Source organism: Tinamus guttatus, unplaced genomic scaffold, assembly GCF_059628265.1.
Source record: "Tinamus guttatus ecotype Peru unplaced genomic scaffold, ASM5962826v1 Tinamus_guttatus_pri_ptg000284l, whole genome shotgun sequence".
NCBI lineage: Eukaryota > Metazoa > Chordata > Aves > Tinamiformes > Tinamidae > Tinamus > Tinamus guttatus.
Window position 1 is genome coordinate 591158 of NW_028288818.1, and position 69345 is coordinate 660502.

Genomic DNA, 69345 nt, shown 5'->3' on the forward strand with positions numbered 1-69345 from the left:
CATACTGTAACTTCAAAACACATTTTTTTTAAGCAACAAAAGAACAGATGGATCCTCTCCAATGATCAGAGCTTCTCCAAGACAGAGGTCTGCACCAAGGGCTGTTTGCAAAAAAGGTTAATTTCAAATGCCAATGACTGATGTATTTGACATCATTGGTTGCAGTTCTTGACCTTCTCATGGTATGTGTTACCCTCTGTGGCTCTGCTAGCTAATCCTTTACCTTTTAGTATTCTGAGCCCCACCCAGAGGTCTCAACAAACCACTGTAGCACCCTGTGTCAGTTCCAGGTATCTTTTGGCTAGGTCAGTGTGTCATTTTGCAAAAATACAGAAGCTTCTTTTAGTGAACGATGAAGAGTTCCTTGGCAGGCTACGTAAATACTCTTCCACTTGCTAACAGAGGAACCAGAGGCTGCTCGAGGTGCCTGGTGATCTCTGAGACTCACAGAGTAGTTCGAGATCAGTAGCTTACAGTCAGCAATTTGATGCCAAAGTGCAACTTTCCTTTAAAATCACCCGACTCTGCTGTTTCAAGAGTTCTATATTTGCCGTCAGCGCAGACCCAGATCTAGTCTGAATTTCAGTGAAAACTATTGCTTTTATTGCCAAGAAGTACAATGCAATATGCACTCATTCTCCTCTCGTAGTAGTGGATGAATAGTGGATGAATGCTGCCAAATTATCTTTTTTTTTTTTTTTTTTTTTGGAAGGGGCTATTTCCTTCCTTTAAGGTTCACTCTTTTCCTTTCTTTTCTTCTTTCTTTCATTTATTTTGTCTCCTTCTATGCAAACCGGTTCTTTGTTGAACCAAACTGCACTATCTGTTCTCCAGCCCCTGCTGCCAGCAAGATGAGCTAGTAGCCAAACACTTTAAGCCATCCCCTGTTTTTTCTAGTCAGGTAGATTGCTAGATCCCCCATTTAATTCAAGGGTTGGAGAATTACCATGAACATTAGGGTTGGAACAAAACCAAAAATTCACATGCTTTTCCTTTGTTTGTCGTCTTCCACTCTTGTTAGCCACCACACGGTTTTAATTCACCAGGACATAGCCACTGTGCTGGGGATCTACAGTCTCCATCATTTCGCAGTCAAAGAGTCCAGGCAATTCTGAGAGGGTTAATGCATCATAGTTTGACTGCGACTCGCAAGATGCTGAGCTGCTTTGGCTGTCAGGCGATGCTACACTGCTCTGTTGAGCTGGGTCCATGGAATACTGGCACTGGTTTGGGTAGTCTGGCTCAGAAGAGGTAACAACAGGCAACTCACAAGTCTGATAGGAATATTGTGGTGGCTGCTGCACCTGAATTGGTGAGGACAACCGTGAGGAGCTGGTGATCGGGGAGGGTGGCAGTGGCTCCAGCTGTACCTTCTGGTAATGACTGAGGAAGGGGTCGTATTGCATTTGTTGTGAGGACGGCTCCATCACAGGGCTTAGAGGCTGCTGCAAGCTGAACTGTGCTGATTGCTGCTGCTGCTCCTCCTCCTCCTGGCATGGCAGTTGACTTGACCTTGGGTACGAGCTCTCAGCTATCTGCATCTGGTTAAAATAGGCTTGCAGCTGGGACTGCTTCTGGAGAAAGAGTCGCTTCTGATGCAGCCTGAATCAAGAACACAGACAGCAATTATTTTGGGTTGGCAAATTTATCTTTCAGCAAATGTGCAGAGGTAGAAGTTGCAGGCCTCTCTTTGATAGCACCTTTTTAATCGACTAGGGAGCTTTTCTTGTGCAAGTAAGTTTACCCTGTCATTACTTAGTTTTGTTTACTATGTGCAAGATGCCCTGTGTTTGTATTTTAAGCTTGCTGTTCGCTGCTGCATACAACCTGAGAACTGAAGTCTTGAGTATCTTGGCTGTAACAGTGAACAAAGTCTTTCTCCTCTCATAGTGCTTTCTCTCTCTCTCTCTCTCTCCTCTGAACTACACTTCTTGTGAGCTGTTATGAAACTCTTGGGTTTTTGACATTTTACAAACAGGAAGAATTTGCAACACACTGCCAGGTTACATAGCTACCTTTTACAAATTCCTGCGATGCAATAGAGAGAGATCTCCAGCCAGCCAATTCCCAGGGCATGCAGAAATAGGAAACCTACTACTAATGTATAGCTACAGCATTCAGCAAAGGAATCTATTGTTTCTCTGCATACACACTAAGGTCACTTATTTCTCTACAGACCCCTCCTTCTTGAAGGCAAGAAGTATACTGAGCTGCTTTGATTATCTAATGCTGCCAGCTGAACATTAGAACTGAACTCTGCAGTTGCCAGGAGTGGCCATAAACTAGATATGTGATCTGAGTTCTTCAAAGCAAGCAGTATTTTCTTGCCTGTGCTCAACCATTCGGTTCTGTGGGTGTGTAGCGGGGTTATTTTCCTTTTCTCACTGTGATCCTTTTGCAAAATCCAGGAACAATAATTACCTTTGTAGTAACTAACTTGCTTCCTTGTTTATGATGACCAAATGATGAGCTTTTTTGCTTCGCAATTGTAATTACAGCAAAGAAAAAAAGTGACAGGAGTGAATAGAGTTGAGGCATCCTTTTATAATTCTTTCTATTAGAGCAGTCTGGATTCTGTCAGAGGAACATCACTTCTGTATCGATGGATGACCAGAATCACGTGACTGACTTTTTGTAAGTAAAGTTATTGGGTCATGGGAGTGAGACAGGAAATACCTAAATGACTGCGGGACTTCCGAGCAAGGAGAAAGACACGATTCATGTCGTCACTTAGGTTAACTATGTTACCAAGTTAACTGAGGTTAACTTAGGCAATACATAGGACAGAAATAGGGTGCAGGAGAGTACAATGCTATAAGCAGCAGGGTACCTGCAATGCTTCTGTTTGCCCATTTTTCACTAGATGAAGCACGCAAGCATTTGCACTCTACATGCACCTTGGCAGTGCTGGATACTGAATGATTCAGGGCACAGCACCTTTTCAACACATGGGTTCCCCCTCTCAAGGGGACCTATTCTTTGAATACTTTTAGGACTAATAAAAAACTTATGTGCCTGTTTTGAAAGCTTCTCACCTGTGTTCCTGTAACTGCTGTTCCAGACTCCGGGGTAGTTCTTTGCAGTACGGCTGGCAAGTATTCTGAACTTTTGATAGAAGAGTGGGTTTCTGCGAGGAAAACCCAAGTTTGGTTTTAAATTGTACTGGTTTTAATGCATCAAGAAAGCAAGTTACCTAACATCAAGGAAGGCTGTCTGTCCTTATGACAGTTTAAGCGTCCACCCTCATTTTCAGAAACTGTTATTCCCATGGCTATCCAAAATCATCATCTCTACTGCTTTTCGGCTTAAATCTTACATAAAGAGTTCCTTTGCATGACAGCTTGTATCCTGAAGATCCATAGAAAGATTGCTTCCTAAGTGAAAAAAGATGCAAGCTGGAAAAAAAAAAGCTGTTTTTTTTTTTTTTTTAAACTGTGGCCAGGTGAAAATTGATTTTAAAAAATGGAGGCAGAGGGGGAGCAGTAAACCCCAGGAGGGCAGAAGCAGGGCAGAAGCTTCTTAGATTCTGATGTGTGCCCTTTATGGGGTGCAACACAAAGGATAGGTGTCACTAGCAGCTACGGCAAATTGCTTTAATAACCCTCTACAGTGGCAGGGTGAGGAAGAAAGAACACCAACATAGGATGCTTTTTGCATAATTGAGGTTAGTGTCTGATGAAAGAAAGGTCAGTGTGCTGTGCAGTAACAGTGCCTAGTTCAGTTCAGGGGAGAGGAGGCATGGTACCTGGAGCCTGTGTTGCAAGTACTGTGTTTCTAAGCTCTGCCGTCTGGATAACAAAGGGGGATGTGCACCATTAGGGAACACAGACGTAGCCTCCTGCTGCTGAGATGCTTCTTCCTGCAGAGAGAGGAGAGGGAAAAGTTTCATCTCCAGAAAAAGGCTTACTTTTCTGCTTCAACTCTGCACGTAATCTTCACTGTTACCAAGTGCACTGTGTCTCTGGCGTTGCTCATCACTTTCGCTAAGTGTAAACGAAAAAGCTTGGCCCTCTGTGCTGTCAAATGCCTAGGGTTTGCATCTCTGACTGAAATGAGGCATGAAATCTTTTTCTGACTGGACCAACTCTGAATGGGCTTTAACGCAGCCCTCCCATCACGGCTTCAACACTGAAGGCAAAAATGTTTCAGTAGAGGCCAAGAGGATACATACAGAACAGGCATCTCTAGAAGGCAGGAGAATGACGACCCAGGGAGTAAATTGCTAGCACAGCTTTGTGGCCGTCAGCACTGAAGTTTCCAAGTAGTTAGAAAGTAAGGGAGCTGGAGCTCTAAGGACAGAAGGCTTCATCAGGAACACCAGATGCTTGTGTTGCCTGCTTATGTCTTGTTGTTCTTGTTTCCTATGTTCTGTTCCAGTTCAAAAAAAGTAAGTAGGGAATTGGTGTAAGTTTGATTATTGCAGTGTAAGGCTAAACAGCTGTTGTAATATCACTCTGCTTGTGTAGTTCTTGCTATAGTTATGCCAGACCAGCTCCGCCACTGAAAGATGTTAGGTAGGCTTTGTGCAATCCAAAATATCCTTCAGACTAAAAGGAGACACAAAATGCTGGATTCAATAAGAACTAGGCCATTTCAGTGATGCTATAAGGATGGTTATAAGGCTAACCTGGAAATGCCCATTCTCTCCTCTGCAGAGAGTAGGGAGTTTCATCTGAAAGTTAGCTTTTCTGGCTCCTGCACCCCTTATCCTCTTATCCTTATCTGGCCCAAAGCATTAGTTCTGCAAAGACAGAGCCTCTCCATTTGTCATTTAGGTACCTGAGGCCGACTATTAACAAGGTCCTGCAGCTGGGTGGTGGTTGGTGTCAAGCTAGGCTCTTCTTCTGACCCCATCTGTTCATACAGCAACTGGACTTTGTTCAGCTCCAAGATTCCTTTGGTTCGCGCCAGATTCTGAAGGTGCTGCCTAAATGCTACAATTCCTGGAGAAGAATCAAGCAGAAAAATCAGTCAATTCATTTCCTGTGAGCACAGCTGAGAAGAGCTGAGTCCCAACCCCGCCTAGGCTGTCTGTGAAGGAAGCAGCTGCAGTACCAGGCCTAGACAGAATGTGTCATGACAGTCACTAATTACCTTGTGTGAGGGACGTGTCAGAAGCTCGACGCCCCTCTCGGAAGCTGACAGGAGAACGGTTGTGGGCCTCCCTCTTTTGGGAGCTGAGGGCCTGCATGGCTGGATTGGCAGGTCTCAGGCCTATGAAAGATGGTGTCATTCTGGGTGCTGGTTGGTTAGTTAGCCCCATTTCTTTCAAGGAAGGGGTGTCTTCCAGGAAGCTGATATCTCTCTGAAGGGATCCCATCTCATACTCTGAATCAATGCTGCCCAGCGATGAGTTTTCATCCACGGAGTAGACTTTTCCTTCAACAAAAAAGAACAAAAGCCAGAGTAAAAACAAAAGTGCGGCAATAAGTTAGCAAAGCCAAGGAAGTGCCACAGGCTTAAGCCGTTCCTGCCAACAGTGTCTCCAGTGATTCTTTTAGACGAAGTGAAACAAAAAGCAAGTTTCAAAACCAAAGTAATTGTAATTTAACACTTGCAGTGCTGGAATGGAGATTAGTTGCTAGTTTCTCCCTTATTTCAAGGGTAAGAGAGTAGGCAAATAATGGTCACTGGCTTGTCTGGAGAGCATTCAATACTTTTTGTGGAGGATACCAGTAAGTCTATAGCCTAAGCCAAAAGGGCTGGTCATTTTGGTAGACCTGGAAAACCAGAATCTAGAGGTGTGTTGTTTCCCTTTGCCCTCCTACCCCATGAAGTGTTTGGGGAGTGAAGTGTTTGGGGGCACTTAATTATGTCATTAAGAATAGGGTAGCTGGCCAGAATTGGATTAGCTGGGGTTGTACAAAACCGTTGCCAGCTGTGAACTTACTGCTTTAGTACAGCAGGGTTGGGGGAGCAGGCGTTGGTCTTTATAGCAAATAACAACAAATAGAAACAAGGTCTTTCTTGTGCTAGTCCTCACTTCTGATGTGTAGTGTTTTTCCTCTTTAAGTGAGGTTGCTCTGCAAACTTCTGTACCTGTGCCTGGCACCATCACCAATTGGTTGGTAACTTCTGCCAGCGTGTGACGTCTCTTTCCACAGCGAGTTGCTTGGAGGGCTGCAAATGCGTGTGCAGGGTCATCTTCTGACTCGCCTTCTGTCTCTATTCCTTCATCAATAGAAGTTTCCATCATGCTGGTAGGCAGTGACTGGCATCCTTTTCTAATCACCACCGGAGGGACAGGATCTAGCAAGCAGCCGTTTACCTAAATGCCACAAGGAGCAGACAGACAGCTTTCGGTTACTGGCACAAAACTCTTCCCTCGACTGTAAGAAGTCTCTGCTGGTTTTACAGACTGAGGGCAACCCAGACTCTTCCAATGTGTGAACTTCCTGATAATCTACTGAGGTAACTATGACTTGGTAAGAACTATAGATAACAAGCAAGTTCCTCCAGGTGATACCACCATTGACTTTTTTTTAGTACTCAAGTTCTTAAATCTGAATACTCTTTTTCCAAGTACTGTGTTCTCCAGAGTTTAAGGGTTTTTTTTTTTGTTTTCCTTTTTTTTTTTTTTTTTTTTTAAATTCATTAAAAACGTTTGCCAGCATAGCTGCAAATACAAATGTTTATGGCATGTACAATATTATAGTTTCCCTTTACTTATCATGTATGTTTATCAGAGTGCAGTAAGCAATATGAAAAAAAAATTATCATCTCTAGTTCTGCAATGTTGTTCCAGAGAGCTGCAAAGATGTGTTTAACAACAGCACAATAAAAGTACTCTCCAGCAAATCTACTTGATTTCCACAGCTTATCTGCTTGCCCAGCGCAGCTGTGGAATCCCCATCCTTGCAGACCTTCACAGCTCAACTCAATAAGTCTCTGAGCAGCATCATCTAGCTTTGAAGTTAGCCCTGCTTAAGCGAGATTGGGGATGGTATAGGTGATGTATTCAGTTCTACAAAACCTTAGAAGCTCTGAACAGTTTCCTGTTGCAGTATGGCCAAGCATTACTCACCCCTACCATTTTCATAGGATCAGAGTGGGGAAAATACAGTTAACCATGGCAAATGGATCAGAAGTCTCTCAGACACCTTCTTTAATACTTAGCCACTGAAATATTCCCAAGGCAATTGTCATGTGGTGTCTTACAGTAATTACCATTTGTTGATGTACTTGCCCAAATGGCATGTAGCAAAGGCAAAATTTCAAAGGTCAGGGCAGGATGCAAAATACAGTTTGTAATATTAAGGTCCCAATTTCTCTTAATTCCTTTTCTGCTTTCCAGTAGTGATTAAAAATGGGGCCACCCTTTTAGTGTCAGTAATTACCTAATAAATGAGGTATAAAACCTACAAAAGGCAAGCATAAGATCAAACCCATAGCTGGTAGCAGGCAAAATGCAACACACTCAAGTCATAACTTTATGATATGAGAGAGAACAACAAAGATTTTATGCAACTAATTTGCTTCACAGATGTGCTTCTTTAAGCAATTTTCCTTTCCTCACGAAAGCTCCTTCATTTTCTCCATACTGCTGCACTGATGTATTTGACTTACTGCTTGTTATCCTCAAAGTGTGTTACACACATCAGAGTTGGATGGTAAAATGTCTTAGCCTAAAGCTCCCTTCAGAGTTAAGCTGCAACCACACACTGAGAAAGCTGTGGAGCTGTCAACATCCTATTAGTTGCGTTAAGTCTGTTAATTGTGGAGGTGTAGAAAGCCTACACAAAGTCTTCCTCTGATTACAGGAAAAAACTCATTAGATAGGACTTCCATTATACATGGTCTCCAGAGGAGATTTTCCAGGTATTCCTAGTTCAGAAATGGCCCAGCTGAGATCAGCTACATCTCAACTGGGATGCTGCAGTTCTAATTTTTTTTTTGACAACCTGGAAGTCCTACAAGCTATTTAGCATTGGACTAAAAAGTAATAAAAATGATATATTTTTTTAACTGGCTTAATATGAAATTGGTGGAGATAAGGACTTTTAAGTTTATGGTATTTTATTAGCTTTAGCTGGCAATAGAAGCTTAAGGTAAAGGATTCATTATACTTTCTTGTCTTGTTTGTCAGAAAACTCAGAGGAATATCTAATAGACTAGGTTACTCTAGACGGCAGCACAAAGAGCATGGCTGGAACTTTAGAGATGAATCCAAGCAATATTTTTTAAGGATTAAAAGAAGCATCAATAAAAAGAATGTAAAGACTGTAAATACTGTGAGTGTATATGTTTGGTAGCAGAAGCTATAGGCTTTTGGTACCAGGATTCCTCAGGCCTTTCAAAATATATATGTTTGAGAAGAAAGAGAAAATAAACCTCCAGTAGGTTGTTTTTTCCTTTTACGAATGACACTGTGGAATGATTAGAATGTAAGCAAAGAACTAAGAGAGGCAGATCAGCAATTAGACAAAAAAAAAAGATACACCTGTCAAAAGTTATGTTGAAAAGAGAAAAGGCAGGAAACAGAATATGGAGTAACTAAAAGCCTCACGTTCAAGTGGAGCAAATTAGGTACACCATGTTTTGTCCGGCCAGTGCAAGAAGTATTCATGTTTATATAAGAGGTCTTTCTATCTGTGTTGCTGTCTATCCCGAGCAGTTTCCCAGGAACCAGAGCTTGCAGTAGTTGCAGTAGGTCAGAAATTTGCAGACAGCCTGTGCTTAAGAGGAAGCCCTTGAGAACAGAATGAGAAGATGGGGCCTTAGAAAGAAAGGCTATTGAAAACAGAGGGGTGCATCTGGCTACCTACCAGTGTCTAGTTATACAAGGCATGAATCACTAAGGTTTGTGAAATTACTTTCTTTTAGATTAGCAAAGACTCCTCGTTAATGATTTGTGCTAGCATAATATACTAACCAGGCAGCCTAGGAGCCCATCTCTTATTCATTAGTGAAAAGCGACACATTCTACTATAACAGTACTCTTGCTAGGCAGTAACTTATGGGCAACAGTCATTTTTAGTCTTCCTGAAACTCAACTGAACAGCAGGCCAATTTTAAGCTGTACCTTTGGTGTTTCAACTCCTTCTTCGTCCATAAATGCTGTCTCTGCTTGGCAGCTGGATGGTGAGAATGAAAAGGCTTCTGCACCTGAAGCTGGGGGCAGGCCTGGAGACCGCAGCAATCTTGGATTTTGTGAACGCAAGTTTACTGAGGGCACCACAGCTTGTGTCTGAAAGAGATTAAAGGCCTCCTAAGACTAAGCATGCTTAGCTAAAAAACAAGGAAAAAAACAAGGAAAACATCCAAACTCACAAATCAAAAATAAACAATACCCATGTGTGAAATGAATTCTCGTTACTCCAGAGGGTGCTGAGCCAAGAGCAGGCCCTGGGGCTAGAAAGCACAAGGAAGTTGAATTTAGTTCATGAAAGAACCACTTTCTGTGAGGTGGTCTTCCTTGCTCATCTGTGTCCAGATAATGAAGATAATATGATATACATATATATCTTCTATAATGAACGCTTTGGAATACTGTCTTTCTCTCATCGCAATTCTTAACTAAAAAAAAAAAAATCACTGATTTTTATCTTTGTCAGCCACATTGCTCCTGTACTTAAGTTTATAGCTGACATGGTTTGGCTATAATTTCAATAGAACCTGAAACTAAGTAGTCTTCTACTGCCTCAGGCAAAAATGCAGCAGCATTGTTTTGTTTTCTCCTGGAAGCAGAGTAACAAAAGAATTCTGGTGGCATTTGGACACTTCCTATATTCTGCAGCATACAGTACCTAAAGGTCTGTGAACCTGAGCAAGTGCTTGCTTGAGACCATTATAGTCTTAGGCCTGCTATTTTGAAGAGGTAAAGTCTTTCCCATTTCCAGTTATGCATTAATAGAAATGAAAGGCTGTATAATGCCTATGTATCTTAATGAAATACAAGAACACGTAAAGAATGAGAATTACTGGAATAAAATATGATAAACTCAACATGTGGGTTTTTTTGGGGGGGGGGGGGGGGGGAGAGGGAGGTGCTCAGTCAGTCAGCATAATTAGTAAGGGGAAAGTCTTGCGAAAGGGACAGGCTGGCATCAGATCTAGGGAGCACCCTAAATTACTCTTGATAAAATACATGTAACCTCTTCAAGACTTAAATCAATTAGTCACCACATTGCCCCTACCTCTGCTCTACAGAGGCTTTCCAGCTGTGCTGTGAAACCTCCTGTGAAACAAGATTCTTGCTAGCTCACAGGAGGAAAAAGTGGTACTGCTCTTAGCAGAGATGACATTATTTAGAAGCAAAGTCTTGAGTAACAGAATCACAAATACAAATTTTCCAAAACAATGCTAGGAGTCTACAGACTACAGAAATCAGAATATCGCAGTAGAAACAGTCCTAAGTCCACCTCTGCTAGGAATTAGGTGTTACCTTGGCTACTGTTTGCTCAGCAATGGTGCTTGGCCGACGCTGACGTGTGTCAAGTCTCTGCTCGACAGGGAAGCTACTCCGATGCGATTTGAGCCTCTCCACCAACAAATAATAGATCGCAGCAAAGTGGTTGTAACTCTTGTTCTGCAGGGACTGAAAGAGAGAAGAACAAGAGATCGAGGGCAGCCAAATGTGTGCATCTTATGTACTACGAGATTAAGAAGAAAAAAAAAATGCCTTCTAAAAGAAAAACAATTTTTGAAGAGGCAATGGGACCTTCGTGTCATTGGTAAGTAAGTTGCATACGAGAAATGCCAGGCAAAGAAAGCATCAGCCTTAGTTTAGTGGCCCCAATAAGTGTCAGGCATTTGTTATGTTCCAAACTGTTGCGGAACATACTATTCTGAACCCTCAAGGATTTGAGCCTGTGGAAGGGACCATGCTCCAGGACTTCCTGAATAAAGAGGCCATTCCATAACCCTAGAAGCAATGAGGAACTGAACCCCTGTAAAGCAGAGACACTAGCCTCGCTTCTGGCAGGAAGTATTCAAGCTGCAGCCTCCACAATGGCTAAAAATAGCGACCATTCTAAAGGAAATGATTATGTTAACTCCGTAGGGAGTCTTTTAGCATTTACGTTGGGTAAGAAGTATCATTTAGGATTAGAGGGAGACAGTGAATTGCTTACTGCTTTTCTGTTCCTTTCTGAATTTCATATTCCACCCTCTTTGAAACTCATGGTGAATTTGCCTTCCCTTCTGCTTCCATTCCTGTCTCTCCATTTGAGAGCTAATGATTTATCCATCCCCACACAGGGAGTCTAATGGTGTAGAAACCAACATGGCTCCCAAATTGGACTGTTGACACAGTAGAGTGTCATTTTCCTCACAGTGTTGCCTTTTCACAGGGCACATGTTTCACTCTAAGGGGCAGGAGATGCCTTCAACTGAAACAGCTAGGTGCGTCCAGCAAGGAATAGGGCACGCTGCTGAAGTTGTTTGTGGCAATATTGCACAACGAGGAGCAGGATCATAGCTGTTTTTCCCTTGGTAGGGTCTGATCTTTTGAATTAGGCTTTGAGCTTTTTTTTTCCCCGCCTCTTGTTTTCTTCTCCCCTCCTCACTCTTACTAGAACATTGCAAGAACTTGCATAGTAACTCACAGTAATAAAACAAACAAACAAAAAAGAAAGTGAGCTCCCTCTGGGCATAAATATTGGTGTAAATCTGTTTTACCTCAATAGTTTTCTGCTGATCTATTCCAAGGCTGTGCATTAGCCGCAAAACTTGTTCATTATACTCTCCAATGGAAGGCTCGTTCTCCTGTCCCGGTGGATAAAGAATGGGTCTCTGTGTAGGAACTTCTACAAGCATCCACTTGTGCTCCTTAATCTGAGCAATAGTTAACCTTTTGGATGGGTCTAACACCAACATTCTTCTAATCAGGTGTTCACACTCTGTTGGGAAAAAGTAAGGTACATTACCAACCTGCTTGCTATGTGCTACTTGCATATGCTCACCTGACACCTACCAATACAGAGCACTACAACGGGAAGTCGACTTGCTTCTACCTACTTTGGGGCTAAATACATTTCCTGAAAGCCAAAACAATTTTTCAAAACAAGATTAAAAAAAAAAAACACACTAAGATGACAAAAAAGTCAACCTCTTTATAAAGATAGGGTATGGCTAATAGTGCCATTACTGCCACACAGCTACCACACAAGGGTAACAGGTAATACTTAATACCTCTTTCTGGCCATTTGAACTGTTCCAAGACCTAATGAAGCTTCAAAACCCATCTGTGAAGTGAGGGAGAGAGTAATTAGCATCCTTCTCCAACACAGTTTGACCCCTGCAGTCACCAAAACAATTAACACTGGTGCCTCCTTGAGCTGTGAATAGTAGCCAGTGACCAAGGCTGCAGGTTTGTGTGTTTCAAGTCCAGAACCGAGGGACACTCAATAGGTTTAGCTGCTGAAATGTTTCTGAACACACATAGCCTGCTGCTCTTGGCCTGCTACATATAGGATACGGTAAAAACGTGACATTTCTCTCGAGATCTTTGTTGGATTTCTAAAGATGAAGAGATGGATATGGCATTTTTATACAGGAGGAAGTTGACGCAAGTTACCTTAAGGGGTCTTACCAATATGCCCTGCATTCCTAGCTGACCACAATGTCAGTAAGGTTATAACAAATCTATCTGTTCAGGTAGTTATGACAAACAATTTAGAGAGATTGCTGGCTAATTATTCGTGTTTACCTCGTTCAGATTGCACCATTGTGTCCAAAGACACACCCTTCCCCGCTCTGCACAACAGCATGTGACCAGCAAGAGGCACAGCAAACCTGCAAGTGAAACAGCTGATCTCTACTGCAGCCAGGGCAGGGGTTGCAACCTGCACAAAGGTACCTTGGTCTAGCTTAGATAGCTACATCAGTCACAAAAACATCACATGGCTCAGCACGGGCTGCAAAATGTGTTGGGGAAGCCGAGAGGTTGCTCAGCTCCACTATGCAGTACCATAAGCACTCCACTGCTCAGCTCCACTCTGCAGCATTGCTAAAAGCAACTAAGCGCTGGGCTAACTAGCTCTGCTATAGCTACACTGCAGTGTCTATTTTCAGAGCTAGTGTTCAGGCGTACATATCGTCAGAAAGAAAAAGGGGCGGTCTAGCATGTTTTGCAGTGCAGAAGCCTCAACAACAGTGCAGGAAGAAAAAGTGTTTAATGGAACCAAAGATAAGCATAGAAAATAGTCTACTGAAATGGTGCATGATTCAGGAAAGTTGTTCCTGAGTAATCCAAGTTTAGCGATTTGCTAATAGAGGGAAGCTGAAGAACAGCATAAAACCCTGTGCAAAAATGGCCCCATTTGTTCTTGTCTGAACAGGCCTGAGGGACAGTGAAACCCAACAGATGGGGCAATTAACCAAGGGAGATATCTGATAGTCTCCCAGTCGCGTGTGGGAGTGCCAGAATATGACTATGAGAATCTGGCATGTGAATTAGTTGCGCACTTTTTTTGCTTTTGTTTAGCAGACACTGTCAAAAACCAGTAAACACCTAATCCACCACATAAGTATGATAGTGATATTGAGTGTAATTTTCTTTCCGGATTAAAATGTTTATGGCATGGGAGAATGTAAATCAATTGCTGCTCAGATACATCTCTGCTGTTGTATGCCTGTACTTTTGTCCACAGTAGACTGAGAATCTTTTCAACTTCCACTTAGCAGCTCTTGTTCCCCTTGGCCACAGCCATGCTGCCACTCGTGATGCGTACACATTGCTACGGTAGATATGGGCTGGTGTGCCTAGCAGCAGCAGCCTCGTCGCGATGCCATGTGGCTCAGCTAGGTCAACTTTCTTGGTTTCGCACCAGAATGAAATGGTCTGTCACACCATAGTCTGCAGACAGATGCACCACCCTTGGCTGTCTTGCAGCAGAGGTTATTATAGACTTTACTTGAGATTTACCTCCTGGAAAATACAAGACACATTATTACCTTCTGACATAAAATAAGGGATCCTGAACCTTCCTTCCAGAACACGTTGCCTCAGTATGGGGAGTGTTGGGCCATCAAAAGGTAATGCTCCACAGACCAAAACATAAAGGACTACACCCATGCTCTGTAAGAAGGAGAATATCCATTTTATCTTTGAGCCATAAACAAAGTACTCTGAGCTTGACTAGCCAACTCCTGTCAGGAAAAAAACATCAGAATTATGTTCTGCAGAAACAGGAAACATATAGAAAAAGGAGTTATATTTCTGAAAATCCCTAAAGATGAAGAACATTGAGCTAAGCCACAATGGTCGGCTTGCAGTACCTTGTGCTGATAAGCAGGTAGGCTGAAGTGTAATGGCTAGGGACTTTTGCCTGCTAGCAGGAAGCTCCATGCAGGGGACTGAATGATAACCCGAAAAGTGAGTCCCAACTTCAGGTGAGAATCAGACATTCTTTGTTAATATGAACATTCTTCAGACAAAAACAAACCTCAAACAGCAGCCATTCCAAGTAAGAAATTGTAACCTTTTATATTCACCAGTTTGCAGAAGCCTGGGAGGAAGTACACTGGCCGCTTTATAAACTGTGTCAGCTTTTGGGAGGCTCCAGCTAGTGATTCTGCACTGCTGGGTGCAGGAAGGATAATGTAACTTGAGCAAAAGGAGACAACCTGGGCAAGAGCTCTCAATTGCCAGGTTGATTTTTGAAAGTATGCAACTTAATTGGCACTGCAAATGGAAACAGCCTTGCAGTATAGCCAAAAAAAAATCTAACACCACACCAGATGAAATAACCACATGAGCCCTTCATGTCCTGAGTTAGCACAGATAGCTTAAGCACTGGATTTCTCAAGGGGGAAAAAAAAAAGCAAGCATTACACATTCACCTTAAAATTTTGTAAGTACATAGACATTTTTAAAAACTAAATACATATTTTTAAAAGTCGCTTCCTTCCTTAGCCTGACAAGAGCTGAACTGTGGATTGCTGCATTTCCTCTGCCATCTTTAGGCAGACTTCCTCTGTAATGAGCTGTTGCAAAAGAAATATGGAAGCCTGAACTCCTCTGAGAAGGAAAGTAAAGGAGATGACAATTTTATGTTAAATATAAACGAGTGTGTGCTGCTCTTTGTGTACAGATAGATTCACTGTGCACTCAGCGCACAGACAGATTCACTGGTAACAGATTCTGTTAACCATTTAGGATCTTAAATATTTAAGGAAATACTTAACAAAACTATGAGATTCATTTCTGACGTTCACACAATGCATGTGTTACCTGAAACAAGTGAGTATGCTGAGGTCTACTGCAGAATTGTTTAGCCATTACACAAGGTTCAAAAAAGCTGTAGCTTTTTTTTTTTTAATTGAGATATATAGAGAGATATTGATGTCAATAGATAGACAGACATGAAGTATAATGTCTGTCATGAAGTTTTTTTAGTAAAACTACGAGACAATTACATTAGTAGCTGAATGGCCGTGCCTATGATCCAGGCTCTGACCAAAATGGCACTGCCTATGTTGTTATAAATACAATATTATCACTGGAAGCCTGATGTCCGAGCAAAGACTTCAAAATTGCACCCTATCTGTGGCTGCAATAAATACGAATCTGTCATTGTAAGTACCAGAATAGTAAGGTTAAAAGAAAAAAGTGAAAAATGAAAGGCGGTCTCTGGCAAATCATGAAGGGTGCAGAGAATCCCTTCAGCTCATTTTAGTCCGTTTTCATTGCATTAAGAAACTGGTTGGCTTCTCTGTGCTCTTCCACGTTTCAAAAGCATGCAGCTGCCTGCAGTGGAAATGCTTGTGGCACAAACATAATGGCTCTCAGTTCAGAGAAGAACACAGTCCCCCCTGTGTGTCAGTGGCTCAGAATCCCTTTAACCTCATCGGGAATATACAGGCCCTACAAGTTCAATTTCCATGTAATACAGAGGATACTTCGTTACACTGAAACAGCAAAGTTCATGCATTCAATCAGGAGAGTTGCTTGAGGAGTTTTTCCTCTTAGGCCTAGAGAGTACGTTTAATAGCCACTTAATTGTTAACTCCAATTCTATTCTATGTTGGAGACATCTTATAACACTTTCAGGAAACAAAGCCAAAAAGAAACAGCTTATCTGCAGCTTACAAAAACTCAGAGGTGGCTCTTGTGTTCTAAATCGCTAAAAGCTGTTTTAAATCCAATTAAATAAAAAGTTACGATACCCAGATATCCAGCTGGGGTCCCTCGTATTGCTGCCCTTCGAAGACTTCTGGGGCTGCGTAAGGTGGACTTCCACACCATGTTGTTAGAGGCTCACCGCTTTTATAGAAATTTCCAAAGCCAAAATCTGTTGAGAAATTAAGGAAAAAGGTCACTTCAAACTCCAGTTGCATGACAAACAATCATATGCAAGCACTGGGCCTGAAAGCTTACCTTCCTTCATGAAAGGCTCTATCTTTCACCCGTACCCCCTCTGAAAGTATTTATTGCGGATACTGAATGTCCTAGTTATTTTCACAACAACTGCATAATTATTAAAACTCTCTACAAAACCTCACAACCTGGAGGAGTTTTCAATTAACATCTAGCAATTTACGATCTCTAAGTTTAAAAGCAATAATCCCTAGAATTGAACAAACCAGAGGATCAGACACACATCTGAGCTTATTTGCTTGCCAAGAAGTATCTGAGATTCAGTACTGGATCTGAGATTTCCCGAGTTTTCTTTGGGCGCTCTCTAGCCTTGAATACACAACAAATATTGACAGCAAAAGCATCAACATTGGAGATGGGAGGAAGGAGCTCTGCCAAAAGCAACAAGCATGGGAAAACACAAAACCTTCTGCTAGGAAGGAAGCTTTGCTACTGGGATTGTCCACAACCCTTCCAGCCTACAACTAAACACTATTCTACAGCTCTGCATTAAAAAAAAAAAAAATCTTTATGGATTAAAATGATCTTTATGGATTAAAATGACACCAGATTCGGGGACTTCTGTATCAATCACAATTCATAACACTCCAACCGTGAAAAGTGACAGTCACTCTCGAATAGGGAACGTAGTGACATGAAGTCTGAAGCAATTTGTATAGCCTCCACTGTTGCTTTGCTTCCAGGTTGCACAGCCTTTACTAAAACATTGGATTTAAGACTTTCAAAACTACAGGCTTCAATCTGCTATCTGGTCAGCTTTATCTCTGAAGGAAATACAGAGCTTATCATTAGCAAGTAACATGCAAAGCCCCTTAAGCCCATGTTCTTTGTACAACAACACTGTTTATGTTCATCCTACTCTACCCCTGTGTTAATAATGATTTATCTCTTCCCCATCACCTCTTCCTAAACAGAGTGATCTATACAGTTGAAAACTACAAGTTGCTTTGGATTTATTTTTCCTCAAGGATAAGGCTTTACCCTTGTGGCCAACCAGCCTCCTGCAAAGTAATACTGCATGCTGATATGGCTCGAGGAATCCTGTGAAAGTCAACAGTGTTGATACACCGTAATCAAGCTGTTGATTTAGTCCTATCAACCACTGAATACCTCAGAGGTATGTTAATACGATGCGGTGCTGATCAGCAGATAGCAGCCCTGATAAACACTGTGGTTAGCAGAAATGGCAGAGGCACTGCTGGTACCACTGTGTTTAGTTCTATCTATATAGTTTGACAAAGAGGAAAGGGCTTGGTTCTCTGTTTACCTGTTGTGAGCTATAAAATACTGGAGAATCTTGGAATCAAAGCAGGGCAGAGATATTAAACAGGAAAACTGAACAGGCTTAAGAAAAGTTAACGTGGAGTTGCTTTAGAGGAGTATTATGTAAATTGAAACATATAGGTTGTTCAAAGATAAAAGTATTCTTTTTTTCCCCTAACAGAAGGGCATGAGAGGTCTCACAGTTTATTTAATATTATGCTGCTTGCAACATGCATCCAGATGAGCACTGACAGAAGCAGCAGTTCCAGGAACATCAAAACTGAAGAGGCTTTAGGGCAGTCCTTCAGCCTTTTGAGATTTTCCCTCGCACATAATAAACCTGAAAACTTCTGCAGCCACTTCTACATGCAAGACTTATTCGTTAGTATGTGAATACGTATACATGAACCTGCAGGAACGTTTCTTCCCTTTGAGATTTTGCCTGCTAGCAAGTAAGGTTACAGTCAAGCAACAGGTTCAAAAGCTATGTGGGCCACAAGCACAAACAGCATGATCTGACAGGCCTTTTGGATCTTTCCAAAAATTCTTTTAACAACAAGTTCACCAAAAAATTCATCAAGAAACATACCTCTGCTTCCTTACCGTACTGCACTATGGACCAACTAAGCAGTACTACTAAAATAAGCAGGACATTTTTAGTTGGCTTTAATGAAATCCACCAATTAGGAATAACAGAGGAATAATGGAGAGCCAAGAGGATGTAACCAAGCAGCTCCCAGTGGGGAGATCTCTGCAGTGCGTAACACACTGTAAAGTAGTAGAAACAGTCACTGTTTTGTGCAACAGCCATATTCCAGAAGGCATTTACATTATAAACTTACCTTTTTAAACACACCTTACGGTGGTGATCCACTTGCCTCAGGTAAGCAGCTAGTGACTGCAGAACAGCCAGTTATACACACACAATTCATGTCATTCTGTCTCCTTTTATCCCTTGTCTTTCCAAAGCTCACTTGTGGTAATCTCCAAGGAAGAGCTATACGCAGCAATGCAAATGTCAAACCTGACCAGGCCAGTTCTCAGTCATGTTCTTCCATAGAAAGTTCAGCTTTGCCAATGTTTTGCAACATGTGTATAATTGCTCTTTTGTTCAGGAATTTCAAAACATTTATTATGGAATTTGTCTCTTATCAGAGTTTTAGGATGTTAAACAGCATAGTAATTATACAGGCGAGGCTATTGGAGCAGCAAAGTTAAGATTAGTCCCAGTTTAGGTAGAAAATCAGTGATGACCCAGATGTGGCCAGCCATAAACAGCCCCGACTGTTCTCTAAGCACCAAAGAGAAACTTGTCCCATGTCTGAAAACCTCTGCCTACCCCTTTCCACAGCCTGAAATTCTATGCTGTACTTCTGCTGTAACCTTTCTGTCACCTCTAATGCGCATCATGTGCTCTGGGAACATCTTGGTCCAGTGACCTGTATACATCAGGGTATAAGGGGAAGTGCTAAGTCTCATTTCCTTTTATAAACAGTAGCCTTATGCTTTTTTTCCTTGGTTGTAACTCTGTGGTCTGACACTCTGCATATGCCTCAACACTGTCTGATCAACTTACTGGAAGTCACCTTTTCTTTTAACAAAACTAGCCATTCTGTGAAAAATGTATTATAGGCTGCTCTGTATTTGTGCAGATGCCATGCAAAAACTAGCCTGGGGCTGAGCCCACCACGGGCCGTTCCACACCAGGCAGTCAGGAACTACTCCTGCTTTTGCACTAATGCTCTGTCCACGCAGGAAAACCTCTGACTTGGATCTGAATACACAGGCTTGCTTACACAGACAGACCTGCACATTACACTCTGGCTCCCGGTACACACCAGGGGAGATCCACTACCTCTTTAGCAGGGAGAAGAGCTCTGCTACCTAGAAATCTCCCAAGCAATTCTCCTAATTCCTTTAGCAGAAAACAAAGTCTCGGACCTTCGGTTCTCTGGGAAACCTGTCCTGAAGCACCTCAGCATAGCATCACAGGACATTTCCCCAGGGACATCTGACAACGGCACAACTAACTGGACAATGAGGAGATCTTTGCTGCTAGAGTTCTCGTGAGCAGAGGAGCCACACCAAGGAGTCATTTTGGGACAATTGCTTCCAATACACAGCAGATAAAAGGCAGAGAAGAGAATATTATTCTTGGTCCTTTTCTGGAAAGCTCAAAATAGCGGTGGGGTGAGGTTTGCCAGGTGCTGCCACGTCTTTATAAAGTGCTAAAAATAATAGCATCATCTGCATTTAAAAATCTGTGAAAACTCAACATACCAATCCTCTAGAAGAAAAAAAGTCTTCCAAAACTCAGGTCCTTATTGCCTAGGAATAGGATCCATATTGAAGTTGTCAATCCTTGGAGCTGTTCTGCAGGTATATTTGTTGATGAGAAACAGAATCACCCAGATAAGAGGTGAAAAAATTAATCCTATCTCAAAAAACCAAACCCATTATTTGCATACACACAAAGCAAGAACAGATATCTCATGTCCTAGGGTTTTCTCACTGGGAAAGAATTAAATGAAGATGAATGAATGTCATCTTGGCCTATTTTTCCATCCAACCTTTTAAATACTGAATTCATTCCTCAGTTGAATTCTAAAACTGTCACCTTACCTTTGGGGTTGCAATAATGATCCTGATATATCTGAAAACACAGCAAGCAAATGCTAGCCAAGTCAGAGGAAGGTTTGCCCTGTAACTTTTTATTTCAGAGAACATTATCACTATATGTAGTCAGGATGCTCCAGCCTACATTTATTATCTGTCTCCCATAAAAACCCCATAGTAAAAAACTTAGCTCCTTGTTGTTCAGTTACTCTACTTTTAGCTAAACAGTTAACAGAAGTGTGCTTCCTTTTTCAGAAGGGCTGAAAAATCCAGGTACTTGATCTTTGCAAATTAATAATACATGTTTTTGTTCTGCCCTTTTTCCTTGCTTTAAGAAAGCTGAGTTGATCATTAGATTGCCCTGTTATCCTCCCTCTGAGACCTGAACAGCAGGACTCGGGTGAGATCAAACCTGCTAAAGTGATCCAGTGATCCTAGTGGCAAATAAAAAGTTGTAGTGCAAGGCTTCAGGTTGGAAGAAACAATTCATGAAAACCTACTGGGGGAAAAAAAAAAATCCAAGGACTTTCAGTATGAGAAAATCACTTATGTTACTGCAAATATCTGCTCCTGTCAGAAAAGCATTTCCCGGCCTCAGAGCAGTGGGATTTTGAGACTCTCCCATAAGCAGAGAAAAGCCCCAGTGCCCCTCGGAAAGCAGGCTGCAATGCCAGAAAGATGATTTGAAGGTCAGACCGCCAGATCCATATCAGTGTCATGCTCTGCAAACACACAGAACGCCAGACAGTTGCATGAACAGTTACGTAATGGCATCCTGACACGTCACCATCATCTGGAGGTGCAAATGGCCAATGTAATCTCTGTTTCCAAATCTAAATAGGAAAGACTGAGTATAAAATTCATGCTGTACTTCTCTTGCCATCCACCCTCAGTTTCGAACAATTACAAGTTCAGCTGGAATAACAGAGGGTTTTCCTCTGCAGAAAAATCCCGCCATCACTCTCTGTCACCTACCTTGCTCCTATCACAGCTAGACTTTTGTCGTGGATTTTTTTTATTCACTTGGAAGGAGGTTTTCTTGACACATCACTGGCTTGGCAACCCTGACAGTGCTTCAGGAAACATGAGGCAATTACTTCTCTCAGAAGCATTTTGCCATCTGTGCAGGTGTCATTAAGTCTGATCTCTCCCTTCACTTATCTTGTTTTTGTTAAGTTTTCAGCATCTTCTAAGAACTGCAGATAAATATCAGTCTTGAACTTGGAACTGCAGCTCCTACTCAGGTGCCACCCTCGTAGGTCTCCATATCAGATTTGCAAATAAATGCACAGATGCTTGTATTTGCATGACTTGCTTGGAAATACCCAAGATTTCAGTTCCAAAGAGAAGCTTTGCGAATCCAGACTGGATTTAAAAGTATTAATTTAGTGAATATGAGTATGAGGAGCCACCTCAGAAAGAAAAAAGAAAAGAGTGCAAGATCCAGGAGAGAGTCAGTATGACTGATCAGTACAAGAAAAGCTGCAGTTTTATACTACAATCAGAATTTTCTTTTTCACTATTATCTTTACGTGATTAATGTCATATATGCAATAGTTTTATTTATAAAGGGCCAGGAGGTCTTAGGCCTTCATCCGAAGGTTTAATGAAAGCATGGAGGATTAAATTTTTTTAGACAGAGTCATGAATGAAAGGTCTAGAAACTGCTACCAAAAGGAACAGGCAAGAATATACTCTCTACAAGCAGCTTTGTGGTTGCTGGGGCTTGGCAATAAGAGGAACGGACCCGAAGAAAGCGGCCAGCTTCATCTGTCCCCGCCGAAGAGCATCCCCCCTTGTCACTGCCTGGCACAGGGCAGTAGCTTGGCCCCGCAGGACATTTCTCAAGAGTCTGTGTGTTTGGGCTAGAGCTACATGCCCTAAACTGACCACCTGTTGTGCCCTTGATCTGTGGTACTACAGCATCATTTTTTTCCCTTTTTCCAGGGAAAGACACACCTGTATCTCTTCAGTTTTAAGAATATGCTGAAAAGAATGCCTTGACAGTAACAAGTGAAGGTAAAGCGAGATACCTATTAAGTCATATTAGAGTTTTCCATGTAACATAAGACCTAATGATGCATATCTCAGCGAACAGCTCTTATTTTTAGAAATCCAATTATATACTATTATCGGACAAAATTATTACCTGTGCAGGAAGTTCAACATCACTTCTTAGGCTACATGTATTATTACAGTTGTCTCTGTTTGCTTCCATCATACTTTCCACACTTGTTTCTTCCAATTATATTAAATATTTTTTAACAAATCATATATTATGAGTTGTAATAAGGCCACCTAAAAAGCATTTCAAAGAAAATATTCAAGATTGAGATAGTATACTGGGTGCACAGCCAACTTGGCTTCTTCAGCTTTTAGGTTCCGCACCATCAGCTCGACTGCACTTTCTGATGTGTAGAATAGCCAGGACTCGACTAAGTGCAAAACAACCACTAGCCGCCCCTCTCTTGCCCCACCTTGCTTCTGCTTTGCAATTACTGATCTACCATAATCAGTTAAGGTCAAAGATGATCGCTTTGAACCTCAGAACAGAGCTAAGAATTTTCACTCCTGGGAAAAACATGCCAGCCTTCCACAAAACATATGCCAGCCACAGAATTCTAAAAGGACTGCAATTGGACTCGTTACCAGAGGACTGAAATTACATAATGGAGGGATCCTTATCTCTTTAACATTTGCCTGAATCTGCACTTTAAAAAAATATGATCATTTACAGCATTGTGTTCGGCTGAATAAACTCTATGTTTGTGCAATCTGCAAATATTGGCTCTCAACATTTGTGGCATTTTGTTTCTCAATATCATTACCTCCTTTAGAATAATCTTGAATTTAGAAGATAGATTTTTCTTGCATATACACCATTTGAATGGAATCTGTTTTTTTTCCAGTTAAAAATAGAAATAGAGTAAGATTTCAAACCTGTTTGCAATTCCAACTTCTATGTATCTAGCAATACGAGGTGGTCTCTAATTTGTACCCCTAAAAATGCTCTAGAATGACCACTAGCTTCAGTTACAATTAACCCACTTTGCTACAATTACACAGAATTCAACCTGCCCAGCTTCATAGAGGCATGTGGATCTTTTGTTGTAACAGTTGTAGGAGTGAAGGAGGTAATCACGAGGAGAGAGGTACCGATAAAGGAAAGGTATGAGTGTAGTAGAGACAAACCTGACCCACTGCATGAACTGAATACTGAGCAGCCAGTTCTGACGTCAATGCATATTTTACTGTCCAGCAGCAAGGCAAGGCAGCACGGCAACCTACTTCAAAATAACAGTCTCTTCTACCTGATCTGGTTGAGATACAATAGGTTTACAATCAAGATGGCATGATTCCTGCAGACATCTATAAAACATCTCAATCTGGCAGTTTTGTGGGGTGGGAAGCTTGCAGTAACTGAAATGCAGCCCTTAAGATCTTTTTGAAAACCAGCAAAGTGCAAAGCACAGAACATTTCACTGTTTACAGGCAACTGCTTTGGGAAGAATAAAGGAGCATTATCTCATTAGTTTTTTAGGAAAAAAAAAAATCAGTATCAAACTTTGGGAATGGAGACCCCATGGTATAGTAGTATTGAGCTGCAATCTCCTCAGTGGATATTTTATCCGAGTAATATCTCTTTCAAGTTACTTATGGCCAAGTTTAAGTTTGAGGCTTTTGTCTCTCCTTTTGTTTGGAGTGAGCATAAATATCTACTGGGATTTATTTCCTAGCTGCCCGGAATGATCAACAAGGGACAGCTCCAAAAACAGTGCACAGGGCCCATGGGAAACACTGACACTGCAGAACTCTCTATCAACATAATTAATCAATTACTGTACTGCTTTAGAACTGCTGGATTGATTCTAACTATCAGAGTTGGGATCCTGGCTCCCCTTTGTTCTTCTGCAGTTTGATAAATGAACTGTGCAGCATATGAACCACTGCAGGAAACTGCTCTGAGAACTGTGCGACAGCAGGTAACTCCAAAATTGCAGATAAACCATCTTGTGGAATTCATCAGCTATCTCTCTTGCAGAGAAAAATGAAACAACTGACGGGACAAATCGCTACAGAAGTTTCTGTCCATCACAACTTTCCTGCAGCTATTTTCTCACCAAAGTTGGACACAGGAATTGCTGGCGATCTAACAAAGTTTGACAAAGCAACACACAAGAATCAGACCACGTGAATCTCTGCTAGTTAGTACAAGCATTTACACACAGACTGATATTAATTAACATTCTGTAATATAGAGGTAGAAGGAAGGAGCAGCTAAAAGGAAGAGAGAGCAGTAGATCATGGCATCTACTAAGTTAACCATTCATCAATGCCTTTATTTATTTTTCATCCCTGGAGAACCTACGCATTGCAATTCCCTATGACAGAACAGTTCACGTCTCTAACCTTTGTTCTGTTAACAGGTCTCCTGGGATGCCTTTGAAGTAGTATTTTTGTGACCCTGTGCTGTACTTGCGCTGCAATGTTCAGGAAGGCAGGGAACTTGCTTCCCCACAGTGCTAAGGACAGTCATGAAAGGGACACCTCTGAACACTGCCCTGGTTCAAGGCAGCCAAGGCCACTGTGGGGGAGAGTTGTGAAAAACTATCCTTGGCTTAATGTGATGATGTACAGTGCCAAACACTGATAGGGAAGGAAAAAAAAGAAAACAGATGGAAAGTGGTGCTGTAAGTGGGGAGACAAACTGCAGATCAGAAGGACAGGAAAGCCGAGACCAAAAAACCCTTCCATTTAGTTCAATTGCTGATATTAAACGGGGTCCACACGTGGCTTGTGCTCCTTAGGCTTGCCATTTACCAATGTCACACATGGTCATACTGAATACAATCCTATCTCTAGGATTGCAAACAACTGTGTTATGTAAAGGCAATTTCAAATTTAGAAGAGTAAAAAGAGTAAGAGCACCCTACAAATGTCTGTGGAGAAATGTGCTCGATCAAAGGCGAACAAATTGGAAGAAACTTTTCATTGTCAAATTCATAGCTCTGAGCAAACAATGTGAATTGCGCTATTAGTTTTCAGAATTTTGAGACTGAACATCACACATCCAATCCGAACATCATCAGTTACTACATTCGAGACATTCTCTTATAAAGTACAGATATCACCTCCATCTCTCCATCTTAAACTATTTCTTTAACTTTCTCTGGGTACCAAAAGTCAGAGCTCTACAGCCCTGAGTGCGCACTCATACAAGAACTGCAACTTCCTGGTAAAACAGTTACAAAATTCTTTTGCTTCATCTGATAGTAGCTTTCAAAACTATTACAGTTTAACATTAATATAAAAGCCCACCTTTATACAACAGACAAAGTTAAAAGGTAACAGTAAGCTTTTTCCCCTTTTTCTTAAATTTGTTTATCCCTTACTTGACTTCTCTAAGTTCTTAAACCATGAGAAAAACATGCTAGGGGTGGGAAGGTGGTGGTCAAGGAATGAAGAAAGGAATGCTTTAAATGTACAAACAAAACAGAGGTCAGTACAAAAGCAACAAACAAAACCAGGAGCTGGGAAAGCTACCCTATTAATACATAGGCTGTTAAAAAAAAATGCTTCTTAGCCCACCAGTAAAATCCCATTTATCTTTGGAACCCAGTTCAACCTCTTTTGATAGCAGTGACTGTGGGTTCCTTTTCTCCAAGTTTAAATGAGGATAAAATGATTGCTCAAACAACAGTTTGCATCTGAGAAGCAAAGTGCTTGTTTTAAAAGGTTGCATAGAAATCCCTTCCTGAAAAAGATGACTTGTAAGGGTATAGAAAGTTTCCCAGAGGGTGAAAGGAATCCCCTAAAATAGTAGGAGTGGCCACTCACCCAGATGCTAATTAGTTCATCAGGTGTAAAATAACCTAACAGATCAAACATCCTTTTCCTGAGTTTCTCATTTTCATTTTTTTCTAGCTGAGGCAGGTCTGAAATTTCTTGTATAAAAAAATCCCCTGCCTTTGCTGTTTCCTTTAAACCTTTCAAGGATACTATCTTGGTCTTTTGTAAAGAAAGTGAAGAAGAAACCTCTCTGCAGGCAGATTTAATGTTTGTCTGCAGTCTTATCCTTAGGACATTAGAGATCAAGACACATTTTCAGTGTATCCATTTCTGCTACTCTGCACAGCATATTCAAGGGTAAAATGACATCTGCAGCTCGGAAGAGTTTAGCTCTACACCTTTTCTAGTCAACTGAAAGTCTGTTTATTGTCATTCCTTCTTAGAACTACAAAACTAACTCCTATGCAAACCAGCTTCACCCAGCATTTAGTCTTCCTTTTCTACTCACATATTATTGATCATCGAAGTTCAATATCCTCCAAATCAAGATGTTATCTAGCTTTCCCTTTTCAAGTGTCTGAGGACTAAAGTCAGCACAGAAGGGTTCATGGAATTGTAGTTAGTTGACAACTGACAAAATTATTTCCATTGCTAGCAACATCTGTGTCTAAATTGATAATTAAAATGAAATCATGCATACAAAAAAAGCTTCCATTTTGAGTTTTCCTAATGCTGAAAGAAGTTATTTGATTAACTGTTTTAACCTGAACATCTGGTAGCATTACAGACATGTTATGACATCCACAAAAAAATGACGTTGACTCCAGAAATTACTTCCTTTTTCCCAAAAACATAATTGCTAATCTAGAATTATTGTAGTTGCCTTCACTGTGATATCCATAATGAAAATAAATAAATATATTGCCTCTCTGATTTTCTACACTCTAAGTGCAGGAGGGTTTCTTGGGCAACAGCAACTCAATTAGTTCACCTGCTTTTATAAAAACCAGCATTCTGTGTACCTGCTATTTTGATGTTCATATGGTTGTCAAGCAGAAGATTTTCAGCTTTCAGGTCCCGGTGCACAATCTTCCGGCCATGGCAGTACTCCACTGCTGAGAGGATCTGCCAGAACTTGCGCCTGGCCTCAGTCTCACTTAGACGGCCATGGCTGGCAAGGTAATCTGTTCAAACAAAGCAGGTTTCAATGGATTAGCCAACAAGCAGTAACCCTGAAATTAAGTAATTTCTCCCGAATATTTAGCACTAGCAAACTCAGTAAGGATTTCAGCCAGTCCAGTTTCCCACCCCATTATTCTCCCAAGCTCCCTTCCAAAAAGGTAGGAAAAAAAGAGCAAAAAAGGCTGCTGCCTTACTGAACTCAGCCCTCTTAGCTCGTTTAGGGTTGCATGACTGTTCCAATACATCTTTTCATAGAATACAACTCCTGTGGAATGGCTGGAATAACTGGCTTGACCATCATGAAATATTTCAAGTCTTAGCCTCTTAACAATTCATGTGAGCATCACGCCACAATTCTTTCTCTGAAACCTCAGCACACGCAGCATATTGAAAAAGCAAAAAGTGGAAGTATCGATTCTCTGGAAGTAAAGCCAATAAGGAGGCATCCAGTCCGGTCTCTTGTCTTCATCACAGCACAAGCAGGAAGAATATTTGGCTTTCATATTTGATTATGTTGTAAAAGTAATGCTAGGCCTGAAACAACTGAGAGCTCTGGAAAACAGAAAACTCTTTATCCTCAGGAACAGAAACAAGTGAAGCCGTGAGATTTCACCTTACCTCTCCTGACAAACAGGAGCTTCTATAGCCAATTCTAGTTTTTCCTTCTCTTATAAGGCAGAAAATCAAGAAAGTAACAGTTAGGACACTTTTGGAATTGCCTTCTACCTCCTACAGAGACTGCAGTTAATAGCCAAAGTACGGCAAACACACACAGATACGCTACCCAGGGATCCGCAGGCAAGGGCAGCACATACACACACCCACCGATGGCAGGCACTGGCTGCAACACCAGCCAGTGGTTAAAGACATGGCCAGTCTTTAGCAGTGAACTTAAAAAGAAACAATGAGCAAGAGACGATGTTACTCGAAGAACGATAAGAGTTTAAAATTGCAAGATGATTTTCAGTCAAATGACTAGCAGAGTGATAAAAATAATTTCCCTCTAATAAAATGAGGTGGTATTCCGGAATGATTCTATCTACGACAACGCAGCACTGCCACTATTGACTCAAAGGCCCTGCAGAACAACTCAGTACAACTGCTTTCTCAGAACTCTTGAAAATAAAAGTCAAGCAACATAGTTCTTACTGTACTGTTGATTGCCTTAATACTTGACAGATATGGTGGCAGGTAAACTATTCGGAGAGGTGATGAAACATACCTATGAATCTTCTACCCAAACTTTACAGGACCTTTACAGGACTATGCAGAACGAGACTGCTTTACATGGACACTGTGGACAGGACACAAAGCACTTCCACTCTTGTCCGTCAATTCCTTCATCCAATCCTCTAACAGACAAGGTCTTTATCAGTAATACTGTTTCCTGGGAACAAGTATGAAATCCAAGTAGAGTGAAGCAGGAAGTAATTAGCTGAAATAAGCTTGCTTCACTGCAGCCAAAGAAAATGAGTTGCTTTTCACAGTGATCATTTTAATACTTGCTGTTTGTCTCAACTTTCTGCTAAACAGTGGCAAGAGAAGGGCAGGAATATCAGCTTAATCTGGAAAGTGATTTTGCCTCTGTAGGCTCCATTTCATCATTAATTCCTTTCGCCCATACCTATACATACAATATTTTTTAATTCACCAGTATTTTCCAGCCCCATTTAAAGTACAGAGCAAAAACATTTACGCTGTGATTCAGCACTGAAAGACTTTCCAATTCCTCTTTACATATATATCCAACATGATGTTATCAGATACTCGCTTATTACACAGAGCGGATCTCTACCTGTGCTAATTGCATGAATAAAATGTACATGTTGCTCCCTGCTCACACCAAGTGATAGGGTACAGGGTGCATAAATTTCAGCCAGGTAGTAACAGTGATCTATAATAAAATGCACATGTATGAAAATCAATGACCCAGTCAGCTCCTGCAAAACCCTGACTGCAGGCTGTTGAATTCTACTGGGAGAAATCAGAAGAGACAAAATTAAATAAAATTTTTCATAATCTACTAATCCCAAAATAGGTTGGTACGTTGTTTCTTAAAATCATTATAGTGCTGTTCGATTACCTTGGGACCCCATGCATTATTTCCATGGCAGGCAATGGTACACTGTACCTGTCACGAGGCGACAGGATACAGCCCTATCAGCTGCTTGACAAATATGAACCTCCAAAATACTAAGAATAATAGGCAGTCTACAGGCATTTGACTAATTTCTGCATAATGACCAAAGAGGAACTCGAGAGCAAAGAAACCTTTTCTATCCTGCAGGTCTTGTAAAATTGCTTACTAGACAGGGAGAACATACCTTGCCAACCACTCTACACTGGCAATATTTCAGAAAACCAGCATCTGTGAGGAGGGATAGGGGAAAAGGGAAATTTAATTCACAAGCCATCAGCAGCAGTGCAGCTGCTAGTTGCTGATGCTACATGGACTAAGAGTAACCCAGCTTGCAAAGAGCCATTGGGAGCATAAGACAACTGGGGCCAAACAAAGCTTTCAGTTACCTGTAAAGCTGTGGGCAATTAACGCAGTTTAGGAGAATTACCCCGAACTCGTGTCTCTGCAGGGCCTCTGACTGTAGCATATCACAAATACATAAAATACCAATGTAAGCTAGAAAAAAAAAATGCAGTGAAACAGTGTTGAAGATCTGGAAGAACTGTTGCTTGGTGCTGATGTAAGAAGAACAAAAAGGCTGTTAGAAAGCTATTGCTTATTTGGCAGGAATGACCCAGTCGATAACATGTATGGGAAATTATTCATCTAATTGGCAGGACATTCCCACCAATTCCACAGAAAGTACAAGATTTCTGCATGAACTCTAGATTACAAGGCTGCTGCAAATGCTTACAGGACTCTGTAAATACCCTGAAATTATATAACAGATCTGAGGGAAGTACCCACAGGGAAGTTAAAAGGTTTTGCGCAATATAACTGAAAATGCAGTTGAGAACAGCTACCAAGTATAGTTTCCTATTGGTGTACAATATATTTCAGAAGATGAGACTCAGTTTTCACAAGTCCACAAAACACTCCTAAAAATGTTACTGACTTACTGAAATACTTGAAAGGAGGAGACAGAAAAAGAAAAAAAGGAGGCTTCAAAAATCAGGTTTATCTATGCCACTCAATTGCTATTTTTCAATCCATTACATCTAATGTTTTCTTATACAAGGATCTTTTTGCTTCTAGAAGCCCCGTTTAAACAACAGTCATTTAAACAGGATGTGGAGCAAATGAAGGATTTTTTTAAAAAAGCCAGCGAGGAATTACACTAAATAAAACTTGCATATAACTTTGGTAAAGCCTATTTCAAAAAGAGGCATTCTCATCTCGCATAACGCGGCAGAAAACCAACTAGTATAAACAAGAAAGTCTGCTTGAGAAAGTGCTACTAAAAATGGCACGAGGAGACCAGGAGCTTCCCAGCGGATCCAGAAAGCCACAGGAAAGTTGTGCTCAAAGCCAAAAAGGGAGTTTCTTCGGTTTCTTCGATTTGTATTAATACAACAGAGAACATCATATTTAGTATTTAAAAAAAAAAGGGGGCGGGGGGGAAACACGTTTTTGCCTACCATTTGTTCTGGCAGTTTCACTGCACTGTCAGCAGTTCTCTGTACCACTTCTGTTCTTCATGAGAAGTTCAGCTTTTTAAATTTATTTTGTCAAAACAGAAGCCTTTCAGATTGAGAATTTTCTTCTTCACAACAAGAACTTAAAACTAAGTTATCATTGGTTTAAAAATACAGTAATGGCACCTGAGCCATATGACAAAATATATCAGCAATGAAGCTGCAGCAGGTAATTCAACATTTCAAAGCATTTTTGATTGTAATATGTGAGAAATGGGAGCTGTGTTTAAGCTGTTTTAATACACTAACACGCTCTACATGCTTTAGCGGGAGCCTATCTGCAACATTTGGAAGATCAATACAGCTGTAAAAGATAAACAAAACATATGGGAAGTTTGGCAGGTTCTGACTTCCCACCCCTTACTTGTTGGATCACTAATTCCTTTACTCACATCCCAAAGTAAAACAGGCTGAATTTTTGCTCAGTTCCCCATCATCCCTCTGTAAAGACCCTATCTGCCAACTTGGTACCTCAAACTCTTAAAACAGCTTAAATGTGTCAGTGCGATGAGGAAAGCATAGGGCTCTTGGTATTGTAAATGTTAAGAAAAAAATCTTGCCATATTAGATAACTGAAGAAATATGAACATTTCTAAGAAAAGTGAAGATCTAGGGAAATCTAAGATTTCTTCCAGATCACTTCAGACTGACTACTTCCCTGACATTGTGTTCTTCAGCATCAAAATGTGCAGCTGTCACTTGGGTCATTAGGCTCTGCTTCTGCTAAGCACTCAGGGCAGCGGTATATTGATTAGTAAAGTGAAATCTGAATTATGTTATGCACGTAGTCTAAATAAACAATTGTAAGCATGAACAGATCACCTTCTTAATATGCTTAGTAAAACAGGTTTAGATAAAAGATGTTTTGTAAGCAAGATTATTTAGGAAAGGCAGGCGTATATTCCATAGCCAAGATGACTTAAAGATTTTGTTTGTGCTGAGTTGAAAGGATTTTAGCAACTGCTACTATTCTATTACCCCCCAAACAGGTCCTGCAAGGCAAGAGATGCCTGTTCCTGAGCCCTCTGATATGGCAAGACTGGAGATTTCAGTCAGTAGTAGGTACTATACTTAATTTCAACAGCTCCCCAAAAATATTTTCAAGCAAAGCATATTAGATCTCCATGTCTCCAGAAGATGCAGATCTCAAAACTTTCCTCCGAGTTTCCAACCTATCCACATCTTAATGCATTTTCTGCGCACTTAACTAGGCAAAGAATATGAACAAACAAAAGTCTGTTAGCAAGAGGAGATCATAATATTTGCATACTAAATACCATCCAGTCACAAACTGAATGACAAATCACATGATATCAAGGTGAAGTCAGAGGTCAAAGAAAAACTAAACTGCACTAAATGCAAGCCAACCCTTTAAGCTGTTAATTCATCTTTTGTTAGCAATGCAACAAACAAATTAAGGAATCTAAACTGTGATTCGTGTTTATAGCTCTGGAAGCCACTTCAGCTGCAACCCTAGCAGGAAAAAGACATCTTTTTGCTCAAAAATAGCTTCTCACCTGCTTTTCAGTGATATGTATGGTTTTCTAGACAAGAAAGACACTCTGACATGTGTTGTAAAATATATTTACTTCAACTATAGAAATAGTAGGCACACTGCCACTTGGCCAATTGTCCAAGCTTTTATCCCTGTATACATTTTTTTTTTTTTTTTTTTGCACTTAGCATGTTAAGGGTCTGCTCTAAAAAGAGGAATATACATTTCGGAACAAGTTTCATAAGGGGCCACAAAATGATGAGATGGGAGAGGCTGAGAGAAAAGGGACTGTTCAGCCTGGAAAAGTAAAGGCTCAAGAGTAGCTTAATGCCTATAAACTCCTGACAGGCAAATGTCAGGATGACTGTGACAAAATCTCTTCTTAGCAGTAGGCAGTGAAAGGACAGGAGGCAGTAGGCATAAGCTGAAATAAAGAACATTCTATTTAAACATATGATTTTTTTTTTAAACTGTACAGGCAATGACAAAAACCTGGTAACTGTCATCAAAGGAAATCCCAGTTTGCACCGATTAGCTTATGTGTTCTGCTAAATGTACAGATTTAACCTTTTTTATACCTGCATATACAAGAAGATTTTTTTTTCTTCCTAGAATGAGAAACAGTGCCAGGTTTCACATCATCATCTTAACAGATAAGAGAAATGACATTCCAGTAAGAGGCATCGTTGGCCAAAATAACAGCAAATGGCAAACTTCAAAAGTTAAGGTTAAATTGTTGAACATCAGAATCTTCTCTTGCTTACCGAAAATTTCTCCATTTTTGGCAAATTCTGTCACAAGGTACAACATGCTTTTGGTCTCCATCACCTGTCGATGGAAAACTTGTATATTAGTTTATCTGGGCAAAGAACAAAAGACAGATGAATCTACACAAATAGACGGTTTCACATCTCCCCTCTGGTAAGAAAACTCTTAGAGCCAACAGCAGAATTAGCAAAATCTGACAAATCACAGATAAGCTATGATGGCACACCCACAGCTTTCAAAAGACTTGACCTACAATACTATGCTGTCCTTTCAGACATACCATAGCATCTCCAGCCCTAGTTTCAAGGCGACCTTTCACTAAAGAACAAATGTAGACTGCTGCAACTGAACTCTTCTCACCTTTCTGTGTCAAGGCCCATTAAAGGGTAAAGACACATGAAGATGAGTAAGAGAATTTCCCATCCAACTGTAAAATCATGCAATTGTCTGAGGCTCAGCAAAGCCTGCACATCAAGGAAAAAGTCAACAGAAAAAAAAATACTATTCAGAAATCTCTAGGAACACAAGCAATTTTGATAGACCAGAAACTTCACAGCAGTATTATGACAAGGACTTCAGTGTGCATAAATATAAGGGAGGGAAGGGAGGCAGGGCAGTGAGTTAGTATCTTATGTTGCTGTATTACAAGCAGTTTTATACAAAGAAAGGGCTATCTTCTGTACAAAACTGTCAACTGTTGACCACTCAAGTGCCAAAAACTTTCTGGTGTTCTACTGGCATTTACAAGAATCACAGCTGATACCTTGGAACAACATGACCACTCTTTAGGTGCACGCAAAAGTATTAAATGTGTACCAACCAAACTGAATCCCAGAAAAGCTGACAGTTTGTCATGAACTGGCTATCTGTAAGAAGTCACTGATATGGGGTAAGCTTTTTATACTGAAATAAAGAGGGAGAAGAACACTGCTGAACATTACCTGGTATAGCTTTATAATGTGCGGGTGATCGAGCATTTTCATTATCTGCACTTCTCGATAGATCTTCTCCAGATTCACAGCATCCAGCTGAGATTTGTCAATGATTTTTATTGCCACCTGCAGCCAAAGAGCAAAACTGAGATGAAAGAGTCAAACACAGTAGACTCATGTAATTTTAACTGGACCTACTTATTTTAACTGCAATTAATATGCTATTGCATAAGGATATCTGCAATTCATCTGTTCAAGGGGGAGGGAATATAGATCTCTAGGGAGATGCTTGCCAGTCAAATGCTGCATACAGCTCATATAGCATAGACAACAGATCTGGATCCTACAGACTGTACTTTTGTCAAAAGCAAAGGAACAAATTACAGAAACAAATTACAGAGAACTATACATGCTTTCAAAATGCCTAAATTTACTTTCAAACAAAAAAAATTTAAAAAGTGTTAGAGAGGAAATAAAGTTACAGCTGCTATAAAAAACTCACACTAAAGATAACAACATTGAAAAAAAAAACAAATTCATCAACAGCGTACACTCACTTTGAATACAACATGTTAAGTGCTGAAACACGAGCAGAGAACATAAAATTCCAAACACTTCCAATTATAGCTGCATTTCACATAAGCTATTGAACTACAGGAGACAGCTGTGATGCAGGAGACAAAATCCACAGGAGGTGAACCTCATTATCTGCAGTAAGGCTGATTATGGACCTACCTGAACTGTGAATTAACTATTTACTGACTTATATTTCAACATGTTTTTCCCTGTAATCTCTTCACAGATGCATACTTGCTTTCCGCAGTGACCAGAAATGAGAATTAAAGACCCTGTTTAGGAGTGAAGTGATCCAGGAAAACAAGAGGTAAGATCTCAAGGTCTGACAGCAAGGCATTCAAAAACCAAAAAAAGTTTTTGATGGATAATGTCAAATAGCAGTGCCTGCCTGCTTGGGCTCTTGCTGAACCTCTGTTCATCTATCCAACATACTATCATATATTTGATTAATACAAATATTTATACATCCTTCTTCAATAGTTCTCACCCCCTCCAAATGTGGAGGAAAATCTGCAATGACTTGCTATTACTCCTTTTTCCAAAGAAGTTTGATTCTCACCACCTCACCCCAGTGAGGAATCCAGCTTTGTAAGTAAACAGACTCTTGGCACTTTTTTTCCAAACAGAGTTTGGCACTTCCACAGATTGCTCTTATTTTGAGTATTCCTTCTACTGGAAACATTGATGTTTAATACAGCCCATTGCCACTTCTAAGCCAATTTACAAAAGTCTTCATTGCCAGCTCCCTCCACAGATACCAGGCACCATTCTCAATGATGGAATTCCTAAATTCTGCTGTCTGCAGAAAGCTCCAACAAAATCAGTATCTGAAATCATTCTAAGCACAGTTCTCCATTACTGAAGAAAATCTTTACATTTGACATCTACTACTATTAAGCAGTTGGCTTTTTAATGTAAGTATGTGATTACTTGGAAGGAAAAAAATTGCTCTCAATTTCACAATCTCCATACAACTCCTTCCGTGTATAGTATGCATATGCACACAGGGGCAGGCTTTTACATGAGAAGCCACACAGCAGCAGCTGGCACCACTGCTTCAAATGCAGATTAGATATCACGCTATTTCCAGTCTTGAGTTCCCTTGCATCCTGTCAGGTCTGTAGAAGGTTTAGAGAAAAACCCCTCGGAAATACTTAAAAATCCATGAGCTATAAAAATGTGAGGAAGAACATGACATTCTAGAAACAGCTCACTTTTGTCCACAATCTCAACTGTAACATAATGACAGGAAAACAGGAATCAACTTTTATTTCAAGCTGAAGAAATCACACCACGCTAGAGAACAGTTTCTTAACTGAAAAGTCGTTTTGTTCACAGAGGTACAGCTTTCTAACTTCTAATACCTTAGAGAAATGTGGTGGCATCACTGATCTCTGCAAAAGAGTGCATACAGACTGACCACGTAACCTATCATTGTAATGACCTGTCATTTCTCTGCTATGGTCAATCATATCACAAACTAATTGACTCCCAGAGCACACAACAAATTAAGGAAAATTACACAAGCTCTGATCCCAAACCTCTAATGTCAAGATAGCCCAAAAAAAAAGCACAGTTATCACACCTCTCCTAAGAAAAAAATAATTCAAGCATCAGTAATTATGCACTTATGTACTTCAAGACAAATTCAAGATGACAAAAAGTAATGAAGTCCGATGCCTGCATTTTCCTCCCACCTTCCCTTTTTACTGCTTAAGGGCCTGAAAAAAGAGCAAAGATTTTAGAGTGTTATTCCCTTTTAATTTAAAAATAGTAGAAATAGCAAAAGGAGGAAGGAAATATTAGTGAAAGCTAGAGAACTGGAAAGGGAGTTTGTTTTACCATCATTTGACACATCTGGAAACTGAAATGGTCAGACAGCAAATTTGATACGAAGATTAAGCAAAAAGTCTCTCTCCTTCAGCTACTCCAACTTTCAATTTACACTTAGTTTTGCTATTATCTATTCATTTCTCTAATCACTCTTTCTGAAAACACGTTAACACATATCAGGAATTGTGATCATGCCAGTATAAGCTTTAAGATTTCATCCAGGTTAGAAAAGCTTGCATTTGAGTCACTGCACCTCCAATGGAGATAAACAGCATTAAATTAAGAAACACAGGTTTCTGCTACCTGGAAGCAGTGCAGTTTAGAACAGCAGAACATTTGGTTATCCCAGATTCTCGAAAAGGTTGCCTCCCTTAGGGTGCAGTTTCGCTTAACATCCCATCTGATCTACCTGCGAGGTAGCTGACAGAAGGGGCTGCCTGTTCTGCTGTCACTCTCTGCCTCTGGAGATGTGTCTGTGCTCCCCCCGCAGCCAACTGAGGCAGCCCATGGCGGCAGAGTTGGACTGATGCCTTGATCCTTCTTTTTCACAAGAGCTTAATTTTACTACTGTACTGCTCCACTAAGGCCAGCTGTGGGCTACAGCACAGAGAGCTGCTGTTTCTGTTTCTGTAATTCCCTTCTGCTCAGACACACTCGATCACACAGTCACATCCCTAAACCAGCATCCCATTGCTCATCAATAACTAGTAGCAGTTTGAGGGAGAAGCTCAACCCACCTGTTACATGACAAGACACGCAAAATGCAACTTTTTTTCCTCTTTATTAAGGTAGTCAGAAATTTACATCTGAACCATGACAGGCCGTTCAGAAAGGCTTAATTTTCACCTGAAGAGCAATGGCTAGTATTCTTCTGTAGGTGACTAACCCTTAGGCTTCATTTCTTAAGTAATGTCAGGGAGCAGGGGGTGCAGAGGAGAGAAAACCTTACACACGTTCATCAGGAATTGCTTTCACCTTTAAAATGCAACACTTCTCCTCCCCCAGTAGGATCTTCCCCTGTTCCAAACAGTAAGCAAGAAGTATTGTTTGACACCTCACCCTATTTCATTAGAAGCAAAGACCAATCTTGCTAAGCTTCATGTTTCCAGTTATTTTTGTTCTGTTTCTCTCTTTTTTTCTAAAGAAGGATATTGCTTGCTTTTGCATGTGTTTCATTAACAAATGTTATCCTGAGATCGCAGGATTCCTTGGCAACTTGATAAATAAGCATGGCAGAAAAGAGCATGTCATTAACTTAAATGGCAACAAACACAAACAACAAGCACAGCAAAGGTCACATTCAGCCATGCAGCCCTGTTTAGAGCACCTGGTATGGGCTGTCATTAAAGAGGATCATGGACCGCAGTACAAATAAATAGCAATTCCCCCATTTTTGTTGATTTCCATGTTTCTTTCTGGGCGACTATTTACTACTGTATTACTAATATAGTCTTTCTTGTGTAATTTCAGAGTTCATTTGCATACAGAAGCAGGACAGAAGATGGGCATGCTTCAGGCCTGGTTTCCTTTTTTCTATCATTTTCTTTAACAATTTTGTAGCAGCTATATTTAGTGTTTTCACCTTATACCACTTTCAGTTTTAAAGGATAAGTTTTTTGATATATAGGATAGATACACAGTAAGGATTACATAGTAGGATTAGAAATTTCCTAGGAAATGGATAGAAGAATCATACCACAGTTAGAGCTGTTAAACTCCACACTTTCTATAGTATTCGGTACTCTGAAGGTTTAAGGTTTTAAAACAAAGGCTTTGTAAACTAACAAAAGCAATATTGAAGTATTCTTCTTCATCATAAAGCCTGCCAAAGAAATAAAAGCTCAAAGTATCAACCAACTCATTCAAGTGAAATAGTTACAAGTTTGGCATGTAGCCTTAGACCTGGGAACATAACACTTCCAAGTAACATTCAAAGATCTTCACTTGGCTCCTGAGTAATAGCAGGGAAAGATTTAAAATGATTAGCGGACTATTGTGAAACTCGGCCATAAGAAAAGTTTCTTTTGATATTTGGGATGCAAGGCCCGTCTATGACCATAACCGAAGAGCACCAGAGGTTTGTCGTCTTCAGCCAAAGCCCAAACTCACAGCACTTTTCTTTCCTCTGAGTAATGAGACGACAACCGATCAGTTCTGCATCTTTCCAGTTTGTTGCTTCTGTACTATGGGCAGTGTTTTGTTTAATCCATTTCCTTATTTCTGTGTGCTATAAGAACCCCATTAAGCTCTTCTTAAGTAAACAATGAAACGGATCCTAGCAAACTGACATAGGCTCACCTCTAGCGTAGTGATTAAAACCACTTAAGAGGAGAACCTGAGGAGGCTGAGCATTCAAAACCATTACTCTCATCAGAGAGAAGTTTAGAAGGTGCACCTGACTACCTATTACCCAAATAGACCATAACTGTTACAGCTTTAGATAAATCACCAAGTATTGACAATTTCAAGGCTAGTACTTACCAGACAACATTTGAGTGGGGTGAAAACAAAGAGAGACTAAAATGGTTGAATTGGGTTAACTTGTAGGCCAAGTTATGAGAAGGAGTCACGGCAAAACATACAGAGAAAAGAGCCTCCTTGCTAAAGACAGCTCATGTTCCCACTCATCCTTCTTGCTCCTCTGTAAGTAGTGGCCAGGCGAGGAAACCGTGACTGAGCCAGGACTGGAGAGCGAACACGAGGCGAGGTCCGAGCCCTCCTTGGGCGCAGATACCGCTCCCGGCTGCAAGCCACGGCTGCCCACGCCCTCGGGCAGCCCCCAGCATCCCTGCTGTCACCGCCAAATGCCACCAAGGGCACTGCCGCGGGCAGGGGGCGCGAGCCCCCGGCACCGCTGCTACAGCGGCACTGTCGCTGCCCTTGGCAGGCGGATTGGGAGAAAAAAAGAACGCATATCAAGAATTAGAGGCGGGCACGATCCGCGCTCCGGAGCCTGCTGGCGGCTCCGAGCACGCAGCCGCCCCTCCTCGCCGCTCCTTCCCCGCAGGGACAAAGCCGCGGCCGGGCTCGCCCGCCTGCCGTGCGCCGAGCGCGGCCCCGCCGGCCAGGGCCCCGGCGCGGCGCGGCGCCGCGAGCACCCCCGCCCGCCGGCGGCGCCCAGGGCGGCTCACCTCGCTGCGCGTGATGCGGTGGCGCGCCAGCTTCACCACGGCGAAGTTGCCCTTGCCCAGCGTGCCCTCGATGTCGTAGAAGCCGACGCGGACGGGCCCGGGCCCGCGGGGCAGCAGCGGGGGGGGCCGCCGGGGCTCGGCCATCACCATGCTGGGCGCGGGGGGCGGCGGCGGCGGCTCCGGCGGCTCCGCGGCCCCTCCGTCTGCGGCGCCCGGCAGCCGCGCGCCCCGCCCCCCGCGCCCGCCTCCCCCGACCGCGCGTCACCGCGCGCGTCACCGGGGGCGGCCCCTCGCCATGGCAACCGCGGCCTCCGCCACGGGGCGCCCGCCGGGCCTCCCCCCGCGCGCGCGGGAGCCGCCCCGGCCGCCCTCCCGCCGGCCAGAGGAGCCGCCGCCGCGCTGCAGGGCCGAGGTAGGCAGCCCCCGGCGCGCCGTGCTGGGGGGTCCCGCGCGCCGCCGCCGCGCGCCCCGGGCCCGGCCTCCCCGCCGGCACAGGCAGACACAGCGGGCACGAATAGCCCGCTCGCCTCGCCAGGAGCAGCGTTGCCAGCACCACGCGCCTCCCCAGGCGCAGGCCAGCCCTTCCTCCCCACCTCCCTCTGGCCAACACCAGCGAGCCTTTCCTGCCCCCTTTTTCTCTTGAGGACTTTCAAGGGCCCATAGGGCCCTTGAGCCTAAAATGGCTCCAGGTCTCGCACAGCTGACCATGGAAACATGTGACAAGGCAGGCATTTTGCGCTCCTTGCCATTGCTCACACAACCTCGTTCCTTACTGCTTGCCCTCACACTCAAGCATGTTTGCTTTAACAGATCAATAAGAGCACCCTACTCTTTTGCGATCATGCCTCTCTGTTCTCATCTGACCATGCTGGCCCAAGGACCCACCGAGCTCCAGGCCACAGGAATCCTCTCCGGAGGCTTCTTGCAGCCCTTAACTGCACTAGGCACCAGGGCACACAGGATGGCACATGCCCCCAGCAGATGCACACCCCACAGCCTTTACAGGTCCCCCACTACCTACACCCTAGCCCCTGGGCATGCAGGCACCCACCAGGGCAACCTTTTGCCTTTATGAAGGCAAGAAGGCCACCTTCTGTCCCATGCTCCCCCTCTACATGTAAGTCTGATATTTAAAGCTGCCCCATCATGGTGGAAGGTCATTTAAATTTGTAGCAGCTATAAAGCAGTGACCTTTCTGTCAAGGCAACTGCAAACCTGAGTGAATAAAGTTAACACGTGCCCTGCACAGCACTTGCACTTTATGAGATTCCTCTATGGAATGACATTTTGAGGCGACGCTGCTACAGATAACTGTGCTGTTACCACTCTATTTATCCCCTTAAGAAGTTCTGGCAATGACTAAGTCATGAGTTGAGTTAGTCAGACATTCACCCTTTTAAATGATTGACAGGTGCATGAGCAACTCACCATAATCCCACTTGGATACAAAACCTCAACCCCATCCAGTGCTTGAGATTTCACTGCCATTTCACACAGACCAAACAGTAATTCAAGCATGTTGCAAGCTCAGTATGTTAAAAGTAACTTCTTTTTTTCCCCAAAATCCCACATTGTGCAAAATATTGCTCAATACTTGTTCTCAGTTGCTTTGCTATTAATAGAAATTCTAGTAATATAAGATATAGTTGCTTCCATGCATGTTAAAAACTCAAATTCTTGCAATATGAATTGTCAGGTATCTTATGTATGCTAGAAAACCTAATTTCCAAAAAGCTTTCCTGCAGAGTACTGTTCAATGCCAGTTTTAGCCTAAAACCTCAGGTAAGAAAAAGAATTTCAACACAATTGCAGCCAGAACTGCAATCACAAAAACACCCTGTGTGCAACAGGCTTTACAGCCATCGATGGCTTTCAAAGAAGGTGATCCAAATGCTTCTCTCAAATACTGGTGGTCCTGGTCTCTGACAAAATAGAGGGGTGTTTGCAGGCAAGTTTTCAACAAACAGCCAAAGGTATTAAGTGTGGAGCACATATGCCCTCTTGTGGTCAATATCTCTGTACCTCGTAGTACACACCAGTCATGCATCATTACACTGACATCCTAAAAGATTAATTTACTTTTCCTGTGCCCCATACACATTAGAAGTCCAATACACACTGGTAAATGCATTCACATGCTTGCCTGCCCAGAAAGATACATGGCATTGGGAATTAGGCACCTAATCCAATGCTATCTTTAAATATCAAGTGGCTCACAAGGAAAAGAAAGAAAATAAAAGCACTTACCTGTAGAAATATTGCTAGAATATCATAATTTCCTTATCTCTCAGGCAATCTACTGGCGTTTTGTAGGATGAACCTCCCATGAAACAGCCTTGGCAGGACGTACAAGGGAACCGTTTCTCTACTTAAATTTCTACTGAAATGCAGTCCTAGAAATCAATCTAGGAATAAACCAGCTGAGATTAAACCATCATGCTAATGCTTTCACCTCTTGACTCGGTCATAACACAGTGTTTAGGAGAAAGATCCAGAGAATACAATTATCAACTATGTGGCCACAGGAAAAGATACGCTGGAGAGTGGAGCCAATTTAGTGCCAGAAGTCCTTTTTGCCAACATCCTCCTTAGATGTCATACAGCATTAGAGTAATCAGGCTGACTGAAGAAACCAGCTTCTCTGAGGTCATTTCCCTCAGCATGAAATAACCAATAAATGTTAGCAGCCTATGGAATCAAAACAACATTAAAATCATACGTACCTAATTCACCATGTCAGCTATCGATGGAAGAACTAGATTTTACTTTTACTTAAGGCCCATCCAGTCAAGTCGTGCAGCTTTCAGCAAGTGATGCAGCCTCTAGCCATCTTGGGAATTTGTAAAATGGGGATAAGGCACAATGCCAAAGCGGGGGATCAAGGGGCTAGCTTCCCCCTAGAACCTGGTGGACAACACACAAGGCAATGAAATTACCATTTGTTAGACTGCAGAACAGCCTCTACAACGCCTGTGAAGGGGCCGTTTTTTGGTGCTTAAAATAAGACTTAGAGAAAGCTGTGGAAAATGGCCATATAAAACAACTTGCATTGCCGTATAGGTTTGGCTTGGAAAATACAGGACATCCTTTACCTTCCAACTGTTCTTGTGGCTGCAGTGCATACTGGAGCAGCGTCCATTCACGTCACATTAATTTACCTTCATTTTATTATCTATGTGCTGATATAAGAGCCGGACTTCAAAAGAGCACTCAAAGGAATTGGGAGGAGCAGCTTCTGCGCTCAGTTAGAAGTGCCGGAGTACCCAACATTTCTCAGAAGCTCTCTTGTTTTGTACTTGAATTCACTGCCTGCTGGAAGAATGCTGCAGGATTGGCAGACACTCAACCTGCAGGTACGCAGAACAGACACTGCACACAGCCACCTGGTCTGTAACATTCACGAAGGGAGAAAAGCAGCTGTAGGAACTGACTGAAGCAGGGCCATGTTTGCAACGCACAGCCGTAGTACACATCTAGAACTGGCTTCCTTCATATTTACACTGGCAGAGAACATGCACAGCCACATCCTGCACTCCTGTTGATTTTTCAGTCCCACATAAAACACCTTCTGCTAAAGCATTTGGCAGATGTTTGCTTCCTAGTGGCTTATGCAAATGGATTTTGCTTCATTTTCCTATTTATTTTTGTGCAATGAAGAACAAACTTTCTGTGAACTCTGTCAAGAGCTAAATTAGCTTGAGATGCTTCACAGCCAGATTTGTTTGGCACAACACAGCCCTCTTGGAGCCAGAAGCATTCACCTGCAGAGCAATAGGTGAGTAATTACTAGCATTCCTGCTCTAGTGGCTTTATTCACTTGGTCATCCTCTTTCCATTACGTAGTATCTGATCCAAAGAGGGGGGGGGAAAAAAAAAAAAAAAAAAAAAAAAAAAAAAAGAGGGGCAACAGAGGGATCCAAAGCCTGGAATTTATGAAATCCTTGGTATTAGCATAAAGACAGACAAAGCAGATCCAATTCTTCATGATCTTCACAGCGCCTTAAGAAGAGTTCTGGCTTTGGTTACCATTTCGTGGCATCAGGATTGCCTCAGCCTGCTCCTTCCACACTGCTTTTGCCTTATGGACTTGATACCACCAGAGCCTAACACTTGAACACCACGTCAAACTTCTGCCCATCAATGTACTTAAGGTATCCTAAGCAAGGGAAATACTCCTAATGAACATGTTCCACCAGTAAAATGAAATCAATGTAAATCTTTACTAGCCACCCTAGTACAGGCTCTCTCTTAAATAGTAGTTTTGTTCAGAAATTATGACAAGTTACGCAGAAATTTTTCATAAAGTTAAGATTCCTTTAAGTAATTCTGAACAGAAGGATATTGAGAAATTAGACTGGGCAACAGAGCTTAACCATTTCCATTAACTGTTTAAATCCCAAGACTGAAGCCACAATAAATAGCACTGAATTCGGTTGCCCTTTGCTTGTTTAAGCTCTACACACAAAAATTTTCAGAGAATTACATAGTTATAATCAACACAATGTCAGGCCTTGTTTTTTCGATAAACAGGGATTTACCATTTTATTTAGCCTATCAAAAGGCTGAACATGATCCAGCAGAATAAATAAGAAACAGGACTTACTGGATATTGTGCCAAGTGGCAGAACTGTAAACCAACTTTTTTACATAAATAATGACTTAGTCTCACAGCATACATCCAAACTATTTCACTGACCTGCTAGAGAAGAAAATAAAATTTTGGTAATGACAAGGTCTTACTCCTGTAGGTTCAAATCATTTTTGTCACTCATTTTTAGATTTACAGCATCCCCGTAATTTCGGGAAAGACTGTTTTTTTTTTTTTCTCTCTCTCTCTCTCTCTCTCAAAAAAAAAAGGGGGGGGGGGGCAGGGGGACCTAAAGTGCAATGTCCTAAAAAGCTCCTTTAAATACAGATATCTAGATAACCAGTGTTAAAGCATTCTGCTTTCAACATGGCACTCCCACTTCTTTCTCAATGTAATGGGATACATTCAAGTCAAATGCCAATTTTCAGAAATAGCTCCATTACTGGAATAATTGAAAACAGTAAGTGCAGACAAAGCAAAACGTGCTGGCTTGCTCAAAACTGAACTGATTTGCCTTAGGAATGATATAAACAAGCTTATGAAAGAGCTGAAACAGAGCAGATAGGACAGAAATGGTAATAGCCCAACTCCACAGAGCTGCTGCCAGTTTTCTGCAGACAGTTTTCTATGTTCTAGCAAGAAACAGTACATGCCTGAATGCAAACCTCCAAGCTTTTTCCTTGCTCTAGTATTAACAGCAGAGCTTAATTCACACACAAAACGCAGGCTAACTCTGGAGTGACCGAAACCAGAGACCCCTCTGCTGCTATCAGTGATTCACAACCCACGACTTGACCTCAGAATCTGCAACTTGCTGCCAAACTTGTGCCCCCAACTCCGATCTTCCATGTATCACCAGCGTGTTCAGGTCAGGATGAAAAGCTTTAAGCAGCAGAACAGGACAGAGCAATGCTGCATGGTGGCTATAGCCTGAGCCAACTGAGGCAGCTCAGGAATGGACTGTGCCTATTCATTTATTTGCAAGAGATCTTTTCCCTCTTACAACTCTTAGAATTTCTTTGAGCAGTGAAATACAGACCAGTAGTTCTTTTCTAGTTGAATCACGTTAATTTCTTACTTGTTGCTGGCATTTAACATTAAAATCTCATTCAACCTGAATTAATTCTTAGTTGTATGACAGCTTTAGACTGCTCCCTTGCATTTCTATTCCTCCAAAGGAGCAGCAAAATGGTAGTTATCAAGTATGGTTTCCTAGATGATCTCTTAAATGTTAAAAAATTAAGTCATTCCCTCCTACTGTCAAGCGAAGAAATTCAATGAGCTATCCTTAGTATCTCACCTTGATACTCCTTTTCTTTGATCAGAAAAGTCCCCGTAGCACTGAGACAAAGCATTCATAACTGATGAGTATGACCAGTTAAACCACTGTTTATAATCCAATTTCTTATGTTTACCTACCTTGTCAAAAATTCATCTCTGGAGATTAACATCAGAGCACTTGTCTTCATGGATTTAGTATAGGTCACAAGCTCAAGGAGAAAAAAAAAAAACCTGGAAAAAACTGTAAATGGCTATTGCTTTTATAAGCAACCAGCATTAATTTGTCATTTAGCCAAACTGATACCTTTCAGGACACTTAACTAGGAACAGAAAAGACCGCAGTAATTTCTGAGACCAGCTAGAACCTTTCAGAATACCTCACTGTCCTCCTTTAGCATTAGAGATAAATTCTTCATTTCTTGTTTTGCAATTCCCTTGGCAAGGATAAGTGAAGGGACACAATGAGCCCTATGCCAAAGCACCTACTGAGATTCTTTGAAAAACAGCTACCAGTGTAAACTAAGTACACAGTTATGTGCAGTGACTCATATATCTGGCCTTGGCAGTCAGACTAGGAGCAGACACCACACTACTCTTCTCCCTGTGAAAGGCTTCTCAGTGTTTTAAGCAGCTGATAGAGACCATACAGCTGGACCATGGAGCGGCATCTAAGTAGCAACACATTTACAACCACAGCAGCTTTCTGGGACACCTATGAGAAAACAAGCATGACTAGCAACTGACTTTTGACTTTTAACTTGTTTGGAGATGAGGAAGTTGGTTCAAGTATGTATTTTTAGATTGTTCTTTAGCTTGAAAGACATTTTCACCTTTGAAGTGCAAGAAATTTAGACAGCAAACATAAGTAATCAAGATTATTAACACAGTGTTCCTGGTGCAGAAGGAGGGTGATACAAAGGAAGGTATGTTCTTCTGTCTTAGATCTTTAAAAGTCCATATTCTTTCAAAAGAGAATACAGGGATGATGCAAAATCAGGATACAATATCACACATAGTCATTAAAACAAGTGCACAGGTAGGCAGGCTAAACTTGCATTGATATTCACTTTGGGATCCACCTTCCAGACTTTCCTTGTCCATTTCCTTAACATCCATATATCTCATTCTCCACCCAAGCTGATTCCTTGCTCCTTCCCACGTGATCTCCACACAATTCATAGATATCATTGGTCACAAAGCCACTTGGTGTATTCATTGCCACATCATCATAATCCCCAGAGAGATTGTCAAGCATCTTATGTTCTCGTGTGCGAAATGATGAGTTCTTAATGTCAGGCCTGGTTCCAGTCAGATCCGCTTCTGATTGCTTCTTAATTATTTTGTAAACCTCCAAATTCGGACTGTTCCTCCTGTGGGTAGAGAGCCAGGCATCTTCATCCTTTGGGCTCGTATCTATTGGCTCCCGTTTCCTTAGAGAAAGGAAGCAACAGGTCCTAATGTGCTCATGTACAGAACCAAACAAAACACCAGTACCTCAATAACCTAAAGATTTTCAGCAGAGCTGACAAAAGAGCCCAGATAGAGCAAGTTTGCTATCACTTGCAGCTCCAGATGTGGGGCAGGCAGCACCCCTAGGGCAGCCCATGGGAAGCTGGGCCCTGCACTGGCCCCTGGCATCCCAAGGCAGTGAGGGTCAGGTCTGGCACAGCCAGCACCACATCCCTTTCTGTGCCAAGGCAGCCATGCACACAGGGAAAAGGAGGGAAGACCAAAAAAAGCTTGGTAGAAGAAGGGTCATTACTCTGGAGCAAATAATATTGATTTCTTCAAAGAGTATCTCCTGCTCTCTTTGCAGGAATCTGATTTTAAACCAGCTTTACCACTAACACTTCAAATCATCTTGTTTTAACTATTCCCCATCGAGCATATATTTGTGGCTGAAAGCAGTTACTTTACAGAATCCTTAAGCTGGCAGTAGAATGATTGTTTGCACAAGACACCCAAGTTCACCTGTTAAACAATGTCACTTGCCTCTTTGCAAAAAGCCAAAAACAGAAGATGGCTGTAACGACCATCAGTAGCAGCAGCACAGGAATGCTGGGAATAAGGATGTAGGCAAGACTCAGAACAGGCTCTAGGGGTAAAAATATGAAATTCCAGCTTTTATTTACTTTCAGATCTATTCGGCATGCACTTTATAGAATTTTATAGAAAAAAAGTTATTAAACACAGCACCGCTACACCCCAAAGGGCTTCAAGTCCTGTTCACAATCTACCAATCCTCCTCAAAGGCAGCAACTCCAATACAGATTGATATGTAGTTAGTAAGTAAAATAACCTGAAGTTTTCAAGATAAACTAGCAGCCACTGCCATCTCACTGTGAGAAGGCAATGGTAGTGCAAGTTAACAAGATGCACTGTTCTTTTAAAAGCTTATGAATCCCCATCCAAAGGATTTCAGAGCAGGGAGGGTCTTATGACCTACAAACTTCTAAACATCTTATTCTTTGGCCATCTATATGAAGGGAGAAATAAAGTATAATGAATACTTAAAATTTCTTTTAGTAGTAAACTAAGAAAACATTACCAGTTTTCACATTCCAGAGCAATTCAGTAAGTTAAAAGTACTTTTTCTCAGGCCCAAGTATTTTACGCAGCTTTAGTTTTTAAACATTTTGGTACTCAAAGCAAGCTCTTTCTGCTTGTACTGGTAAAGATTTATGGGGGAAGTTTTCAGCTGCAATTGTCTAAACTCAGTCCATATTGTGGATCAAATACTCCACATCTAAATGTTGACTTGGCAGCCACATGTGAGATGGAGGCCTGCAGAGCTAGAGAAGGGGCCAGCTGATGACCACAGGGCTTACCTTGGGCTTCTTTAAGTGTTCCATTAGCATATTTCTTATGGTGTTCTTCTGGCAACACTGGCTTCACTGGCTCTGTTGCAATATCTGGGAAGAAGGTATTAGTGGATATCATATTGCAGATCTTAGCTGGTAGCTTTATCATAAGTGAGAGTGAGAAGAGATGGAAGAGACTTCCATCTGCCAAGACATACAAGGCATATCAACTTAGCACTATTTTGCTGAAGTCTCTACAGCATGAGTAGGGGGTCCACATACTACATCCACAGGCAACACTACTGCACCAGCTTGGATTACTGAACAGCAGGAGGGAAATGTAAACTGCAAAGAAGCTTCTTTGCTCATGAAGCTTTCAGTGTGTGAGGGTCCTTGATAATGAATGCTAATGGAATAATTCTAAGAGTTAACGCATCTTTTAAAAAAGGCTAAACCAAACTTATGCAACTCACCTGTTTCAGAATTCTCTCTTGCAGCATTTGTTTGCTTCTCTAAAAGGAAAAAGAGACACATAACCTCCTTATTATCTTGAGTAGGGGCAGATCACATCTACCATCAACAGTCTAGGAAACCAAGTACCCTTCTTTGCATTCCCTCTCCTTCAGGCCCTGTTTGAGATATCAAACACTTAACAAAAATCCTGACAGCTCATGTAATTAAGTTGCTATGGTTATTGGATAGGGAGGTAGTTTTCCCCAGGATTTGCCTCAGTTTAAAAGTGTCTGTCTCCTAATAGGTATTCCCAGTGAAGCTGGGGGCTTGCCATACACACCATCACACCTTCCTTATAGCTACTCCTGGAGACAGGGAGCAGGCTGGATTTTAAAGATTGGGAATGGCTCATTACCAAGAGAATATTTGCAAATGAAGTTGTTTTTCATGTTGCATCTGTCATCATTCCACTGAAACATATAAGGACCTCCAACACCTGGTGGGGCAGATGGCTGGTGGTACATCACAACACAGACTTCACTCCCACAGGACGGCTCATCTACATACCAGTTCCTAGGAAAACAAACATGTCAAGTCAGACTTTCAGTAACCTTCCATGATGCTGCAGAAGCTTCTGCCTAGAAACGTATTAGCAAAAACTGTCTTGTGAGTATTTCTTCCGAATCAATCCTGCCAAGTGGGACAAAGGAAGTAGGCTTTCACTATTCAGCAATCTAATATAATGAATACTAAAGAGGCATTTTATATGTTGCAGAAGAACATGTCTTTTAAGACTATATGCCCTGATTTTGAAGAGAGTTCAAAAGGCACTGATTTTTGAACAAGCAGGATTCTGCATGCCAAGCACTTTTGGAAAGCCAGTCCATAAAAAAAAATTCCAGATATACCAAGATGTTAAACATGGGGAAGTGTTAAAGCAATAATTTTGCAATCATTACAGAGCCCTTCAGGTGCTCCCCTTCAGTCCCCTGCCAAGGGAACAAACTACATCACTTCATGCAAACAAGCTATGCCCCACTAATGAAAGACAAAGCTATATCAGTTCCTTAGCAGAAGCAGATCTGGGTCTAACTCCCAAGTAAGTATTTCAATATCTCAATGCCATAAGAAGCTTTAAACTGAATAGTACTCATGGCAGTTTTGTTCACTCCTTCACTGAGGAAGTAAAACTTATGGTACTTGAGGAGTACCCTGTGGAAATGGCTATCACTGCCTGCAGAGACAGTGAGCAAGCACAGCTGAGACACTACTACTCAGTTCCTTCCAGAGGACTGCTTCCACCTGCTCCAAGGGGGTGAAGTGGGTCCTTCCCCAGGCTGCTGTCAAGTCTCTTGCTCAAGTACCTACCTGAACTTGGACGAGCTGCCATCTGACCAGGAGTAGAGGTCCTGACACTCCGTGCTATTGTCTACATCATGCTTTTTCCTCCTAAGCCCTATCCAAAAGTCTCCATCAGAAGCCAGGAGACTTTCTATAAATTTCTCTATCAGTTTTTGTTCTGCTGCTGTTTCAATACTGACTAGGTGGCCGCCATCAGCTCTGCAGGCGAGGTGTGCTTCTTCATAGCTGATCCTGCGTGAAACATCATGGAAGTAAACTATTTTATAGCACGGCCGCTGCGTTCCACCCCGGCAAACTGTCTGCCCTGCAGAAACAGAAGGAAACCTGTTACAGAAATGGTGCCTGTTCGAACAAGAAGTGAATGCCGATTCTTCTCTTTGGCCAAGCTTTGCACTCTAGGACAATTTATAGAGTGCAGCAGGGGTGAAAAGAGTAACATGGCCTCCCTTATCACTGAAATAGTACAAGGCATCCCTGGATTGCTTCCTGCACACAGTTTAGGCTGATCTGCACAGCACAGCGCTTTCGTGCTCTGCACTTCTCGGCTCTCCCATGAGTTCCCTGCAATTTGAAGACCCCAGGAGTTCCTTACACAGAAGTAATGCTGTGCCAGAGAACAAGCTGACACGTGCAACATTAGAGTCCCCCCCCCGCCCCACAAGTGCTCAAGGGGGCAATTTTTTTAAAAAAGAACTTAAGTGGCTTGAAATAGAGATTCCCTTACACAAGCAGAAGTAATTACCCTCTGTGGTGTACAGACTTCCTGTATGCAATCTACTGCAGTAATATCAAGATCCATTCACACAGCCTAATTTATAAGCAATGTGCTCCACTGTGAAGTTACTGGCTGGTCAGGAAATAAACAAGTCTGTTTTCAGACCATCATAAGCCAAGATTTTTCCTCATGCATGAAGCAGCAGCTTATTTTGATTTTAAAGAAAGTAATGATTCTAAGTGAAGAGACAGATAATCCAAAACTTATGTACTTGTGTATTTCACGGAAGAGTTCCAACATTTAGACTGTGGAAACAAATTTCCATTTTACTTAGCAAATATTTCTATTTAAGCTGGCGGTATAATCTTCTAAATACTTTGAGAAAAGAAAAAGCATCCAGCAACTACATGGAAAAAAGCAGCAGCCATTACAGAATCAGAACAAAAGGCATGTGTGAACGGGTCATTATAAATTCACACAGGTTGGATATATTCTACTTCTCTCTTTCTCCATCTTCTTGCATGGCTACACAGAGCATGGGAATTTTAAACGTATTTTACAGCCAATTTTTTAAGCACTTAAGTACAAAGAGCCAGAGAGTATGTTAACGCTTCATGGGAAAAATATAACTATTTGGGCCACAAAAAAAATCACCTCAGAAAGTATCTTTAGGCAGAAGGTGTGTTTCTTTTTCTAATTTAAGAAATGCATGTTTCGTTCAAAAGGCAAGAGACTTTACCTCTTCTGAGGGACATGTCCACTGCTGCTGCGAAAGCCACAGAGAAAAGCATGTTATAAATTTGCAGCAATTGCCTAGAAGCAGTGCCACCTATGAACTGTAGCTGGGTACTTTCCTGATATTCAAATTATTTTTGCCATACGCTAGAACATCTGCCTTGCTGGCCAAACGTGCCCTTGCTCATCGCTAAGAAGAAGTAGTTGATTCCAGTCCACTCACTCCAAATGAACTTTCCAAACAGTGATCTCACTGGTGTAGATTAGGTAACAAGAACACTGGACATGGGCCTCTAACCAAGGCTGAAAGGGTTCTTTGTATTCCCCCCTTACCTCCTCAGTGCAAACGCTGGATCTGCTTCTGAGCTTGCTGACTGGAGAAAGCCTTGGCAACACAAGGCTAGGAAAGAGTCAACTGCACTGCCAAGGAAAATCCGATGAAAGGAAATAGCAGCTCCAGCCCCCCCTCCCGGGTGGCAGCTCTGCAGCTTGCTGCCACAAAAGCAACCCCGCTGCAGACAGCGGCATTCCAGAGTTAGAAATGGACTGACTTCTGCGGGTAGGATTAACATGAACCAAGGAGGAAACTTTTTGAGCAGCAATGATCAGGCTTCATCTTGAACACACTACATGATTAGGTTCGGGATACGCTGCCGCCCCTTGTCTGGCTATTCTGCACTACGCGTGGTCCAGCACATTCCTCCCGAAGTAGCCTAGCCCGCCCCACTTGGAGACTACACCCCAAAGCCCGCAGGTCCAGCTCGCAGCTGCTGCACACTTACTCCCAGTAAGTCTCCACGTAGGAGCTGAAGCTCCTCTGTGCAAAACCAGGCAGGGCAGACTCGCAACCCCAAGCGCTAGCCCGGGCAGAAGGGCAGGGGCAGCAGCGCGCCGCAGAGGCAGCCTCGCTCCTATCGGGGCGCGGGGCAGCGGCAAGAAGCGCCGCGGCCGGGCCCGCGGGCTCGCCCGCCGGGAGAGCGGGAGGCAGCCGGAGGCGCTGCCGAGGGGGCGGCAGAGGGGCAGCCCGAGCCCGCCCGCCCCGCGGCTCCCCGCTTACCGCTGAGCAGCCGAGCGCCCGCGGCGCAGCCGAGCGCGGCGGCGGCAGCGCAGAGCGCCGCGGCCCCCAGCATCGCGCCGCCGCCTCCTGCCGCCCTGCGCTGCGCTGCGCGGCGCGCGGGGACAGCGGCGCCCGGGGAGGGGACGGCGCCGCCTCCCGGCGCCGCCCGCAGCCCGCGCGGCTCCGCCTCGGTGAAGCCCTCAGGGCTCTCAAAGGGAGCATCGCGGGTTACCTGGCGGCAGGAAGCACACAGGCAGCTGCTCTAAGGCCACAGCCTTGCCCGCATCTGCACCGCATGTGTGAAATGGCCACAGCAACAGCATCCGACTTCGGCGTTTCCCGTTATACTGCTATAATTTGACATACCAAATACGGAGAAGAAGCAAGCATCTGAGCTGTCTGTAGTTTGCACTGTAATCCTGAAGTCTTTATGGGGCAAGGCTTCATTGCCCCTATTAAGTAGATCTGTTATTTGAAGAACACTTGCCATAAAAAAAATGCTGTTTTAAAATATTTCTGTTCTGTATATTAAAGTAAAATAATTACTGTTCGAAGAAACTTAAGAAAAAGTTGGCTTTTACAGCTGTGCTCATTTCATAACACAGCTTAAAACTCACCACCACTAATTGTTTTAGCAGCCTGTTCTTTTCCTAACATATATGCATGTTAAACCTTTCAGAAGGCATTTCTCTAATGGCTCTAAAGAACATCAACATATCTCCATGGAACACAGCAGCAGCGATATTTACCACTTAGTAAGAAGCATTAGAAGACATTAGCCTTCAGGGGAGATTTATGGCTTCCATAAGGGCGGTGGGCCTTGACCATCCTGTGGCTTTCCATTATGCAGCAGCCTGGGTAAGGGCTCACGATCAGCAAGCAGCTACTGGCCTACGCTGGTCACTGCTGCAGAGTCAGGGGAGAACACCAGCACTCACTGTTTACAAGATCCGTGATTCCACATTAGGACAGAGCATTTTACTCAGAGGCACTTGTTGCTTCAGCAAGTCTTCGAATTAAACATTTATTGTTTTAACTCTGCAAAACAAAAATCTACAGACTGAAAAAAAAACTCCAAATCTATCCACAGCCTTTGTCAAGCTAGGAACAACTAGAAATGCTATCGAACCAGAAATGTATGCAGCCTCAAGTCCAAAACAGCATGCTCCTGCGAGCAGGATATTGTTTCTGGAACCAAGAAGCACTATTCCCCATCAGACAATTTAGCTGAACTATTTGAGGGCCTTCACTGCTTCTTGATCCTCAAGGTCCAGATCAGACACCTTCCTCCTGCTGGAAATAACAGAACCAGATCAGACACCCAAACTTACTGATGCAGTAACTGCAGCCAATCAAATGTACCATCAATAAATACGTTGTGCTACAAATAGTTTGCTTCAGTATGGAGACAGAGCAGTACAATGCACCCTCAATGATACACAACCGCATCAAATAAATATAATAGCATTAGCTAATTTACAGTAGAGTGTTCACAAGCCATAAACTGCTGTTTAAGTTTCAGCTCTCTCACTGCCATCTCATGTCACTTGCAGCACACAGTTTTACCCCTACTTTCCTTCTGTAGTACCTGAAGGGTCCTGCAGGTCATTCCCTTGTACCTGCTCCCCCTAGAGCCACCCATCTCAGAGGGCATGACACCTGGAACCTTTTCACTTGTTCCAGATGCTTCTGTTTTTCCTTCTAGCCAGCTTTGGAGGCAACTATGGTCTTGCTCAGAAGCAATTCCATCTAAAGCCCAGTACTTTCTTGAAGCGTTTGCTTTCAAAATAATTTGTGTCATTTCCCAGCTTTCATATCCATATGTTAATTTGGAAGGAAGATGTAAGCTACAGATTCATTGCTTAGCGTTTGAAGCATGGATATTCAGTGACAGAGTCTTGCTTAAAACGGTGCCAGTGTGAGGAAAGAATGGCCTCACTTAAATCTCATTTATTAAAAAGAAGAAACTGCTGAATCAAAGACTGTGAGGTACCACGTCAGCATTTTTAAGAAAGAGATAGGTTTCCCCCCCGCCTCAATTACGAAAAAATTCATACTGAGTATAGTTCTTCAGCACTTATACTGCATCTTAAATCTTTTGGCCCATGGGGCAAATGCATTTTTAACACTATGCCTGTAGCTCCCACTTGACTGATCATTAACTTTGGCAAAAGAAAATAAGGTTTTTGGATAGGCATAGCAGGGCTGATAAAATTAAGAAGAAATGAACTCAATGTCACAGCACAGATTAAAAAGCATATGTGAAAAGAATCAACTAGCAAGCATAAAGATAATACAGGACTAATACTTATATGAGTGGTAACTTTTAGGAGGCCAAGTAAATAAATTGCTTCAAGAGAATCCCTTTCACAACAACAGATTAAGAGAACAGGCAACACTCCTTGCAGCTAAAGCATGCTGCTTGCGTTTAGAGCTGTTCTCCAATCCTTCTCAATCCCAGAGCCTGAAAATAACAGGGGATGACCTTAGACTTGAGTTTCTGCTTACATAGTCCCTGTCAGACAGTTGCTGGCATCCTGTTTACTTTAGAAGATACATACTGACAATGGGAAAGAACACCATTTACATCATTACAGGAGGTCAGAGCCGAGACCCAGAAAGGAAACTGTCTGACCTAACATAACCAGATTGTCAGCGGCCTCAGGCTGCATGTTTGTTACGAGTTAAAGAAGCCTTCACCACCTGGTTTAGCACCTAGGCCTAAGTCACCGGCCTAAACCCAAGGGAAATGTATTTCAAAGCATTTGATCCCACACAGTTCCAAGATCCTTAGATATTCTTCAAGGGTTGCTTTGCCAGGTTTCAATACACCATGCAAGGATGCTGCAATGCATCCAGGCAGAAGTGTTTTCAGGGTCAAACTGCCACTCTGGGTTAATTATTAAACTCCTACGCTGTGTCCCCTTAAAGGTGATGCAGATCTGTGTCAGTGTGTGCAAGACCGGCTTGGAGTTCCAAATATTTTCAAGAGTAAGTGAATGAGTCATAACACAACATATTATAGCATGAAGTCATGTCTTATTATGGTGATCTACCTCTGGATCTATACTAGGGCCAGACACTGGGAAACTAAGTCTTACAAAATCACAACAAAAAGAACACCAATACCACATAATACTAAAGATCAGGTCATTTTGATCTCTTGCCTTACTTGATAAAGATATGGTTTGGAAAGGAGCAGGCTTTCAGCCATTTCTAACCCTCTGAAAAAGCATTAAAATACTTGGTCGGCTGTGGTCTTCTTCCAGACTTCCTGCTTTTGAACCAAAACATAAAACTAAAATCTTTATAAGTTGCTTTTAATAACTAAGGTCTCATTCCCTTTCTCTAGTTCATAATTAGACATAAATGAAACATACTGAGAATTCAATGATTTATGTTTGTGCTTATAACATATCCATGCCTATTATGTATTTAAAAGCAAATACAGAAGAGCAGTAGCAGGCAGACTAGCCTTTCAGTCTCTAATGTTTATCATAAGAAATAGTATAGAATAAAATTGCATGGCTATTTTAAATTCTTCTTATTGTTTTGAAAAAATAACATCTTTCTATCCCTCCTCCCTGCTGCAAACCAGGCCTGGCTACTTATGCAGAGTAAAATCCTTACTTTAAGTACTTTAATCACCTTAATTGATCTGTTTTGGTCCCTGGTTTATACGGACAAGAAATCAATTCTTTCTAAAAAGAGAGAAGATTGATTAGTTACCTCTTTAATTCATTCTAAACTTAGACTGCCTATCCTGGAAGACAGTTTTATAGAAATGCTGAAACAAAAGACTACATTAGCATGAGAAAATAATTCAGAGTTTTTTTTTTTTTTTTCCTCTCTCCAACCTAAAAGGATACCCAAGTATTTCAGGGTATACAACCCAATAAAGATACTGCATCACAACTGTAAAAATTCTCTTGTTCCAGATCTAGTTTTAATACATTCCATTTGGAAATTTTCATGGCCTTCAGCATTTTCATGAACTTTGAAAAAGTACTTAATATGAATCTATTTCAAATCTGAAGGAATAAAAGATGGCTTGATGTCCAAAAGGAGCACGTCATTCCTGAAAGTATGCTTTGAAATTTTGCTTTCTAAGTCCCTTGTCAGATCACTACATTCATCAGTTTAAAAACTTCAGTTCTGCTCTCTTCTACTGAATGTAATTAAATTGTATTATCAAGATCTGTAACTCTTCAGATGAAGTGTTTATCCTTATATGGGGTAGAAACATCCATCTCTGCTTTGTATCTTGCAAATTGCAACTGAAGGAAAGGACTGCCTTAATATAATATAGACCTCATTCTAGAATTTTCCTTTCCTAATAAGCTTCCAATCAGACCAAGGAAAAAATATTATAAACTAGTAAATCTAGAGTTCACTGCTGATAATAAAAATCCTAAATGGATTTCTTCCTTTTATTGTCCAGATTTGGTTTATGAAATCTTTTTAGAGAGCAGACCATGCCAAACCTGCCAGTAGTTTTATAGCTCTATTATAAACCCAGAAGTTTTAGTACTTGATTGGAGAAAAATAAGTTATTTGAGACAACAACAGAAAAAAACAACTCAAGTTACAGTAGATAGGTTATGAAGATGATTTAAGCATATATATTTTTTTAAAAGGCTATTTTCAAGGCCATTCCTTATAATCTGGTTTCCAGATAATATGGGAAATCATCACAGTAACATATACTGGTGCTTTATACTTCACCTAGTTTCTATGCCTTTTGCCTCTGTCAGGCCTGACACTTTCAGAGGCACATTGCTTAAAGAATTCCTCACTTAGGAAATCTGCTCATTACAGCCAACTTTTCCCCATGTTTACTAGAGTTCAAGCTGACTTTCTGTTATTGCAAGACTACATCGACTATGGCATACCTTACAATACCCCAAGAGCTTTCATATGCTGGACTACAAGACTTACAACCTTATCTACAGTGTAAGATTGCACCAGCCCGCAGAATGCAACAGAAAATAAGTCAGACTTACTGCAATCCTTTGTTCTCTCTGTTTCCTCAGTAAAGCTAGTATTTCTTCTCTTTTCTTGGCCTAAAATATAAATTTAGCACAATAAGCCAAGGAAAAAAATATACAGTTCTATATTTATATATATTTAAAAGAAAATATATTTTTCATAGGCATATATATATCTAAACATAAACATTAGCAAACAATTCTTTGTTAATCTTGAGCTGACCAAACTAAGGCAATTCAGGATTCCCATATACATAATGGCTCATTACAAAACCCCTTTTCATCAGAGAGGTGGAAGCAGCAAAAACTTCTTTTCAAAAATGTCTCTCTGGGGTAAGCCAGTCTTTACTACCATGAAAACAAAAGTTCTTTAAAGCATAAATTAAGGAAGAAGTCCTACCGTGCCATACCTCAGAGAGGTGAACAAAAAGGACAATCCCTTTCAACCAAAAGTTAAATAAGGTTGTTGCAATAAGGCAGCTCTAAAGACAAAGGAGGAAGGGAATCCACAAATACAAACCAGCTGTAATGACCAGGGTCAGATATAACCCAGTGAAAACCAGTCAGGTCCATAGCAAAGAGACCTACCTAAGCAGGGGGCTGTGAGGAGACCTCAGGTGAAGTTCTTCAGGACCATTAAGGCCCATTAGTGGCCTCATGGCCCTAGTAAACATAAACACTACCATGATAAAAAGCTGGTAAAGCACAACTTTAGAAGGCAGAAACTGAAAACAGTCAAGTAAGGTCAATATTAAAGGAAAAAGTAGGATTAAAAAAAAAGTACACAGCAATATAAAGATCTTATTCAGATAAACTAAGCATTCCTGTTTTAGATGCATTTAGCTGATTATGCTGATTTGAGGAGTTTGTAGTTTTGTACTTTCTCCTAGTAAGTAAGAGCGGAATGTCAGGTCTCAATCTGTATTTGAGCAGAAAATGACACTTGTGACTGATAGTCATGTGAACATTATTCTTATTGCATTCAGTGCATTACTTATCATTTTCCTAGACTTATTTGAGGCTTGTAGCATGTTCTGTAGTTGTATAAAGTAATTTACTCATTGAAATTAATCATTTATAGCTGCCAGATGCCCAAAGCTGCAAAATGTTGCTATCACTATTGTTGCTGAATTATAAAAAGATGAACTGAAAAAGTAGGGAACCATTGCTAGCTTCAGCCAACATGCAGCAAAAAGGCTAATTCATGTTAATGGATCAGATGCATTACAGGCTTATTAATTGGAAAAAGAGGATTGCTGACTTGCAGAAAAGACTTGCAGACCTCAGCGCCTTTCCACACCTCTTGCAGATTGCTGACATCTGGCCTGTTTCCCAAATATAGAGTAGAGGCTTTTCATTAAAAACGCAGAACATTTTACTAAAACTGGCAAAATATACTGTAATTATAGTGTTAGGCTGGCAATGTTATTACTTGACTTCAGGTATCTTAGATTTCCATTACTAGTGTGAATCGCATGCATGGTGTACATATGGACTGTTATTTACAGGCCATATTAATGGTGACTTCAGAAAAGGTTGGTATCTGCAGCGTATATCAATGTCTCGAAAGCAAGCACAGCACAACTGTTGCTTGCCAAAACTTTTTTTTTTTTTTCCCTTGGCAAAGCAGCAGGAAAAACCCCAAAGTCTATCCACCTAGTTCAACCCCACTGTTTTGGAGGAGATGGACCTCAAAGATGTGAACACTAGGTTGCTTATTTTGCTTCTTTTTCTGGACAATTAAATGCTTGCTTCACTGCATAAATATGAATCATGCAGTCTTCAAAAAACAGGCAGTGTAGCTTATGAGCACAAGTATTATGTAGATATATACTGCTTTTCAAAATGTTCATTTACAAATAAAATTCAGCCTTGAGTATAAACCTCACAGCAAGCTGAATTTTACTGATCCTTTCACCAATTACCGAGTCTACAAATATGGTTAAATAAACTCCTGATTTTGCAGTGCCAGGGCAAACTGACATAAGTAAAACTACACTGATATCAGAAAGGCTGTTTGCAAACCAGCAAGATTTTGCATCAAAATTAGGTAAAGGTAGCATTTTCAACTCAATTTTTGTGATGTTTGCTGAACCCTGCAGTTTCTTCTGGAGCTGAGTAGGAGGTGAAGTGGCTTAGTCAAGCAGTTCTTGCATTATACCAGTCTAAAAACATCACCTAAAACTATGCCTGAGTGACAGGCCATGGCAGAAGCATTCCTATGGAAGTTTATTTAATAACAACCCACTACCAAGTTTCCCGCATCTCTCGCTCAATGAACTCTTGGCACTAGCTGCTGCTGGGCAGAGGCTAATGGAGAGATCTATTAATAACTGAGAAAGACAACTAAGAAATAAACGGATTCTTTGAGCTGTACTTCAGTTGATTCATGCCAGGGTTTTGTATGTGAAAGTGGCACTGTTTATTTTCCAAAAAACAACAACAAAATCTTTTTTTGAAAATGGACTCTGTCACTTGGCTACTTTCAGGTACTAAACTGGAATAGACATTATGAGCACACTATGAACAAATTAATTATAGAGAGGGAAAAATGATTTGTGAATCCCCCTCAGAGCCTCAGCAAAATGCAGAAATGAACCCTAAAAGTTGTCACGCACACAACTTTGCAATACAGTTCTTAACAGTTGGTTCTGTCATTAATGAAAAGTAGTTATTTGGAAAATAAAAACCAATTTAAAACATGACTCTCAGATGATGAAAACAACAGGCATAGGAAGGCTTTTTCTTTTATACATTCCAGAGTCTGTATTCCAGATTACTAGAAAAATAAACACCTGATTAGTCTTTGGGGATTTCCATGCCATGTAAAAATAAGAGTCTAGTGTGAACCTAAAGACATACGAAGGGATACTGATGCTATTTATTCAGTGGACAGCAGATGGAATCAAATAGCTCAGTAGCAGGCATATCTTGCTATACTCCAGTCAGTGGTTCTTACCTGCTGAAGATATTTTTCTTTTTCTTCAGTTTTCTGCATGTTGTGAGCTTCCAAGATTCTCTCTTTCTCAGTGTTTTTCTCAGTTTCTAAATACAATGAATGAGAAGCAATTGACCGAGGTTCTTACTAGAACTGTGCTTCCCAGAGGGCGTAATGCCTAGCGCATGTTGGGGCGGCTCAGAGAGCTTGAGACCCCTCGTCTGGGTCCCCAGGGCAGCAGGTACCAGCCCAAGCATCTCCCCTGTACAGAGGCTGCCGCCTCATCCAGAGCTTTTGGCACCGCTCGTATTCACTCCTTGGAGTAAATCCCTCCACCTAGGCACCTGGTGAAGGCTTAGCAAACTGGGGCAGGCAGTACTTGATACTTAACTGCTGACAAGCGGTGGGCCCTGTACAACAGTACTCCTTCCTGAAAGAAAAATCACATGAGGAAAAAATAATAATATTAGAGAGCATAGATTAATCGCTCCAGTCTTGCTCGCAAACACTGCCCTGGGGCTGAATTAGTGAGAAAGCGCATGAAAAGGGTGTTGGGTACCACCATCTGTTAGGGTACCAGCCCTGGGGAGGCTTTGGGGGAACTTAGGGAGTGCAGGGCCCCAGAGAAGCGATGAGGCCCAGAGGAAAGTGTGTGCATGTGGTTGGGAGCTGGAGGGAAGGTGAGGGTCCTCGGGAGAGCTGTGGGGCCTTGGGGAAGATGTGGGGCCGCCAGGTAGTTTGTGGGGTGCCAGGAGGTGGTAAAGGGGAGGCGTGGGCCCGGAGGTGCAGGCAGGGTCCCCTCACGGTTCAGGGCAGCAGGCCCCAGGCGGGACTCGATGTGCGGCGGGAGGGCGGCTGAGCTCCAGAAAGTGCGAGCGGCCGCCACGTCACTGGGGCTTGAGCCGGTGAAGACCAGGCCACTGGCGGGCAGTGGGGGCGAGCGGTGGCCATGCTCTGTCCCCAGGGTGGCCCGGCGTCTTCCTTGGCCAGGCTGCAGCCCCATGTCCCCCATCCCTGAGTTGGCGAGAGGACAGCAGTGCCTGATGCACCCTCCTGTAACCGTCACCTGACGCAGTAGGTGCCCACATCCTCTCTGCTTTTCTTTTCTCCCCTCCTGGCACTGGCGTTAGGGGCTGGAGAGCTTGTGTAAACATTGTTGTCCCTGGTCTCTTGGTGCTTTGCAGTTGTCCGCCTCCCCTCTGCTCTCAAAATGCCCTCTTGGAAATGCCACGCCAAGGAGCCTCGGTAGGGGTTATTGAGTGCTGTTTGCAGGCATAAAGTGAAGTCGCAACTTCCTGCTGCTTTCTGGGGTGGGAAGTACGCTTGTTCTGACGCGAGCAGAACAGCACAAAAGGCAGGGCAAGGCTGTGTATTGCTGCCCTTAACAAAAGACCAAAGGGCTGTCCGTGTCCATGTACACATCTGTGTCCATGCTGCTAGAGTGATTCTTGGGGAATGTCAGGCTGCAACCAGGAGCTGTTGGCAGGGTGAGTCATTGGGGACTGACCCTGCGAGAAGCTCAGCCAGGGTGGACATGCAAGGCAGTAAAGGGAGCAAATGCCTTCTGTGGGACCCTCCTTTTAGCCTGCGTTTGTGTGGCAGAGAGTCTCTAAGATCTCAAAGTGGGCAGAATAAATGACAGCATTCATTTCCATGAAAGAATCATAAGCTTGCATTTTATTTATTAAGAGGAAATAGGAGTAGAAGTGGCAAGCATAAGGTTGAGGAAAACAGCCAGAGTTGGACCTAATGTCTGTAAGTGACAGAAAAAAAAAAAGGGACTTTCAGTTTGCTCTCATGTTTCTTCTTGTACACCAAACAATTCTGACTGAAGTTTTGTATCACACGTGCATGTGTAGTTAAATAGCAACATGGCTGGACAGCGATACCAGTGTCTCATGCATGTGTGACTGGCAGACCAGTATGTCTCACTTGCTTTGCTTTACTGCCTCACTTGTGAGTTCCATACCTCTGCAAAGACGTTAGTCTACCTGCCTTCCTGCGCATGTGGTTTCCATTGAGATATCTTCCAGCCTTTTTACCTGGCTGTGTGGTTAGTGATTGTTACCTTTGGCAATCAGCTAACTACACTGCCTAGTAACTAGGCTGATGTAAGAGACAGTTGCCTTTCAACGTCTGCTTTTACGAAGACTGGGTTTCTGTGTTTTTTTTTTAAATAAACTCTTACAGAAGGTTCTAGCGCTATTCAGGTTGAATTTTTTCATTTAAAAAGATACAATCAAAAAGGCATTATTAATAATTTCACATTAGGCATGAGGATGGTATTAGGCATTTTCTGTACTGAAATTGCAGTAGGAGTACTGAATTCTGTGCCTTGTTTTGATGGCAGTGAAGTTAGTGATTGCGAAGCAGCGGATACAATCAGCTAACTACACTGCCTACAAACCAAGCACTCCTTCTGTAATGGGGTCATGGCATTCAAACCTAGAAACAAAGAAAGCACTTCCAATAATGTGTATTAACTCCTGCTATCTCATTAACTGCTCTTATAAAAACAAACAGTTCTCAATAATGAAAAACATTGGTTGTGTCACCCTTGCTGTCATTCTACTAAATCCAAAGTCTTTATTTCACAAAGTAATTGCTTTTAACAAATCCAAGTGTGGTAGGTGCAGCGTGAAGATCTTTTCAGAAGTGAGTGCGAAGTAAAACAGTGAACCCAGGAAGTGCAGGTAGGCATCTGTCAGGCTGATCAAACATTTTCCACTAATTTGTGGTAGTCATAAAATTGAGCAAATCTATTCTGCAGAACAAAACTATGTATGCAATTAATTATGTGATGCAGATATTTTATATAAGTTTACCAGGTTATTCTCAATAGACCTAATAAGGAAAGCTTATAAGGTTATTCTTAGTGAGCTTATAAGGAAAATTTGGCCTACCAATTAAAAGAAATGCTTGTTCTCATGAATAAATGACATTAAAAATGCATAAAATGGAATTCAGGACTTACCCTTAAGCAACTTACCTTGTAATAATCCTGATGATAAAGACTGAATTTCTACAGAGTAAGGACTGAATGAAGCTTGAAAAGCTTAAATGGAAAGGGGAAAATGGCCATCTTCTTTGCTCTTCATTGCCTTCCATTTTTCATGACTAGCACAGCTGCCCATCCATTGGTACCCAGCGATCTTTTAAGGGACAAACATGCCCCTGGGAATGTTTCCTAAGGCAACAAATGGGTGCCCCATCTCTATCCCTGGGCTTCCTGGGCCGGAGTGTCCTGCCTGGGCTATGGGTCAGCCCCACGCCTGCAACCTTTGTGTACGCTCTGTTGTCATGGTCACTCAGGTGCGGCTTCTGCAAGGAGGATGGGCCCTTGCTTTCAGATGCGAGGATGCTTTCTCACGAAAGGTTTCTGTGGCAAAGCCAGGAGTTTCTGCCTGTGAACAAACTGCTTCAGGTTGTGTCACGGCCGTTGGGGGTGATCTGGGGTGTTGTGCTACCTGTGGTGATCTAGGCACACCCCCCTACACTGACATATGGAGCCTGTTTTTTGCCATACAGGGAACCTAGGAACCATAGTCAGATGTGCAAAAAAAAAAAAGGCAAACAGAAAGAACGAACAAACAACTGTTTGTTCAGCCAACTCCTGAGCTGCTCAGTTCCCTGCAGGCCTCTCTCTCCTTTGCATTTCCAGCCTTGTTTCTGTATTTGATCTTTGCTCTTTTCCTCTGTACCAGCGGCCCCAACACACCCCAAATCTACTACCATTTGGCTAGAGGACAGATAGATGAGATGATGGATTGCTGCCATGCAGTTTGCTCCCACTTTGAGCTGTCCTGTCCTACTTGTTGACTGCATGGACAGCAAAGGCAGAGCAGAAGAAAAGGTGTTTCACCACCAGAAATAATTTTGAAGGCTATAGCAATAGCTCTAAGACTGTTATAAAATAAGCCAAGTTAATTAACCCATGTTATATCATTTTATAGCATGCTAGACCATCACCAGTCTTTTTTTTAGTTTATTTTATTCCCTTAGTCGACAAAGATTGGTCATCTTAAGTGAAATTCTAGTAACACGTTGTGCTCAAACAATTAAGATTCACTCCAAGCAAATGTAAGCTGCTCCCAATCTCTGTTGTGTAACGTGAATTCCATTAATCACAGCAGAAGATGCTAAACATTACTATATAACGGCATGGACTTATCTCAGAAAGAGAGAAAAATGACAGAAAGAGAGAAAAATGAGAACTCACAGACTGAGGTAAAACAGTTGCTGAAGTCAAATGTTACAGATCTGGGAGATGGTAGAGGTAGTCATGGAGTTGTGAGACAACATGTGTGATGTGCACACTTGCAGTGACACCTTATCTCATCCACTGGCCCTGAATGACACAATCGTGTCGCACCATCACACTTTGCCTGCTTATACAAAGCGCTTTCAGACCTGGACCCAAAGGCCCTTTATAGCAATGAGGGTTTTTCCTTGAAAAGCCACCCTTACTAATCAGTGTAATTAGCATGGCCATATTGTCGTGTGTGCAACGCGTAATAAAATAGCAGTACTCACGGTAAAATGCCTAGGTAGAAAAATTGCAGGTAAATACATTGAGATATTTACAGAATATCCATTGAGTTACTAAGTAATTAAGTAAAAATAAAAGTCTTAATCAAAAAATGATTCATTTCTTAAATAAAGATTCTTAAACTTTCTATTCAGGCCCAGAAAGTGTCACTCATATAATCTAAAAGGGAAAAAAAATCTTTGCACAATCAACATATTAAAATTTAGTATAAATTTTAGTTCTGCATTTCCCATACAGAACTAGCTCACCCCTACTGATTTTATATCGAGAGTTAAGGCTTATATATCTTACCTAGACAAGGTGTGTGTCATTCATCATCCCCCAAAGCTGAATGGCTCGTAGAAAGGAGATTACTGACAGTGATCTGAACATTGTTTTTTCAGTTCCATGTGTTCAATCATTTAAAAGAAAAAAAAATCTGCAAGGCTGACCCTTGCTAGGAAAGTGTTTGGGCGAACAGTGTTTGCTCTTGGTTTGGCCTGCAGTTACTAGAGTAACTGTGGCTGACTCTTTTCCCTTTGTAGTTCATGCCTAGGCTTGCCTGGTGATCCAGGAGACCCATATTTTAATCTAACTAGGAATGCTTGTGCTGAGTTAGGGGCCTGATCTGAATCCCACTGAAGTCTTTGGACAGATTTCCGTTGATTTCAGTGAGCTCTGAATCTGTCCTGTTTACATCCAGGCACTGGAATGTAGCGGTTTGGGTTGTTTGTTTGTTTGTTTTCCATCTAAGAATGATTAAAAACCAGCAGCACCATTTAGCAAAAGGTACAAATGTCTGCTCACTTATCTCATGCATCTTGTCGGTCGCAATACTTCGTTATTCATCATGCTTTTCTTCTTTGCAAATGCTGCTGGGATTCTAACAATTTCTGCTTGCATGTGCCTGGGAATGAGCTGGAGCATTATTCATGGACTGTTGCTTAGGGGATCTCACATTGTGATTTTGTATTTGAAGCTTTGTTTCTCAGCTGGTTACTATCCAAACAGAGTACACAGGACTATGTTTCCTGTAAGCCAGTGAAAAGTGAGGGCATTATGAAGGATCTGAGTTCAAACCTAAGTAAAAGAGACAGTTTTTCTTGTCATTAAAATGGGAAGACAGACAGTTGCAATAATCTCTGTTATTCTGTCTTCTTTTAAGCACTGTCATTATCAAAAACATTTATGTACTCTTGCTTGATGCTAAAAATATTAAATTAAAAGCTCTCAGCACTGTATTTCTTTATCAGTGACATCCTTAAAAATAAGAGCCGTGTGGATGAATTGCCAAGAATTTTGCATGACTGATTTCACTGCTCCCTCTGGTTTCTCAGGTGAAAAGTTTTGTTTACTACTGCTTTACAGTTTATGTGTTAACTATGGGAACAGGTAACTGAACAAAAGGAGGTGTTGTAGGGATTCAGACTTCTCTCTGATTGCCCTCTGTGGAATCCATGCGCCTCACACTTTTGTCACAGAATTTCGTAACTTGCAGGACCTGCCTGGACACGTTTGAGACAGCTCAGACGTCCCATCAGCTGATGTGCTCCATCAACCCCAAATCAAGCTGGCCTTCACTGAGCAAAAGTGACTGAGAGAAAGTGACTGAATAAATCCTGAGACCTAATTGTGTTAGGGTCTGAGCCACATGGAAACTATGATCAAATTACCAACTCCAGTGGCAGGGGATGCGGGCCATATGATGCCTACTGCTGTTCTGCAGTAGGAGTGTTATTTTAGCCCTGATAGGTTAAGGATAAAAAGAAAACAAGATTTATAGGAAGAAGTCATATCTTTTATTAGATCATAATATTAGCTCATGATATTGCTGGAAAAATACATGAAGGCAAAACAAACCAGACTAAACAGCAACTTCCTGTGCCTTGGCAAGAATCACAACATCATCCCCAGAGGATTCATAGTTTCTCTGCCTCTGATTATTCATGAAACCCTGAATGACTAAACCATTAAGGAAGAGAACTTCAAAAAACAACGTTCCGTGCATAAGCTGTCACTTTTAGGGTAAAAATGTCACATCTGTTTAATATTTTCCTGGACACTTCTTTGTCAGCAGAGCTGAAAACTCAGGTCTGTGGTACTTCCTCCCAAGCGCATCTTTACTGCTAAAAATTGCTAGAAGTAAAGACACTAGAAGAGGGATCAGTTCACTGTGATGACCTCATGTTCCACATGTATCTTAGCTTTTCTCTCTGCAAAGCCTTGGGATATTTCTCTACAATTCTGGTAAAAAAAACTCTCAAGCACTTAAGATATGTCATGCAGCAAGTGTCATCTCCTTAGTACCTGGTATGTGGCAGCCTCTAGTGTGGCTGGATAAGAATGCTGAAATATTCCTTGAGACTATTTCAGATATCTCTGCACAGCAGAGATATGTGTGCAGGACTCGAATATTGCTGGTATTGCTAGCAGTGCTGTCCAGAGAGCTGACAATCCACTAAATGAGATGGCAATTATACTGTGAGTCAAGGAAAAGTCTGTGAAAACCTGCTCTCAGGCAGTAAACAGCTAACTAATGCCTCTTATTAACTTATTTTGTTGTTAATATGAAGAGCAAAGCCCCGTTTTCAATATTGGCCGCTTATCATACAGCTCAGCTACAATCTTTACCAAAATCTATGAGAAAAAAAGATGCAGTTGATGCAGTCCCTTGGGAACATTTTTTGTGCTTTTGACATGTCATCATACAACAGAAGTTTAAAAAGAAAGCCAGATTGATGCCTCTGTGAATTGGGCTTTGCAGGATTTACAAGGAAATCCATTCAGATCAGAAAAAATGACCCATCAATTGCCTGATATTTTTAGAACAATTTTAAATCTCTCAAATACAATTCAGGCCTCAGGCATGAAAATCCAGTTTCCCCATTCATGAATTCTCATCTGTTGCCCAGAGCTAATTCTGGTGCACAGGATGCAAACGGTCAGTGGAAAGTAAAATTCCTCACAGGCTCCATAGAAAGAAACGACAAACTCTTAAAAAAACTTACATGGACATTCTTCACAGTAATGCGTAGCAGTGATTTCCTGTTGCCAGACACCATTTTCCAGAAAACCCAGAGCAGACTATCATCACCATCTTATGCTGTATGCAAAAGGAAAAGAATGACTCGTGGTATGTGTATGGAACACATGAAATCCTTTTTGTCATCACAAGCTAGCAAGTGCATTGCAGAGTACGTGCCAGTGATAGTGTTGTGCTTGAAACACTGGCCTAGGAAATTAGAGATCAACCTCTAGTGCTACTGAACACTTTTTCTGAAGAGTCATAATCTATCTCAGACTTGATTTCTCTGTTTTTGGAATGGCGATTGAAAAGTACTTGCTGATTAAAGGAAGTATTTAGATACATGAGGAAAAGAGAAAAATACCTTTTTAAATTTATTACTAACTCCTTAGAATCAGAGTTCCTACCAAGTGTATTGGTAGGTCTGTATTGTGGTGCAGAAAGAAAAGAACGAGGAACTTACTATGGGAGTGGAAGGAAATGAAATACAGAAATAACCAGAAATTTGTGGGTTAGGCTACAGTTTGTTAAGATGTACACTTTGGTAAAGATGTGCCCTCATACTTCATTTTGCTTATCCACTGTATTTTATCACAATCTAATTCAAGGCTGAATGTAAGCATGTGAATTGCTTAGCTACAACACCCAAAATAAAATCAAGAATCAGTTTAATATTCAGCTCTTTTCACCCTAATTTGTTCTCTTGTCTTGACAGTTCCTGGTATCTGGCACTAGAGGCACAATTTTCTGCGACAGCAAAGGGAAGAAAAAACAGAATGCATCAGCTTTTCTCTGGACGTGCCCTGGGTAATTATTGCCCGAAGTTTTAAACAGTGTAGTACTCATGTCTGAGAAACTGCCTTCCTGTCAACTCTTTGTCATTCACACTCTGTATGGAATGTCTCAAACATAACGTAAGGCTTTACAAATCATGTGAACATTTAGGTAGAAACTTAGCAAAATTTATGTTATGACAAGAGACATAACATAAGAACATAAGAAATTTCAAGATAAAGAATAGCAAATGTAAGGGCTTCATAAACAAAACACCTGTGTTGTTTAGGGCTGGTAGGAGCTGTCAGGTATAACTTTGATAATTAACTAATAAATCTGGGACTATTTTTCTCGTGGTAAAAATTTCAGTAAAAATTAAAATTATGTTTATGACGTAGACTGATGGATACAATAAAATACAGTGCAGAATTGATTTCCTTAAAAAAGGGAAACTGATATTAGCATAAAAACAAGTAGATTAGAAATAGCTTTGAAACCAGCCTGTTGGTCAATTTAATGCAGTGCACCTGAATATTGTT

The 69345-nt window shown here is 41.7% G+C and overlaps 2 protein-coding genes across 2 annotated transcripts; both read right to left on the minus strand.

The window, feature by feature from the left end:
• Window positions 1-749: 749 nt before the first annotated feature.
• SIK2 (salt inducible kinase 2) lies at window positions 750-39721 on the minus strand. Its single transcript, XM_088527377.1, has 15 exons — window positions 39562-39721; window positions 34031-34147; window positions 33086-33149; window positions 27013-27174; window positions 16111-16235; window positions 13897-14020; window positions 11620-11840; window positions 10385-10537; window positions 9023-9187; window positions 6040-6268; window positions 5095-5379; window positions 4780-4943; window positions 3746-3859; window positions 3036-3127; window positions 750-1602 (listed from the first exon to the last, which is right to left on the minus strand). The coding sequence occupies exons 1-15, from the start codon at window positions 39709-39711 to the stop codon at window positions 1035-1037; spliced, it is 2733 nt and encodes a 910-aa protein (XP_088383503.1). The 5' UTR covers window positions 39712-39721; the 3' UTR covers window positions 750-1034.
• A 6728-nt stretch (window positions 39722-46449) lies between these two features.
• LAYN (layilin) lies at window positions 46450-61482 on the minus strand. The gene is made up of 10 exons (XM_088527395.1): window positions 61284-61482; window positions 60501-60586; window positions 57557-57616; window positions 51501-51524; window positions 50053-50345; window positions 49100-49257; window positions 48705-48743; window positions 48259-48342; window positions 47423-47525; window positions 46450-46860 (listed from the first exon to the last, which is right to left on the minus strand). Exons 1-10 carry the CDS (start codon window positions 61480-61482, stop codon window positions 46536-46538), a joined length of 1371 nt encoding a protein of 456 aa, XP_088383521.1. The 3' UTR covers window positions 46450-46535.
• Window positions 61483-69345: the final 7863 nt, after the last annotated feature.

What these genes read in the sequence shown, in the direction of transcription:
- SIK2 (XM_088527377.1), bottom strand. Translation starts at nt 39,711, where the DNA reads ATGGTGATGGCCGAGCCCCGGCGGCCCCCCCCGCTGCTGCCCCGCGGG. An exon ending in TATGAACATCAAAATAGCAG is followed by an intron (nt 16,236 to 27,012) that starts GTACACAGAATG and finishes ATTTCTCAACAG; the next exon opens with ATTTTGGCTTTGGAAATTTC. An exon ending in ACTTGCAACACAGGCTCCAG is followed by an intron (nt 3,128 to 3,745) that starts GTACCATGCCTC and finishes TTTTCCTCGCAG; the next exon opens with AAACCCACTCTTCTATCAAA.
- LAYN (XM_088527395.1), bottom strand. Translation starts at nt 61,482, where the DNA reads ATGGGGCTGCAGCCTGGCCAAGGAAGACGCCGGGCCACCCTGGGGACA. An exon ending in AAGAGAGAATTCTGAAACAG is followed by an intron (nt 48,343 to 48,704) that starts GTGAGTTGCATA and finishes CCTTCTTCCCAG; the next exon opens with ATATTGCAACAGAGCCAGTG. An exon ending in TTTTGGCTTTTTGCAAAGAG is followed by an intron (nt 46,861 to 47,422) that starts GCAAGTGACATT and finishes CCTTTCTCTAAG; the next exon opens with GAAACGGGAGCCAATAGATA.